At 44.2% G+C, this 70419-nt stretch overlaps 3 protein-coding genes and 1 pseudogene across 9 annotated transcripts in view; 2 read left to right on the top strand and 2 right to left on the bottom strand.

Annotated features, from left to right (window-relative positions):
• Positions 1-25340, top strand: part of Colq (collagen like tail subunit of asymmetric acetylcholinesterase) — a 67319-nt gene extending 41979 nt beyond the window's left edge. Inside the window, exons 11-17 of the mRNA XM_090321846.1 lie at positions 3351-3431; positions 10678-10783; positions 18481-18620; positions 19479-19598; positions 20080-20200; positions 22177-22279; positions 23848-25340. Of these exons, the coding sequence (XP_090177972.1) occupies positions 3351-3431; positions 10678-10783; positions 18481-18620; positions 19479-19598; positions 20080-20200; positions 22177-22279; positions 23848-23917 (741 nt within the window). The 3' untranslated portion in view covers positions 23918-25340. The remainder of the gene's footprint in view (positions 1-3350; positions 3432-10677; positions 10784-18480; positions 18621-19478; positions 19599-20079; positions 20201-22176; positions 22280-23847) is intronic.
• A 10541-nt stretch (positions 25341-35881) lies between these two features.
• Eaf1 (ELL associated factor 1) lies at positions 35882-46833 on the bottom strand. The gene is made up of 6 exons (XM_090321672.1): positions 46461-46833; positions 44502-44596; positions 42148-42284; positions 39636-39847; positions 37421-37648; positions 35882-37023 (listed from the first exon to the last, which is right to left on the bottom strand). Exons 1-6 carry the CDS (start codon positions 46831-46833, stop codon positions 36977-36979), a joined length of 1092 nt encoding a protein of 363 aa, XP_090177798.1. The 3' UTR covers positions 35882-36976.
• Positions 40094-62670, top strand: Mettl6 (methyltransferase 6, tRNA N3-cytidine). 7 transcript variants are annotated; one of them, XM_090321702.1, is made up of 6 exons: positions 40094-40149; positions 47631-48245; positions 49519-49653; positions 53646-53816; positions 57948-58089; positions 62397-62670. In XM_090321702.1, exons 2-6 carry the CDS (start codon positions 48000-48002, stop codon positions 62540-62542), a joined length of 840 nt encoding a protein of 279 aa, XP_090177828.1. In that variant the 5' UTR covers positions 40094-40149; positions 47631-47999; the 3' UTR covers positions 62543-62670. The 7 variants fall into 7 exon arrangements, with proteins under 7 accessions (XP_090177828.1, XP_090177820.1, XP_090177809.1 ...); XM_090321694.1 differs by lacking the exon at positions 40094-40149 and adding an exon at positions 47380-47443; XM_090321683.1 differs by lacking the exon at positions 40094-40149 and having other exon boundaries at positions 47553-48245.
• LOC150066542 (acidic leucine-rich nuclear phosphoprotein 32 family member E pseudogene) lies at positions 40586-42137 on the bottom strand (annotated as a pseudogene).
• Positions 62671-70419: the final 7749 nt, after the last annotated feature.

Raw genomic sequence — 70419 nt, 5'->3', positions numbered from 1 at the left:
GGGGGAGGGAAATGGGTACCAAGACATGTGAAAGGGTATCAATGTATGTGAATTAATGCACCTTCTATCTGGCAAATATCATGTAACCCTTTTACTAATTACAATAAAAAAAATAAATTAAAAAAAAAAGAATCCATCCATAAAAAAATAAATAAATAAAAATAGATTAATGTATAAACAAGTTAAAGGAAACATTAGATGAGGAAAATAATTTTACTTAAAAATATTTAGACTAGGGGCCAGGAGTTTGGCTTAGTGGTAGAATGCTTGCCTAGCATGCATAAAGACTCAGGTCCGATTTCTCAGTACCACATGCATAGAAAAGGCCAGAGGTGTCGCTATGGCTCAAGTTGGCAGAGCCAACTTGAGGAGAAAGCCCATGGACACTGCTCAAGCCCTGGGGGGGGGGGGGGGGGAATTAGGCTGGGCTTTCATTGAACACCACAGAGAACATCAAAGAATCATAAATTACTATAAAATTAAACATGACAGTGTCTCTGGCCTCTGCACCATTTACTAGACTTGGCATTGAAAGAGTTGTCTTCCCCCTTTATGAAAGGCTGTTTTAAGACAGAGCTGATATGATAACCATAATTAGGTCTTAGGAGAGAAATTAGATCAAGAAATTACTGGCTGCTTGTAGCTGATAGAGAAGGACCACACTTCCTTCTCACAATCTCTTAACATTTTTATATTGTTTATGCTGCTGTTTTCTCCTAGCCAAACAAGATGTTCTGTGGTCCTTTCTAAAACTGTGCAAAGCTCTTCACTACCAGAATCCATCTTCTCAGCCTTTAGAGCTGAGAATGTTGAAGGACATTACTTGTTAAAAAAAAAAAAATATGAACTTGGGCCAGGAGTTTGGTTAAAGTGCTTGCCTTGCATGCACGAAGACCCGGGGTTCAATTCCTCGGTACCACATACATAGAAAAAAGCCGGAAGTGGTGCTGAGGCTCAAGTGGTAGAACTCTAGCCTTGAGAAAGTCCAAGGACAGTGCTCAGGCCCTGAGCTCAAGCCCAGGACTGGCAAAAAAAAAAAAAAAAAGACTGAAAAAAAATAAAGAACTTCAGGACAATTCATGATGCTACGTTAATGACTTGGGCAGGGACAAATTCATTATGTTGGCTGAGATGGCAGGCCATTCAGAGCTTTGTACTTGATTATTAAAATTAGTATCCATTAGTTATATGGGGAGGGACTTCATTGAGGCATCTCTATGCACGTTTACACAGTATTCCAATCAATCACCCTTCCCATTCCTACCTCAAGTTCCCCAAAGCAATTTCAACAGTCTTCATTGTTGTATTTTCATAGTTGGAAGTAATTCATTTCAATAACATTCAACCTTCTTCATCTTCCTTATTTTATTCTTGACTTTTATTATATGTTGGCACTCTCTGGAATGTTCTGGTGCGTTAAATTTCTGACTGCCACATGAAAAAGAGCTTGGATGTATGTTCTTCATGATGGTTGATGACTGTTCATGGGTGCTGCCAGCTGTGATTAAGAGCATTCTCATGGCAGTTATCAGTATGCTTACCTTGGTGGCATAGTTAGGGCTGCATGAGAATTATTGGAGGTAGTAATAATGCATCCTTTATGTTCATGATCCCCAAAACAGTTAAGTGGGGGCTGAAATTCCAGAAGAATGTGGGGAAGGAGAGAAACTGGTGTGATAGTTTTGGATTGTCAACTTGGTTAGAGAAGCACTTAGGGGATTAATGAAACATACTTCTAGGAGTGTCTCCATAGACGGCTAGATCATGAGCAGTTTGACCTAATGAATGAATGAATTCCTTGATGGATTTGTAATATGATAGAACTATTGGGCGGTGATGAAAGTAGGAAGTGAATCTGATTGGAGGAAGTAGGTCAGTGAGAGTACGTCCTTGAAGGATGTGTCTTGCACTGACTCCTTCCTCTATTGCCTCTGTTTGTTTCCTGTCTGGTATGAGATGAGCAGTCTCTACCACATGTTCCTGCCACTATAATGCTCTACCCTACCATGGGTGCAGAAACAATGGAGCTGGCCATGATAACTGAACCATAAGCCAAAATAAATGTTTCCACTCCTATTTGGTTAAAATGAGACAAAAAACTAATACAGGTGGAAAAATGATTTAGGGAAAGGTTGGCCTTTAGCTATGAAATTCTTGCAGTGGTATAACTGTTCTCATTGTCCAACACAGAGTTATATTTAATGGAGAACATTATTTACATTGTTTTCCAGGAGCATTTTCAGTAATCACATACACACACACAGACACACACACACACACACACACACACACACACACACGAAATGTTCTGTGAAACTTGAACATATATTTGAGATACTTTTCTACAAAATTTGTTTTCTTCTAAATCAAATGAAAGAGAGCTGGAACTCAAAGAAATGTTTTCAGCATATATAATCCTAAGCAAAAGTCGTGAAATAACCAGAAACTTCTAGTATGACAGTGGTAAAAACTGTGTCCTATCTATTATGACAACAATCCCACCAGTTGGGCCAGGAGTTTGACCTAGTGGTAGAGTACTTGCCTAGCATACACGAAGACCTGGGTTTGATTCCTTAGTACTACATACATAGAAAGCCAGAAGTGCTGCTCTGTTGCTCAAGTGGTAGAGCTCTAGCCTTGAAAAAGCCCAAGGACGTTGCTCTGGCTCTGAGCTCAAACCCCAGGACTGGGGGGGGGTGGGGAAACCACCAATTGGATGTGATACTAAAAAACAAAACAAAACACTGTGTAATGTTTAAAATAAAATAAAATTGCCCTTTAAAACAAATATAATAGGGGCCTGGAGTTTGGCCTAGTGGTAGAGTGCTTGCCTAGCATGCACGAAGACCCAGGTTCGATTCCTTGGTACCACATACATAGCAAAAAGCTGGAAGTGGTGCTGAGGCTCAAGTGGTAGAGTGCTAGCCTTGAGAAAGTCCAAGTACAGTGCTCAAGCCCTGAGCCCAAGCCCAGGACTGGCAAAATATATATATATATATATAATAAAGTAACCCTTTTCCCAGTCTGTAGTATCACAGATGCACATGTGGCCATAAGTCAGAAGCTTCCCACTTTTTCCAGATAGTGATTTGTCTCTCTTTTGGTCACAAGAATGTCTGCTACCCACAGCACTAAGTATCTACTCCAGGTTACCATCTTTCATTTCTTTCCCTTGAAAGATGAGCCTGCCTTTCACGTGATCATGTTCTGCAAGCTCCCAGGGTGGCTAGACAAGACTCCCACCTAGACAAGACTTGGAATGATCAAAAGGATAGTCCTAATGCTAAAGATTGGATAGGCCTATGTAAATATGTACCTTCACATACTCCAATTTTTCTTTCTCTTTCCAGGGTGAAATGGGCCCAAAGGGTGAACCTGGTATAGCAGGACACCGAGGACCCACAGGAAGACCAGGAAAACGAGGCAAGCAGGTAGGGATCCCAGGGTTTACCACACCCTCAGATGGAACTTTCTGACTTGGTGGATGTGGAGAGATAGCAGAATGAGTTAGTCAGAAGTGTACCACAGCCCCAAATTCCAGCATCCGAAGACTACCATTTCCAGTAGCCCAGGCTTCCCAGGCTTAGATAGAGTTGAGGATGGAAGGGATAGGATGCTCCTCAAGCCAGAAACAAGAGTGAGTCTTCAGTTAATAGGAGCAAGTCCATCTTAACCAAGCAATAAGGACTGGGAGGAGGAAGTTGGGGCCATTTACTCAACTTTTCTCGCCAGTGTTCCAAACACAAAAGTGCTCTTAGAGGACAGTCCAGGCATTTCCCAGCCATTGAAACATCTTCTGGGTCTTATGGCAGGATGGAATTTCCCCACACAGGTTCCCAGTTTGTAAGCCATCTTTTTTAAAAAATTAGGTTTGTTAAGTTTTCAGGAAAATTGTTTTGTCAGCAGGTTCCTATATTAAGCTAGGCAATAAGTTAGGGAAAGGAAAGAAGACTATTTTCCAGTGCGTATGTAAAGAACTACCTTGAATACCTCAGAAAAACTTCTGGAATTTTCTCTAGTGAGCAAGCACTCCTGAAAGATGTTGGTTTTTGTTTGCTTGCCTTTTTTCCTTTTCCCTCCCTCCCTCCCTTCCCTCCTCATTCCCTCCTGGTCGCCTTCCTTCCTTTTTTTTTCTTTGTGTAGATAGGATGTTACTATGTAGATCAGGATGGTCTGGAACTCACTATGTACCCTAGACTGGACTCAAACTCACAATCCTCCTGCCTCAGGCTCCTGAGTGCTGAAATTACAAGCATATTATCACTACACCTGACCAAATTACTTTATTACTTTGTGTGTGAGTGTGTGTGTGTGTGTGTGTGTGTGTGTGTGTGTGTGTGTGTGTGTGTGTGTGTTCCAGTCCTGGGGCTTGAACTCAGGACCTGGAGGCTATTTCTGAGGTTTTTTTACTCAAGGCTAGTCCTCTATCATTGAGCCACAGCTCTACTCCTGGCTTTTTTTGGTAGTTAACTGGAGATAGGAGTTTTACTGACTTTCCTGTTCAGGCTGGCCTTGAACTGAGATCCTCACATCTCAGCTTTCTGAGTAGCCAGGATTATTGTTATGAGCCACTGGCGCCTGGCTCATATTACTTTTTTGGTTATCAGTTTGTTCGCTTTTTATTTCAAATAGACATCTAAATTCAGCTTTATTTAAGAAATTTTAATTTAAAATGTATGAATGTATACTTGTGCCATTTACTTTTTTATTAAAAGTTTTTATTAACACTGTGCTTTTACATCATATTTCAAATGTCATTTCTACATTGTATCATTTACTTTTTAAGTAAGTAAACAGATTTAAAATCTGTTGAACCTAGAAGTGGCTAAGGCTCAAGTGCTAGAGTGCTAGTCTTGAGTTGAAGAGCTCAGGGACAGCACCCAGGTCCAGAGTTCTAGATCCACGACCAACAAGAAAAAAAATGAATAAAAAAATCTATAAATCTGTTACAATAAAAATGTTATTTTGAATATACATTAAATAGTTTTAGTAAGCCAGGGTAGTGCATGCCTATAATCCCAGCACTTAGGAGGCTGGGGCAAAAGGATCTAAAGTTCAAGGATAACATTGCTAAAATTTTATTATATTTTGAATTGCTATGTCATTGCATATATTTACAAGGTACATAGTGATGTTTCATTGCAAATATGCATTAAAGAATGACCAGATTCGGCTAATTAATGTATCCATTACCTCAAGCATTTATTGTTTATTTGTATTGAGGACATTAAACATTGAATTTTTGTCTCCCTTCCCTTTATGCAATCAATCATCACAGAAAATTTAGGAAATTCATGAAAATGAGTAGAGCTGGGGGAGGTGGCTCACTTCCTGTAATCATAGCTAGCCACTCAGGAGGCTGAGATCTGAGGATCATGGTTTAAAGCCAGCCTGAGCACTAAAGACCATGTGACTCTTATTTCTAACTAGTCACTACAAAAGGGGAAGTGGGGGGTGTGGCTCCAGGGGTAGGGTAGTAGCCTTGATCTGAAGACTCAGGGATAATACCCAGGCCCAGAGTTCAAGCCCTATGACCCACAAAAAAAAAAAAAAAAAAAAAAAAAACGAGAGAGAGAGAGAGAGAAAGGAAGAAAATAGGTAGAAAAATCATCTAAAGACCCAATACGGAAGAACATATATGTACTATTGGTGATTATAGGGTGACATATGTCCTTCCAGATTTATTCTTTTATACTTTCAAATTGTTTCTTTTACATTCAATATGTAGTTATTTTTAACTTAAAAATCACAATGTGTGCAGTTTTTCTTTTACTTTTGTGTGTGTGTGTGTGAGGGGAGGGTATAACAGTAGATGTTTGAACTCAGGGCTGGGTACTGCTCCTTAATTCTTTTGCTCAAAACTGGTGCTTTATTCTTTTTTTTTTCCTGTCCTGGGCTTGAGCTCAGGGCCTGAGCACTGTCCTTGGACTTTCTCAAGGCTAGAGCTCTACCATTTGAGCCACTGCACCACTTCTGGCTTTTTTCTAGGTATGTGGTGCCAAGGAATTGAACCCAGGTCTTTGTGCATGCTAGGCAAGCACTCTACCACTAGGCCAAACTCCCAGCCCCCTGGTGCTTTATTCTTGAACCATAACTTCACGTCTGACTTTTTGGTAGTTAATGGAGATAAGAGTCACATGAACTTTCTTGCCCAGTTTGGCTTGAACTATGATCCTCAGATCTTAGTCTCTCGAATCGCTGGGGTTATAGGTAAGAGTCACCAATGCTACTGTGCAGTTTTTCCTATTAACATATATATATTTTTTTTAAATTTTTTTATTGTAATTAGTAAAAGGGTTACATGATATTTGCCAGATAGAAGGTGCATTAATTCACATACATTGATACCCTTTCACATGTCTTGGTACCCATTTCCCTCCCCCCCCATATATTTTTTTTTGCCACTCTCAGGGCTTGAACTCAGGGCCTGAGCACTGTCCTTGGGCTTTCTCAAGGCTAGTACTCTACCACTTGAACCACAATGCCACTTCCAGCTTTTTCTGTGTATGCGGAACTGAGGAATCAAACCCGGGTCTTCATGCAAGCTAGGAAAGCACTCTACCAGTAGGACAAACTCCTGGCCCTCCTGATAATATTTTTAAACATCTTTTCTTTGGCATAACTGCATCATACGCTGGTAAACGAGTAAGCAGTAGATTGCTTGAACAAGTGAGGACTACCTAGATTATAGAATGCTGTAAAGGGAGCATCTTTGGGTGTATGGCTTTTTCCATTCTTCTCATCCTTTCCTTAGGCTATCCATGGTTCCAGATATTAGCCTACATCAGAACTGCTTGGAATTATCTGATTTCAAATTCCTCACACCAGCTACAATAGTTACAGTTTAAAGTTTGCTTCTTGGCTTCTCAGAGCCTATGTCTCATTTCTAAGACTGAAACAATTAACCTGGAATGAGCTACAGCATGGATTTTATTTTGTGTCTCTTTTTGTGGTTCCAGTGGGGAGTCAGGGTTCAAAACCATGGTAACACTATGAAGCTAATTATGGCCACTTCCTAATCATTGTAGAAGTAGTTCCCATCTTGATAATTCAAATTTCACAATAACTTTTGAAGCCACAACATTCTAGTTTAATTTTCAGTTTAGCAACTGGTAGCATGGTCAGGGCTTTTCCATGATGCCACAGATACTATTCCCTTAAAGCATGGTCCAGAGGAAAAAATAGGGGAGGAGGAATTATCACTCCCAGTCGTTTCTATCCAGAATGTTCTATGCGTAGACTTTGAGAAGCCTGTTGCTTCTATACTGTAAGTCCTTTCTAGGGGAGTGTTTGTCTTTTCAGAGTCAGGAAGATTTTTTTTTTTACTTTGATGTTGGTTCCATTGGAAAAATGGTAAAAAGCCCTACTAAAATCACATTCAGGAATCCATAGGAGTGATGGAATGAGCTCAACCTTTCTATGAGATGAAGAGAACTTACGTATCTACTTAATGGGCCTTGTGTCCTTGAACTTGGAAGCCTACCCTAGTCATTGTCATCGTCATCATCCTCCTCTTCCTCCTCCTCCTCCTCTTCCATCTTCTTGCCAGTCCTGGGGCTTGAACTAAGGGCCTGGGCTCTGTCCTGAGCCTCTCTGTGCTCAAGGCTAGCAGTCTACCATTTGAGCCACAGTAATACTTCCAGTTTTTTCTGAGTCATTTCTTGGAGATAAGCATCTCACGGACTTTTCTGTCGAGGCTGGCTCTGAACCAAGATCCTCGCATCTCAGCATTCTGAGTAGCTAGGATTACAGGTGTAAACAACTGGTGCCCAGCTTTTTTTTTTTTTTTTAAATCTTGAATCCTACTGTAGAATCTGTATCCAGTAGTTACTAGACCAGTGACATGAAGACTTTCTAAAGGTTATTATAAGTCTATTCAAAACCAAGAAAAGCCAGGAACTACTAGGGATTTGTGCTTATAATTTGAGCTATTTAGGAGGCTGAGATCCAAGGATCATGGCTCAATGCCAGCCCAGGCAGAAAAGCTTGTGAGATGCGTATCTCCAGTTAACCACCAAAAAGCCTGAAGTGGATCACCAACCCTGAGCAGAAGCCAAGTGAGAGCATAGGGCCTTGATTTCAAACCCCAGTACTGGTGTGCATGCATGCGTGTGCGCGCACGCACACACACACACACACACACACACACACACCACCACCAAGATACTTCAGTCTAAAACTTTAGAAGGATTTTAGAGATCACTCATCCTGTCTCTCCAGTTTATTTTCAAGGAAGCTGAGGGAGATTGCATTGCTTGTCCAAAGCCCTTCTGCTGAGGCAGGTTCAAGCCCAGGGTCAGAGTGTGGGGACCAGCTCTTCCTCACAGAAACTCTCCCATCACCCTCCTACTCAGGTCTTGCCTCTGGGCAGGCTCAGGAAATCATCTGTTGTCTTTATATCTTAAAATCCTCCAGTTAAGGAGCCAGAACAGCTTCTTCCAGAAATATCCTCCCAACTTTGTGGCATATAAGGAATAAGATGGCTTTTCCTGGAAAGTTCTGTTTAATGAATTCTGCCAAAAGCCTCTTTTGAGCAGGTAACAGATAGGCAGAAGCCTGCTGTATTGCTGGTGTCAGAATCAAGGAGCATTTCTAGCACCTTTAAGCTGTGTACTTCCTGTGCTCAGAGCCAGCTGACCTGGCTGTTAGAAAAACAAGCCCTTCCCATAGCTATATTAAGCAGGTGTGACTTCCTTTGCTGTTCAAGGACCCATCTTGGTTACTAGGTGGAATGCTTCCGCTTGGGCAGAGGCTTAAGTCCTCCATGAGGGAGGAACTGGAAATAAACTGACCTCACTGGCCCCCTGGTGAGTGTTTAAGAACTCCCCAGGCATTTTTACCAAGAGGGCCCCTAGGGCCATGTTGGCAGGAGAGCATGTGTTACCATTTTGATTGGAAATGAGTCCCTGATATGCAGCATTTCAGTCTTGAGGACATTCTATCAGGTGGGTAGGCTTGAAAAGGCACAAGTGGTATGAGGAAAGCAGGCTGATGATATTAGGGATTAATCACTTTCCTGATTGGCCCAGACTGCCGTGGGAAAAACAGCATACGGCAGCCTTGTTTTCTGGGGTTATTTCTAAGCAATCCCTAAAGGGAGCCAAGAATTCCATCTTCATTCTTAAAGCTCCCGGAACATGCAGCAGAGTATACTCCTATGCACTTTTGTGCCTGGGCTGGCTTTGAACCTCGATCCTCAGATCTCAGCCTCTTAAGTAGCTAGGATTACAGACGTGAGTCACCATACCTGGCTTACTTTGAGCACTTTTACCTCTGAACTATTTGGTAGCCTCAAAACAAACCTATGAATGTGTTTGTTGCCCCCATTTTACAGGTGAGGCACAAAGCTGGGCATAGTGTTACACAACTGTAGTCTCAGAACCAGGAGTCTGAGGCAGGCAGGAAGAATGTGAAGGAATGTGTGGGCTACATGACAAAATCCTGTCTTGAAAACCAGCAGTCAGTTCATGTCTCACACCTGTAATCCTAGCTACTCAGGAGATTGAGATCTGAGTGGCAAGGTTCAAAGCCATCCTGGGCAGGAAAGTCACTGACACTGTTATTTTTAATTAACCATCCCCAAAAAGCCCTCCAGAAGTGGAATTATGCCTCCAGTGATAGAGTGCTAGTCTTGAACACAAAAGTTCAGGGATAGTGAGTGCCCAAGCTATGAGTGCAAGCCCCAGGGACCACCGCCAAAAAGAAAAACCAAACGAACAAAAACTCATATAAGCACGAAGCAATGGTGCTTGGAAACCCCAGGGTTTTCCAGTTGGATGAAATCTGTGAATTTACAGATCAGCAAATCTCCCCTCCCTTTGTGTTGTCAGCATATTCTCTTCCAATTTGTCTGGGAAGGGGGAGGCAAGCATGGCTGATCCAGCTCAGTGGAGCTATGTCTCCTGGGGAGACACTGATGAAATGACTATGCTGATAATCCAGGCTCTGCCTGTGACCTAGATTCAGTGCCTTTTTTTCCCCCAGTCCTGGGGCCTAAGAACTGTCCTTGGATTTTCTCAAGGCTATGGAGCTCTACCATTTGAGCCACAGCACCACGTCCAGCTTTTTCTATGTGCGTGATACAAAGGAATCAAACTTGGGTCTTCGTGCATGCTAGGCAAACACTCTACCACTAGGCCAAACTCCCAGCCTCTCAATCTTTTTCTTTTATTTATTTATCATAAGGATCAAAAAAGAAAAAAAAATCTGGATCTAGCCTGCAGTTTCTGTCTATGCCCCACTTCCTAGGCTGAGGAAGAAGCTGGGTCTCTCCAGAGAGAAATGGGAAGCCAGTGCGAGGGAACAACCCTATGGGGAAATGAAAGCAAGCTGACTAGCAGACCGAAAGCCTGACTTGCAGGCCCAGTTCTGCTGTCCTTTTAGGCTAAAAATTTGCATAAATCCTTTCACTCTTCTGAGCCTCTGTTTCCTGATCCATGCTAGGCCATGACTAGGTTCTGTTCAACTGAGCTACACCTAGGGTTAGATCTACAAACTTGCATTCATTACTACCTCTAGAGTCACTTGTCCTAAGCCTTTTAGGAGCTTTTTGATTGAGTTTGCAGCTTGCTCTGAGCTCTTGCTCCTAAGTGCTAAATGGTCCCTGAATTAGACATGTAGGGGAGGAGACTTGCCGTGCTATAGTATCATTAAAGGCTCTGTCTTTCTCTCTGTCAGGGACAGAAGGGGGATAGTGGAGTCATGGGCCCACCTGGCAAGCCTGGACCTTCTGGCCATCCTGGCCGTCCAGGCCCTCCAGGACTCCCCGGCCCCGTGTCTGCAGGTAAGAAGTGTATTGTTTCACTTGACCTACAGGGTTGCACTCCCAGCTAGCTTCCCCAGAAGGAGCACAAGGATATGCTGGCAAAGCTCTGACTTGGATTCCAGCTAGACTGCCAGAGGCACTATAATAAGTCATAATTTCTCCATGATTTGACTCATTCAACTTTTACACAACAGACATAAATGCTATTCTGGCTTTGTTTTTTTGTTTTTAGCATTTTAGAGAACAGGTAGAGAAATGACTCAGGGTGGGGTAAATTGTATTTTTAGTATCATTTCATCATATGTCATTACATTGGTGGTATCATTTCACTTTCAATGAAAAAGGCACATATTTTATCAACTATCATCTTATCTTAGATAGCATGTTTTATGGCTCCAAAGGATCCTCTTAAACACAGGAGTAAAGATGATTTTGTAGGGTTTTCTATCTGATACAGTGTGACCAAAGAATCCTTATTTGCATTGATAGAGGAGAGAGTTACTAAAGAGAAATCAAAAGTCTATCGTTGGAAAAAATATAGGGGTATGTTGTTACCTTGTTTATGCCATTTAAAATATGCTTAGCTAAGCCATTTATCTTGCCCCCTTATCAGCTCAGAGTATGAATAAATCATCTGTATAAAAATATTTCCCACTTTGTCTTTGGTTTTACAATAGAGATCAAGAGAATTTTTTTTTTTTTTTGCCAGTCCTGGGCTTGAGCTCAGGGCCTGAGCACCGCCCTTGGACTTTCTCAAGGCTAGAGCTCTACCACTTGAGCCTCAGCACTACTTCCGGCTTTTTTCTATATGTGGTACCGAGGAATTGAACCCGGGTCTTCATGCATGCTAGGCAAGTACTTTAACCACTAGGCCAAACTTCCGGCCCATCAAGAGAATTTTTATTACACATTTTTTTCTTAAGAAACTGAAGATATAAAATTCCAAGTAAGTTATCCATCCTTGTTTATGGGCTGCGTATTTGCAGCCCCATCATGGGATGGACGTGATATTCCCTCTATATCTAGTCCCTTCAAAGCTTTAAACTGAATTAAAGTTGACTTTGAGATTCCAGTCTACCAAGATGCCAGGAAAATTCAAATTTCAAGCATTATTGGAGTTCTTTCCACTTTTCCAATTGCCACAAAAGAACTGGACAAAAATCCTATTGAATTATAGCCAAAAATATTAGGGAGAGTCTTTCTCACTTTTGGTCTGCCCTTTCTTTGTTCATCTGTTGTCAAAGACGCACAAGATTGCTGTCCTTTTGCCTCTTGAGTAGCGCAGCATTTTCAAAACCAGGAATTTTGGTCTCTTTAGCCATCTATCCAAGGAACACCACAACCATTCTTTTGGTGCTTTTGTTTTGAGACATTGTTGTACTGTACAGCCCAGCCTGGCCTTGGACTCACGATCCTCTTGCCTCAACCTCCTGAGGACTTGAATTACAGGTGTGTAACACCACATCTACTCACAACCCATTCTTTCTAAGGCTGTGTCTCTTCCTAGCACTTCAGAAGGCTAAAGCGGGAAAATGGAGAGTTAGAGGCTGATCTGGGTTACATATCAAGACCTTGTCTAAAAAGAAGAGCAACTGAGACTTAAAGACAGAAAAGAAGGAAGGAAGAAAAGAAAAAGAGAGAGGAAGGGAGGGCGGGCAGAAGGGAGGAAAGGAGAGAAGGATAGAGAAAATGGTAAAAAGAGAGAGAGAGAGATTTAAAAAAGCACTATATAGCTAAGGAATTCTCACAAGGAAAGTCCCATGTACTATTAATGTATGCTAATAAAGTAGTTTATTTCTAAGCACAAACAACTGCTAGGCTCTAGTGGTAGTGCCTGTAGTCCTAGCAACTCAAGGAGGCTGAGATCTGAGGATCTTGCCTGGCTAGGAAAGTCCATGAGACTCATTTCTCCAATTGACCACCAGAATGCAGAGAGTGGGGCTGTGGCTCAAGTGGTGCTAGCAAAAACACTCAGGGACAGTGCTCAGGCCATGAGTTCCAGCCCAGGACCAGCACACACAAGAAGCCCACAACCCACTCCCAGAAAGAACATATTTAATAGGAACCTCTGCCCCATATCCATCCATGTGCCTTTGGGTTCCATTGACCACATGTAAAAGCCTGAGAAGGAGAGGACTCCGACAAGGTCACCAGGCTGGCTGGGGCTACAATGGTCCAGAGTCAGCTGGTGGCTCCCTGGACAAAGATGGAGAACAGGTTCCTCTGGCTTCAGGAAATAGTTTTGCACTGAGATGAGGACACTCCACTCAGGTTGCCACGCCACAGGTCAGCCTGGCAGGAGCAGCAGGGTACCCAATGCCTTTAACAGCTGGGAGGAAGCATCAGAGAAACTGCAGAGGTGGCAGTGGGCACCTCGCCACATCCTGTCAGATGGCTTCCTCGGGTTCTGGTGTCCAGTGCTGTGGAGCTGGCTGGTGCTGGGGAAGTGAGCAGGAAAGGGACATTTTTAATTGCCCAAGTTACAGGGAAAGAGAGGCAGGGGAACTTGGGTGTGGTGAGAATAAAGCCTTTTGGGTATAATGTGTAATAATCAAGTTACTAAGTCTTTCCTGCACCCAAACCCGCAGTCAGCTGAGAATTGCCAGCTTCTTCGAGTATCTCTGTTCTTGGAGTTTGTCTTTTGAATGGAACACGCTAGAACCAACACGAGTTCATATCTTAACCTCACCACTTATTAGCCAGAAAATGAGTCAGATTCTAGACTGTCTCTAAGGCCATGGTTGTGGGAGCATCCTGGCGTCACAAAACCTTCCAGAAGGCTGATCCAGTGCCTCACTCACTCTCCTAGTCACAGTGCATTGCACTTCATTCCCCACAGATGCCTAACTACCCCGAACCCTCTGGGGCTAGTGGGGGTCTCATGTTGCTCTGATCTTTTGATCAAAGTGGGGGTGGAGCTCTTCCCACAGAATTCTACTCACATGTCCTGTTGGAACCAACAGCTATAATTTGGCATACGATGTTGGCTCACTTCCTTCCCCTCCTGCTGTGCACATTCTCATTTTTGAATAGGTCTCAGGAAGACTCCCATGAGTTGAGGGTCTTTCCACTGGCATCTTTTTCTCCAGCTGCAGCTGATTCCATATGGTCCTGATCAGATCTCACAGGGCATTCTGCCCTTCTGTGATATACCAACTGGGTTCCAGTTCCTGGCTGCCCGAGACCTTCTCTGAGACTCCTAGCCACAATCTCTTAACCCACTCTTGTTTTTCTAGGAAACAGGGCACATATTTCTTTCTGTTTCCACTCCCTTCTCTTTTCTTTCCTCATTGAATTATTGCATGGCTCCTGCTCCAGCATTTTTCTACGAGCCAGAGTATGAATTATAATCTTTTCCAAGGACATTTATTCTCCAATTCGTTTGAATTCATTTATTCATTCAATTATCAAACACATAACCATGTGTATCAAGGCCAGGGGGTGAAACCAGTCCCAGCCCTGCCATGTGGAAGCTTACTTCTACAGGAGAGAGAATCACAGAGAAGTGCTGTGAAGAACAGACATAAAGAATTAAGAAACTGTATCTGAGGTGAACAGGACACAGGGGAAAATTTCAAAAAGACTTTCCTGGGAGCTGATGTTTGATCATCATAAGGGACTTAGGGGGCTTGTGAGGACGGGAAGATGGAGCTGAAGGGAGATGGTGTGGTCGAGGAAGAATCCCGTACAAATTCCATTTCCCTATAGTGCACATTAGAAACAGCGACAGAGAGAGAGAGAGAGAGAGAGAGAGAGAGAGAGAGAGAGAGAGAGAGAGAGAGAGAGAGAGAGAGAGAGAGAGAGTGTGTGTGTGTGTGCTGGTCTTTGGACTTGAACTCAGGGCCTGGATGGTGTCCCTGAGCTTTTGTGCTCAGGGCTGGTGTTTTACCACTTGAGCCAAAGCTATTTCTGGGGTTTGGGGTGGTTAATTGGAGCTAGGAGCCTCACAAACTTTCTTGCCTGGGCTGATTTCAAACTATGACCCTCATATCTCAGCCATGGAGAAGCTAGGATTGTAGGCAGGAACTACTGGTGCATAGCCAAGACATCTTTTGAATGTGTAGGTGCCTGTGGCTGAAAGTGTACACACTGGAAAAGTTCCTATCTAGCATGTGCAATGTCTTGGTCTAATCTCAAGCACAGAAAAACAAAACCAGAAATAAGGGTGTAGTTCAAGGGTAGAACACTGGTCTAGTACACACAAGACATTATTATATCCCAAATCAATAAATAAATGTGTGTATTCCTAGATTCTGTTCTTAGAAGGGTGTTGGGGAGAGGGGGTAGTATAAGCTAGGCCATATTCTTAGTAGTCTTGACAACTAGTGTAGGGTGTGTCTGGCCATCACGGCCTTGGAAAGTTGCGCATGGTGCTGTCTTTGCTACTCAAAAGGCTGCAGCAGGAGGATCGCTTGACCTGAGAAGTTTGAGACCAGACTTGGCCACATAGTGAGACCTGATATTTTTACTTAAAACCTAAAATAAATCAAAGTATACATGATTTTGTACATTTAATTTGTGCTAGTAAAATATTTTAAATTAAAAATTAAACGTAAATTGGGGCCGGAGTGTGGTCTAGTGGTAGAGTGCTTGCCTAGCATGCACAAAGACCCGGGTTCAATTCCTCGGTACCACATACATAGAAAAAAAAAAGGCCAGAAGTGGTGTTGAGCTCAAGTGGTAGAACTCTAGCCTAGAGAAAGCCCAAGGACAGTGCTCAGGCTCTGAGCTCAAGCCCAGGACTGGAAAAAAAAAAGATACAAATAAATAAAAATAAAAGTAAATGTAAGGACTGCTACCCTACCAGTTCTAGGGAGTGAATTTCCCAATCATACATTTTCAGGATACATCCTGACTTTTATCAGAGGAATCTGAGTACGCTGTGGGCTGATCATTTACAAATGTTCTATAGTCTTTTTTTTTTTTTTTTTTTTTTTGGCCCCCTTCTCTCTCTCTTTCTGGCCCCGCTCGCTCCGGCCCCGCTCGCTCCGACCCCGCTCGCTCCGGCCCCGCTCGCTCCGGCCCCGCTCGCTCCGGCCCCGCTCGCTCCGGCCCCGCTCGCTCCGACCCCGCTCGCTCCGGCCCCGCTCGCTCCGGCCCCGCTCGCTCCGGCCCCGCTCGCTCCGGTCAGGCTCGGTCCCTCACGCTCCTGGCCCCGCTCGCTCCGGCCCCGCTCGCTCCGGCCCCGCTCGCTCCGGCCCCGCTCGCTCCGGCCCCGCTCGCTCCGGCCCCGCTCGCTCCGGCCCCCTCTCTCGCTCTGGCCCCGCTCGCTCCGGCCTCGCTGGCTCTGGCTCGGCTCGCTCCCGCACGCTCTCGCTCCATGCCCCGCTCGCTCCGACCCCGCTCGCTCCGGCCCCGCTCGCTCCGGCCCCGCTCGCTCCGGCCCCGCTCGCTCCGGCCCCGCTCGCTCCGGCCCCGCTCGCTCCGGTCAGGCTCGGTCCCTCACGCTCCTGGCCCCGCTCGCTCCGGCCCCGCTCGCTCCGGCCCCGCTCGCTCCGGCCCCGCTCGCTCCGGCCCCGCTCGCTCCGGCCCCGCTCGCTCCGGCCCCGCTCGCTCCGGCCCCCTCTCTCGCTCTGGCCCCGCTCGCTCCGGCCTCGCTGGCTCTGGCTCGGCTCGCTCCCGCACGCTCCGGCCCTGCTCGCTTGGCCCCGCTCGCTCCGGCCTCCACTCGGTTGGGCTCCGCTTGCTCGCCTTCCACTCTCTGTCGCTTGTTGCAGTCTCCTCTCTGTCACTTCCGGCTTGGTTGTGTCTCGTCTCTGCCGTTTCCGGCTTGGTTGTGTATGTGGGTTACCGAGGAATCGAACCCGGGTCCTTGTGCATGCTAGGCAAGCACTTTAACCGCTAGGCCAAACTCCCGGGCCCTGTTCTATAGTCTTCTAGGAGAAATAAATCCAGAAATACCTTTATAATAATTATATTATTAATAGTTATTATTACTAATAATAACTATTATTATTATTATTTTGCTAGTCCTAGGGATTGAACTTTGGGCTTGGGCTCTTCCCTGAGCTTCTTTTTCCTCAAGCTATCACTCTACCACTTGAGCCAGAGCTCTACTTCCGTTTTTTCTGAGTAGTTTATTGGACATAAGAGTCTCATAGACTTTCCTGCCTGGGATGACTTCAAATTTCAATCCTCAGATTTCAGCCTCCTGCATAGTTTAGGATTGTAGGCATGAGCCACCAGCACCTGGCTTCCGATTGGCCAGGAGCATGGACTATTGACAGAATGCTTGCCTACCATGCATTTCATTCCTTGGTACTACATACACAGAGAAAGCCAGAAGTGGCTCTGTAGCTCAAGTGACAGAGTGCTAGCCTTGAATAAAAAGTGTCCAAGGACAGTGCCCAGGCCCTGAGTTCAAGCCCCAGGATTGGGGCGGGGGGGAGAAAGAAAGAAAGGAAAGAAAGAAGGAAGGGAGAGGGAGGGGGGAAGAAAAAGAAAGAAAGAAACAAAGAAAGAAAAGAAAAAGAGAGAAAAAAGAAAATGACTGCTGGATGCTGGCGATTCACACCTGTAATCCTAGTTACTGAGGAGTCTGACATCTGAGGATCTCAGTTGGAAGGTAGCTCGGGGAGAAAAGTCCATGAGACTTATTAATCTCCAATTAACTAGCAAAATTCAGGAAGTGGAGATGTAGCTCAAGTGGCTGAGCACTGGCCTTGAAAAAAAAAAAAGCCAAGTAATGGGCCAGGAGTTTCGTCTAGTGTTAGAGTGCTTGCCTAGCATGCATAAAGACCGGGGTTCGATTCCTTAGTACCACATAAATAGAAAAAACAAACAAACAAGAGTGGTGCTGTGGTTCAAGTGATAGAGCCTTGAAAAAGCCCAAAGACACTGCTCAGGCCCTGAACTCAAGCCCAGAACTGTCACCAAAAAGAAAAGAAAAGAAAAAAAAAATGAAAAGAAAAGGCCAAGCAAAATCACAAGATCTGGGTACAAACTCCAGTATTGATACAAAAAAATACATATTTAAAACCATAAAATTTTAGCTGGGAATGTGACTTAGTGGCAAATGGCTTGCCTCACATGCATAAAGCCCTAGGTTCAATTCCTCAGTACACATAAACAGAAAATCTGGACGTGGCACTGTGGGTCAAGTTGTAGAGTGCTAGCCTTGAATAAAAGAAGCTTAGGGACAGTGCCGAGGCCCTAAGTTCAAGCCCCAGGACTGGCAAAGAAAGAAAGGAAAGAAGGAAAAGGAAGCAGAAATATGGTTAGAGTATTCTAACACCTATCTACCCATGTCAGCATAGGCCTAAGGGAGAAGCTCATTTTGAGCCAAGGTATAGAAACGATAAGGAGAGAAAGAGCTGGTAAGACATGGGGTTGCCCTTCATTCCTGCCTTACAGACAGACAAGATATCTAGTGCTGCAGCAGCTGTATTGCAACCATAAGAACAGAAGCCAATGTGCAGGAAAGATAAGGGACAGTAGGCCTGAGGCCCTGACAGTGTCAGAGGTGCAGCCAAAGCCAGCTATTATCTATCTATAGATTTCCTTGCTGGAGAAAAACAATGTCCTCTTGGCTTAGACTAATTAATTTTTCTGTTTGTGTGGTATTAAGGAATCCAAATCAGGTCTTCATGCGTGCTAGGCAAGCACTCTACCACTAAGCCATATTCCCAGCCACTGCACAGGTTTCTTGTGTCTCCCTGGGCTATCTGGTTTTCTCTTTCTCGGCTCTGGTAACACAGAAGTCTGTTGCTTCATAGGACAACTTGTAATGGGACCCAAAGGAGAAAGAGGATTTCCAGGACCTCCAGGAAGATGTCTTTGTGGACCTCATGTGAATGTGAATAACCCTTCCTATGGGGAATCCCTGTATGGGCCCAGTTCCCCACGAGTTCCTGCGGTAAGGCTTTTGGGGGGCACAGTTTGAGGTGGTTGCCCATGGACACCTCTTATCTAATCCTCACAGCTTTGTGGAGTTATTTCACTGTAGCCACATTATAGGAATTTATAAGATAAGGGAAAATTAAAAGAAGAAAACCAAACTGTTCATTTGGCTATGGGTCATTAGAGACCATTTCTTTGTGTTGTTTTTTGAAGTATCTTTATATGGTTCAAGTTATATTGTATAAAAATGTTATGCTCTAATTTCTTAGTTGAAATCCCACCATGCTTTCACATGCCATAAATTAAACTTTTTATTAGGGAAAATTTTCAAGTAAATGTGAGAGCAGAACAAACAATGGGATGAATCTCAACTTTAGCAGCAATAATCTGTGGTTAGCTATCAGTCCTCTTGCCTTGGTACCCAGTCTTTTCTTGAACACCTCCTTTGCACCATTGTGCCATAAACCCATGCACATGGATTCATCATAAACATCACATGGATGAATGCACGTGACTCCACTCATTGGGATGTTTCTATCTAGCCAGTGCCCGGACTTCTCACTGACATAAATAATAGAAGAATGAACACATTCAAATACATTTCCTTTTCTCAAATTTCTCAATTTAAACGACATCACCTTTTAAGTCTTGGGACTACCTGAAATGTTTGAACACATTAAATCATGGTGGATATTGAGTTTCAAACTCAGATACCAGGGTTTGGTCAGAGAAGGTATGGCAATCTCTATCCTATTGTCCCGTGCACTCCTTTCCCACTGCCCCCAGCCCTAGCCTAGGAACTTTTCCTTCCTCCAGCTCTCCCTGCCCCTGGAGAATTGTTTTCTGGGATCCTCACCAATGTTTCCTCTGGCAGATTTTTGTGGTCAACAACCAGGAGGAGCTTGAGCGGCTGACCACCCAAAATGCCATTGCCTTCCGCAGAGACCAGAGAGCTCTATACTTCAAGGACAGCCTTGGCTGGCTTCCCATCCAGGTATCCTGATGCAGACCCTTAGGATATCTGTCTCACAGGCCCTCACCCAACAGAGAGGCACACCCATTAAAGGAAAGGAAGAAGGCTGGGCACAATGAAGCACATATAGAATCCCAGCTATTTGGGAGGCAGACATCGGAGAACCAAAGTTGGAGGCTGACCCAGGCAAAATGTATGAAATCCTATCTGAAAAACAAAGTAGAAAGGACTAACAATTTGCTTCAAGAATTAGAATACCTCCTAATCACATGCTCCTCTCAAACCAAGGTCCCAGACCAAGCCCTGTGATCCGGAATGTTGACTTACCTGGATGCAGCAGTCTGCTGACTGCAGAGCTCTGGGTGTGGATTACAGACAAAGCATACCCTTCCCAGGAATGCCTGGGTCCAGAGCCTCTGTCCTCAGAGACAATGGCCTCCTTGTTCTTCAGCTGCCTGGATATTGCCACCACCCGGTTAATGGCGTGTGTTTCTTTGGCCAGTTGACTCCTTTCTACCCTGTGGATTACACCGTAGACCAGCACGGTACCTGTGGGGACGGGCTTCTGCAGCCTGGGGAGGAGTGTGACGACGGAAACCACTATACGGGTGATGACTGCATCAGTGAGTAGGGCCCTGTCTGGGAGGACCCCACGGGGTAGGCTGGCACAAGCCCAGGACACCAGCTATGGGGACTGGGACCGGTCTAAGGCCAGAGAGATTGTCCTGGCTGTATGGGAACCTTCCTCCAAATTGCAAGCCACATGTGGATGATTCTGCCACCCAAGCACATCAGGGAGGTGGGGGACAAGGTCTGACCCCCCGACAGGCCCTTGTCTTCCTTGCCCCAGGCTGTCTCTTGTCTCCCATTCCACTCCTTAGCACAACCCAGATTCCAGACTCAAAAGGTGAAGGCGTGGTCAGCCTCCACTTGGAATGCAAGAGTGAAAGGCAAAAGGAAGAGGCCACCGCCCCTTCCCGGGCAGGCTCTCCTCCCGCAGGCACCACTGTGCTTGAGGAGACTGCCACGGCTGCCTCTAGGCTGGTGGGAGCGCGCCGTGGCAGTATTAATTTTTTTAATCAAATGACCAAAGCAAGGATGAGATAGAAAACAGTTTTCAGTGGAAACAGTTTGGATGCAGACTCTGATGGCCTCCATGCTACTTAGTGAACCAAGGTGAGCCATATTGAGCCATATGGTGCTCTCAGCGAGCCTTACTTTCCTAGACTGTGAAATGGGTACCACAGGGCGGTTGCTCAAGTATTTAGAGATGTTTTAAGCTGCCTTGTATGCTGGTATCTGGATGCAGTAAAGGTTTAGCATGCAGTCAGTGAATCCATCCATCACTTGGTTTTCTCAGGGGTCAAGACTGAGTGTGTGTAGCTGCAGAGACTGAAGTGGCACCCAGAGGTGGCCACAGGAGAGATGATACTCGTCTCTCAGTATGGCTACACTGACCTTTGACAACTCCCAAAGTGCAGCCCCTAATGTGCTGGCTTTGCCTGGAGTCCATTCTGCTCTGAGCTCTCAAAGGCCCTGTAAAAGTGAGGGCCAGGCCCAACCCTGGTAGCTCATGATTATAATCTTAGTTACTCAGGAGGCTGAGATCTGAGGGTCATGGTTCAAAGCCAACCCAGGCAAGAAAGTCCCTAAATCTCTTATCTCCAATTAACCACAAATTAAAAAAAAAAAAAAAAAGGCTGGAAGTAGAGCTGTGGCTCAAGTGATGAAGTGGTGCTAGACTTGAACATAAAAGCTTAAGGCTGGGGCTGGGAGTTTGGCCTAGTGTAGAGTGCTTGTCTAGCATGCACGAAGACCTGGGTTCAATTCCTCAGTACTGTATACATAGAAAAAAAAAGCCAGAAGTGGTGCTGAGGCTCAAGTAGTAGAGCTCTAGCCTTGAGAAAGTCTAAGGACAGTGCTCAGGCCCTGAGCTCAAGTCCAGGACTGGCAAAAAAAAAAAAAAGCTTAAGGCTAGCCCTCAGGCCTTCAGTTCAAGCCCCAGCACTGGCACAAAAAAAAAAGTGAGGTGTCATCCCAGCATTCAGAGGGCAGAGTTCAAGGCTAGTCTTAGTTACATAGGGAGCCAATGTCTTAAAAAAAAAAAAAAGAATTTAAATGAAAGCATAGATGAAAATGTAGGTGGGTGCCCTACTCCTGTGTGAGAATACAGGCTTTGCGAAGGCTCCTGTGGCTCCCCTGAGAAACAAACTGGGCTTGGTAATGTCTCTCTGCTGGCAGGTGAGGATCGACGTGTACCCTTACTGGGTCCTGACACCCCAATTTCCCACCCTTACTTCATGGGAAACCCACAGCAGGCCTTGAGCAGGAGGCAGTTTTGCAGATGACTTAAAGACTGATCGTCTCCAGCCAGCAGATGGCAAGGATGGCTGGAGCCTTGGGCTCCTTTATCCTGGTCCATGAGCTGTTGGCTGTGGATGTGGGGTCTTCAGGACCTGGCCCTGTGAATCTGAGCCAGTGGAGGTCGGGTCTAGGTGGGTGCAGTGCTCTGGCTCACACTCTCCTAACAGGCTGAGGCATGTTATGCCTAGTCTTGCCTTGCCCCTCCTCAGGGCTATGCTTCCTTATGTCCCCTCAGACTGCCACCGGGCCTACTGTGGAGATGGTTTCCGGCACCAGGGCGTGGAGGACTGTGACAGCTCTGACTTTGGCTATCTGACGTGCGAGACGTATCTCCCTGGGTAGGGAAGGCATCTCCCCCCTCCCCCTTTCCACCCTTTGCTCCTCCCCCTCCCCTTCACAAGTATTCCCAGGTGCCTCTCATGATCCTGGTATGACTAGACCATGAGCTACAGCACATGGGCCCTGCTCCCTAGCATTCTCTGTCCAGTGGGAAGCCAGGTAGTAACCACGTAATCCCTGTGTGGCTTCAGTCAGAGTGGCCTTCACACCCTTGAGGTTGTCCTGGGACAGACACTGCCACCAGCTCTGTCCTGAGCCCAGAGGGGAGTGGCAGTGTGTGAGTCAGTTGGTCATCCCTTGTGATTACCATGGCCACATCAGTGTCCTGGGCTGCAGCCTGGAAAGACCAGGGGAAAGTGATGGTGTCAGGGTATGTCAAGACTCCATGTGTCTATGCAACCTAGGTCCCAGGATCCCCTGCCCACCTGGGGCAGGCCTGGGGCCCAAGTGAGATCCAACCAGCATTCACTTCTAATCTTGCTGGCTCTCCAAGAAGATATGCCCTTCAAGGACTCCTCTCATGGATGTTCTCTAGCTCGGGACAAGTGTGCTCATGTCCTCTCCTCCATGTTGACCTCTTTCAGGCTACCTGAGAGCCACTGGCCCCAAGAGGTATGGATTCCATATCCAGCACATGGCCTGGACATGGCTACATTGGCACCTGGTTTCCACTCATTATTGTTAGGAAAATGAAAGAGAAAGGAAATCCTCATACAGCCCGTGTCGTAGAATGTTCTGGGGAAGACATGAGGCCGCTTGCTCCCACCAATCCATGCCCAACCTCATCAGCAGATTCCTTAGACCCCTCGATCCCTCTTGAGCCTAACCTCCAGTGCTTCTGCTTCCAGGCCTTTAAGCAGCACCAGGGAGCAGCCTCTATGCCGGTCCCTTTCTTGAGCCCATTCTGCTCTCTCACAGTCAGCATGCTCATTCAGGCTGGAGGATTACATGTCATGCAAACCCCCAGCCTGGTTCGGATCATTCAGGACCCGAAATAACATTCCTCCCAGCAGAACCTGCCAGACAGCTGGGGTTCCTGGCTGGGCTACTCAATGGCTCCATGGAAACAACTGAGCATAAATCATCTGATATGGGGCGGAGGCTCTGTAGCAGCAACCTGTAGTCACTCCCTAGACCCTGTGTAAACACTGTCTCAGTATTATCATCTGGGTTTGCAGAGAGAACTATACTCCATTAGACATGGCTATACACATTTAAATCATTAGAATTTTAAATGACCATCTTTCTAGAACTCAATAGCCATACCTGGCCAGGGCATCTTTTTTGGCTTGCACTGATACAGAACACCAGCATCAGGACCAAAGGTTCCCACAGCACTGGAGTCTTCAGACCTTGAGAAGGGGGTTGATTATTATTAGAGGCGTGTTCCCAGCAGGGCTAGCAATTCCTTCCACCCAAATCCCGCCACTAGGGCCCGCTGGAGGAAAGCCCCAGACCTGCCTCAACTCTCCCAATCCCTGTGCTGCAAATGAAAACCCTCAGCCTTGATAAGGTGGCGGCAGCACCCGCCCTGTGTCTCCCTGACCTCTGCCTCTGCCTCTCTCAGGTCATATGGAGACCTGCAGTGCACTCAGTACTGCTCCATCGACTCCACACCCTGCCGCTACTTCACCTGAGGGCGCGACCAGCAGACGGGCTGCAGCCCTCCTAACTGGCAGCAGCTCCTCCACCCCTCATCAAGCCAGCCTGGTGCTCTCCCGGCCCCATGGTCACCCACCGCCAAGTGACACAAAACAAGGATGAGTTCCTGCTGCTAAGATACACTTGGGACGACTCAGTCCACCTGGAAGAATTTAGGACCACTGCATCCTGTCTTAATCCAAAGTACTAGAAACCTGCCACATGCCCACCCTGAAACCTGCTCCCCATCTCTACCATCCAGCCAAACTGCTGGCTACAATGCCCCCTCTCCCATTTGGAATATTCCCAGCCCCAGGCTGTGGACTTGGCTTAGCACTGTTAGACCAACGGAAAACAAGTGAGCCGTTGTAGTTTGTTCTCATCTCGTTTGGGGAGTCTGGGTTCCAGGCTTCCCTGCTCCTGGGACCTCCGTGCCTGCAGGCATTCTCACCTAGGGCAGCCAGTGATCACATCTGCCGAGGCCTGTCCACCACAAAGCAGGGAGGCCTGCACATGGTCCGCAGCTTGGAACCAGCTGAGGACGCTTTCTCTGGCCAGAGCCAGGCCCAGCTTCAAGTGACTGTGGCTCATCTAGGAAGAGACCCAACTGTGAAAAAAGTACTGAGGAAGCTACAAGACCCTGCTCATGCCTGAACAGAGGGCTGAGGCATAGCTGGGTTGCTTGGCACGTGAAGAGTAGAGCAGCAGCTCTCCTCTTCCTGATGGTTCTTGTATTCAAATCCCTGGTGCCATCATGACCTCATGGCTCTCTTTGCACTTCGACCTCTGTCTCACACATACCCTGCAATGTCCATTTCTTGCTCAGGAGACTTACAAGCCCACACCTGAGCCAGCGTTGCTGTTTCCTTGTCTTTAGAAATTAGAATCCTGGCTTTTCCATCTAGGACTCCATTGCTGAGGTTAGCCTTGGCAGAGACTGTCTCCTGGGCTTCATCTCCTTGCCCCCTGCTGACTCCCAGGAGTGCCCTGGACCCCCTTTCCTGTCTGTGGTCATGTCTGTGTGCCTGAGCCCTTCCTCTCCTACAGGCTCCTTGGCCCTGAACAGTGAGGTACTGCCTTTTATCACCATCTTTCTTGAGTGAAACATGGCTTTGCTTTGGAAAGACATCTCCAGGGGCTTCTCCTTGTTACCAGATGGCTACAGTGCAAAGATGTTCAATGAGCCGGAGTCATGGAATCCAGGAGGCAGATGCTTCCGGCCTGGCAGATCACCTGGCATGGTCTGCAGGCGAACATTCTCTGCCAAGGTGACATGAGCCCCCAGGGTTGTGTCTCTGGAGGCTGTCACTTTGGTCAGTTGGTTCTTGTCCTGGGAAGATGTCCCCTTCACGCTGCTTCCATGACCATAGCAGGGCTTCTGGATGGGGAATTAAGAAATAAAGGCAGTTCCTTGCTGTGACTCACCTTCCTTGAGAAGGCGAGGCTGGTGTCTTGTCTTTGCTAGATGAAGTGAGGAGACTGTGTTAGTCTGCTCCGTGGTCTCTGGGGAGGGGGCAGAAGGTAGACACATTTTGTCTGCATCAGGGTTCAAGGCAGGTAACTGAGACTGAGAGTGGCAATGGGACTTGCCCAGGGTCACAACTAGGATAAGAATGTATTACTGCCCAGAGACCTGCATGAGAAGGCTGCTGTCCTGAGTCCCCTACCTTGGGCCTCCTGTGGCCCTCCCCACATGGCTGCGAGTCTGTGGACTGAGATGAAACGTCCATGGACACTCACACACCTCCTCTTCCTATAGCATGTCCTCCTGGTCCCCAGAGACCACAGTTCTAGACCTGCTCCAAGGGCCTGGGCAGGCCTCTCCCCACCTCCATCCTCCTGAGTGTGACCTGCACATTCCATGACACAGAAGGGATTACAGATGGCACTGGGACATGCAGGCTGGAGGCACCAAGGATGCACACGGGACCCCCCTCTGTGTGGGATGGAGCAGGGTATGAAGGCGAGCGAGAAACTGGGCCTGGCCTCTTGGGCTTCCATATGCAACTGTAGTATGCGAATGCTCATAGATACACCTGTTCTTCTGGTCTTCGTGGAATAGCTGTGGAGGTAACATGATGGAACATCCGTGGAACTAATAGTTTCTTAGTTTGATGATGATGTGAATGTGTGTCGTGTAGCATTTGAGTGTCTGCTCATCTGTAGACTCAGAGAATTAAGAGTGTGTCTGGCTCCTGCTATGCCAAGGGAGGGTCCCAAAAGGCTAAAGACATGAAGGGATTCTAAGCTATAAGCTTAATGAATACACAATAATTATTGTATAATAGATAATATTACCAATGATAACAGTAACCCTGCCCCTCTGGTACTGTGAAATGGAAAACAGAGAGCAGGGAAGATGGGGTCCCGCCCACCACTTCAGCCCTGTCTTGGAACTCCATGATGCACAGATGGAAAAACCCTACCTGTAAGTAGTCCAGACTTCCACAGGATAAAATCAGGAGCTCAGCTGTGCTGCTCGAGTGCTCTGCAGAATGATCTCTGGCCAGCAGGAAAACTCATGGCCTCAGTGCAGAGAGAGGAATAGTTAATGGAAAGGGCAAGTACCTGAGTTCAAACTCAGCACATCGTTTTTCATAATCTAAATTTCCTCTTAAAGAGACTTTAGACAGGAGCTGATGTATAACATGCCTTCCAAGTCTGACGGCTTGTGAGTGTGGCCTCTGTCCTCTAGGTCTGACGGGGCTCTCTTAAGGAATGCTGAGAGCTTTCCTCAGCTGCTCCTGATCAGGGCTGTTACATGGGTTGGCCATGTAAAAATCTGAGACTTTTCCAGTCCAGTTAATAAGGATATGAGGCTTTGCCTCACAGTGGTATTTATCAGCTCTCAAAAGTCCAGTGGTAAGCTGAGCACCGATGGCTTATGCCTATAATCCTAGCTACTCAGGAGGCTAAGATCTGAGGATAATGGTTCAAATCCAGCCTAAGCAGGGAATTGTGCTTCAGGTAAGAGGACAAGAGAAGCAAACTCCATACTACATAGAGGGAAGCCCCAAGCAAGGAGCTATTGGCTTGCATTTGGCGCCCTCTGCAGGAACTACCAATAGAAACACTTCACCTCTGCGAATGCTATTCATCTGGACAGGAAAATACCAGAGTGGGGAGGAGCCTGGGAAATGATTACCCAGTGTTCTCAGCCCTAGAGGAGAAATGGGGTGTGTGGATAAAGTAGATTGATTGTGTTAATAACCCAGCTCATCTCCCAGTGTCCATTACCTTCTTAGTGGACATAATCAAGTCTCCCAGTGGAGGCTGAGCTGAACTTTCCTTGGCCAAGGACCCCTCCTTAGCAATTATAGTCAGAGCATTTGCTGTTTCCTTTCTCACCCTTGGAGTTCAACCTTGCAGTAGGGTGAGACATGGAGCAAGTGTTGAGCTGGTTGATGTGAGTTGCAAAGCCACAACCAGTTCTTCTACACCTAAGTGCCAGGCATGTAAGTCCTAGTCCTAATCACAGACTTGGGAGCAAAATAACTGCTTATTAAGCCACTGAGAGGGGGGCTGATTGGTTACATAAACCGTTATAATGGCTGGAAACAGTTGACTGAAGACTCCCTTAGATGATGGATACACATGTCACAACTTTCTCACTGAGGTGGTTAGAAGACTCCTCTACACATAGTCTACTCAGCCATGAAAATCACACAGTACAGGTGTTCAGTACATGGTGCCCCATCGATACGCACAAAGCAGTTTGTGTTATCAATTAAAAAGTAGAAATTAAAGAGTCATGAAGTTCATAACAAAAGGAATACTAGGGAGAATTAAAAAGAACATAATCAGGGCTGGGAGTTTGGCCTAGTGCTAGAGTGCTTGCCTAGCATGCACAAAGACCCGGGTTCCATTCCTCAGTACCACATACATAGAAAAAAAGCCAGAAGTGGTGCTGAGGCTCAAGTAGTAGAGCTCCAGCCTTGAGAAAGTCCAAGGACAGTGCTCAGGCCCTGAGCTAATCGCTTGCCAAGACCACAAAAAAATCCTTGCTCAACATCCTGAAGTACTTCCTGTAGGTTTTTCTTCTATTCGTTTCATTAGCTTTAGGTCTTTTAAGTATTTGGTCCATTTTGAGTTGGTATTTGCAATTAGTGATACATAACAGGGATCTAGCTTCATTTTTCTGAAGGTGAATATATAATTTTTAATGCCATCATTTATTGAAAACTGTCCTTTTTCAATGCATGAGCACTTATGTCAAAAATTGGCTGCCCACTGATATGTTGGTTTACTTCTATGTACATTGGTCAGTGTTTATTTTTTTAATGCCAGTACCATGCTGTTTTGATTACTGTAGCTTTGAAATAGATTTTGAAGTCAAGTAGCACAATGCATCCTGCTCTATTATTTTTGCTCAAAATGGTTTTAGCAATTGTGTTGTGTGTATGTGTGTGTTTCTATATGAATTTCAGAATTTTTTCTAGCTCTGTGAAGAATGCTGTTGATACTTTTTCTTGCATTGAATCTAAAAATTGCTTTGGATGGTATGGACATTTTAGTGTTCATGTTCCCAATCCATGTAAGTAAAAGGTGCCCAGGAGCTAGAGATCACACCTGTAGTCCTAACTACTCAGGAGACGGAGATCTGAGGATACCGGTTCCAAGCCAGGCCGTGCAGGCAAATCCATGAGACTCTTATCCTCAAATCAGCAGAAAAGCCAGAAGCAAAGATATGGCTCTTGTGGTAGAGCACTATCCATGTGGGAAAAGCCTAGAGAAAGGGCAAGGCCCTGAGTTCAAACCCCTGGTATTGGCGAGGGTGGGGGCATGGGTGGGGGAAAGACAGTGTGAGTGAATTTTTTTGGGGGGGGGGATCATGGGGTTTGAATTCTGAGCCTGGGCACCACCTCTGAGCTGTTCAGCTCAAGGCCACCCCCTATTCCTTGAGCCACAGCGCCACTTCCTGTTTTCTAGTGGTTAATTGGAGCTGAGTCTCATGGTCTTTAGTGCCCGCGCAATCCCTTTTGGCTTTTGGTGGTAATTGGAGATAAGACTTGTTTCAGACTGGAAAGTGAGTCCAGGCAGGAAGCCTGGGCTGGCTGAGATCTTTGATCCTTAGATCTCAGCCTCCTGAGCAGCTAGGAGGACAGATATGAGCCATGAGAGCCTGGCAATTGCTAGAAATTTTACTATTACAAAAGCTTTTTAGGCAGCAGTAGCTCACACCTGCAATCCTAGCTCCTCAGGAGGCTGAGATCTGAGGATTGGGGTTCAAAGCCAGCCTGGGCACAAAAGTCTATCATGAGACTCCTATCTCCAATTAACCATCAGAAAACCAGAAGTGGTGCTGTGGTTCAACATGGTAGAGCACTAGCCTTGAACTGAAGGGCTTAGTGATAGCACCTAAACCCAGAATTGAAGCCCCACAATCGGGGGGAAAAAATGTTTTTTGTTTTGATTTGGTTTTCTAGTCCTGGGGCCTTGTGTCCTTAAGAGATCAGGCTAGTTTTTTTTATTTTGTTTTTATTTTTATTTTTGTGGGTCATGGGGCTTGAACTCAGCCTGGGCGCTGTCCCTGAGCTCTTCAGCTCAAGGCTAATGCCCTACCCTCGAGCCAAGCCCCACTTCCTGTTTTCTAGAGGTTAATTGGAGATAAGAGGCTCCTTTTGTGCCCAGGCTGGCTTTGAGATCCTCAGATCTCAGCCTCCTGAGTAGCTAGGATTACAGGTGTGAGCCACCTCACCCCGCCAAGTTTTCTAGTTTTGTAGTAGTTTCTTATCTTTCTTTTAGTCTTCCTTGGTGGGTACGTGCTTTACTCTAGTAGTATGTTTTGATTCTTTTAGTATTTTTAGTTTCTTACAAACTTTTATTCTGTGTTTACCACAAAGCCTAAAACAGATCTTTTTCTTATAACAAACTATTTGACATGATAGGCACTAATATAAGGATAAATAAAAAAATAAATGAACAAAACAAATATGAAAAATATTTCTAGTTGCATTTCATTTTCCCTACAATTTGATTTTTATAGCCCATTTTTATATCTGTTTTTTTTTTTTTTTGCCAGTCCTGGGCCTAGAACTCAGGGCCTAAGTATTGTCGTTGGGCTTTCTCAAGGCTACATGTAGCTCTACTACTTGAGTACCACTTCTGATTTTTTCTATGTATGTGGTACCGAAGAATCGAACGTGGTCTTTGTACAAGCTAGGCAAGCACTCTCTTTATTATGTATTGCTTAACATATTCATGTCGTTGTTCTAGCTTTTTTAAGTTACATAAGATAAATCATCTATGTAGCAGGTTTACAATAGTAAAGCATTCTATGTTTGTAAAATTATTGTTACCAGTAAGAAATGCTTTCTTTAGCATTTTTAAAAATAGAACATGTCTAGTGGAGTGATATTCTCCTAGCTTTATGTTTGGGAAAGTGTTTGATTATATACAGGAACACACACATACACACAAATGTCTGTATATATGTGTATATATAATATATATTATACAGATACACATATATAGGAATTACTAGGATTTAAACTAAGGGCTTTATACAGATTAGACAGCCATACCTCCATTTCTAAAGGAAAGCTTTGCTGGTACTATATTCTTGGTTGATAATTCTATTTCAAGGGTGTGCAAATCTCATGTTGCTGTTTCATCTTCTGTTGACCTGTAAGATATGCTTTGAGCCAATGGAAGAAAGCTTACTTTGAGAAACTTTTATCTTCCACCTGTGAGAGCTGGATTATAAGATTTCTTAAGACCTGGTTGATGTCTTAGTACTTGGTTGAGTTACATTTCATTGGTGACCTTTGACATACCAGTCCCTGGATATTTGTATCCTTCTCTAGGTTTGGAAAGTTTTCTATTATTCTGTTTTTGTTTTTGCTGTTGATGGGGCTTGAACTCTGGGCCTGGGCATTGTCCCTTAGCTCTTCGGTTCAAGACTAGCACTGTACCACTTGAGCCACAGCATCACTTCTGGTTTTCTGGACATAAGAGTTTCAAAGACTTTTTGTTCCCCGGCTGGCTTTGAACCATGGTCCTCAGATCTCAATCTCCTGAGTACCTAGGATTACAGGCATGAGCCACCAGTGCCTGACTATGCTTGCTTGCTTGCTTGCTTGCTTGCTTCTTTTTCTTTCTCTTTCTTTGTCAGTTGTGGGGCTTGAACTCTGGGCCTGGTGTTGTCCCTGAGCTCTTCAGCTCAAGGCTACCACCCTACCCCTTGAACCACAGTGCCACTTCTGGTTTTCTAGTGGTTAATTGAAGATAAGAGTTTCAGGGACTTTTTGTGCCCTGGATAGCTTTCAAGTCTTAGGAAGACTTAAATAATAGACTTGTATGTCTTTCCAGAGATACCATGTGAGCTGCTTATTTTCCATTAGTCATACTCACTGCACTCTTTTTCCTGGTACTGATCCTAGGGTTTGAAGTCAGGACCTTGGCTTGAGTTCAAGAGGTAGAGCTCTTGAGCCCCACAATTCCACTTTGGGTTTCTTGGTGGTTAACTGGACATCAGAGTCTGATGAACTTTCCTGCCTGGACTGGCTTTGACACAAACCACCAGAGCCTGGCACTTCCACTATTCTTGCACTCAATGGTGTCCACATCCATATTGGTGTATTATCACTGAGGGGGCGCTCCAAACTGACTTGTCCTAAATCGTCTACCAGTGTATCGTTCAGGGCTAGGGTAGACCCTGTTGCTTTGTGTGGTTATTGGCCTGTAGATTCTGCCTGGCTTTGGGCAGGGTCATGATTGTTGGGCAAGCCCAAGTCTTCTGTGTCACCCATATGTCCCCCAAAGCTACCCAATGTGTGATAACCTGAACTCAGTCCACTGTATTAGGACTGAGGCTGTTCTCTGGGCTACCTATAGCTGAGGTAGACTCATGATCCAAGAACACTTCCGATTAGATATAGGTGTTAGTAGCTAGAGTAGAGGGATGACAGACGAGGGCCACTATCATGGGAGCTGCTCTATCCCTGCCTTACCCCTAGCAAATGTGTTCTTGTACCACGCTGTGCTGCCCAAAGTGTGGTGGTGTTGGTGAAGGCAGACCCCTGGCCACTCAGGCTTGATGCTAAATTGGATTGTGCTTTAGTCTCACATTATCAGGTACACTGAGGCCATACTCAGGGCAGAAGTGATACATGCCAAAAGAGCTGTGTGCTTCATGGAGGTGCAGGCCTCTGTTTGGTGCCAGGGCAGTGCTGAGGCCCCATCTATGAGACTGGCCTGGTGGCAGCTCTGCTGACCAAGCTTAAGATGGGTGGCGAGTCTCACAGCCATTGGGAGCCCTGCCCGTTCTTAGGAAGTGAGAAGTGCTCCACAGACCTATTCCTAAGGCTAGGAGTGATGAAGTCCATCTGTCAGTCTAACCCACAGGCACACAGGTCTCCTCCAGCTGATGCCATAACTGGTCTAGGTCTGTGAACCTTGGAGTCTTCAGTTTCTACAGGTGCTGTCTGGCTATGGGGGACCTGGGACTGGGCTCTGAGATAAAAGTCCTCTGCTACCTTTCATTCTACTCCCCATTCTGCCACCTAAGATTGAGGGTGTAACACAAGGTCTAGCTCTCAATCAGCTGATGAATTGGTCTCACTGTAGGGGTTGTGGGGCTTTGCCTAGCAGTGGGTTTCACTGCAGTGGCCTAACTGGGTTTCAAAGCTGTCTTAATTCTCTTTATCTTCCTTTAGCCAAGAAAGAGCCCCTCTCTCCCCTGGGTTGCTTGGAATTCAGTTACTCAGCAGGCAATTCTTTCCTTCCTGCCTTCTCCACTGTTTTTTGTTTTTACCAGTCCTGGGGCTTGAACTCAGGGCCTGAGCACTGTTCTTGGCTTTCTCTAGGCTAGTGCTCTACCACGTGAGCAACAGCACCACTTCCAACTTTTCTATGTATGTGGTACCAAGGAATTGAATGGAGGTCTTTGTGCATGCCAGGCAGCACTCGATCTACCACTAGGCCAAACTCCCAGCCTTTTTGCTTTGTCATACAAAAGCAGGTGGCATTTCACTAGGATACGTAGCTCTTGGGAAGGTGCTCTGGTGGACTAATTCACCTGGGTGTCTGTGAGGGGAGACTGCCAAAGGATCTTAGCTGCCACTTTGCTCCACTCCCTTAAACTTCATACCTTTTAAAACTGAAATTCATCCTATAGTTTTTGTTTTCCGGGAATTAACTCAGGGCCTTTGGCCCCTTATGCAAGCACTCTAGCTCTTGAGCTATTCCTGCCCACCTTCAGTTTGAAAGGCCATGCTTTAAAACGCTAGGAGGAAGGTTGAGTTTGTCCTAGTGGTAGAATGCTTACCCAGCATGCACGAAGACCTGGCTTTGATTCTATAGAAAAGAGCCAGAATGGTGCTGTGGCCACTTATCCCTGAGATTTTTGTTGTTTCTCTGGGTGCTTTAATTGCTTCTTTAGGTTATTTACATGAGTTTCTTCTTTTTAAAATGGGTTCTTAGGGAGATAAACTTATCCCTTAGGACTGCTTTTGCTGTGTCCCAGAGGCTCCTTTGTGATGTATTTTTATTTTCATTGCATTGTAGGAATGTTGCAATTTCTTTAATTTGTTCTGTACTATTCAGTAGTGTGCTATTCAGCTTCATGTGTTTGAGTGGTTTCTACATTGTACTACATTTACATTGTACTATATTATTCAAAACTAGGCTGATTTCACTATGGTCAGAATGCAAAGGATTATGTAAGTCTTGTATCTGTTTAGGTTCTTTGTGTGGACTACTACATGATCTATTTGGGGGGAATATTCTGTGGGCTGCAGAGAAAAATGTATAGTGTTTTACTGTTGGGTGGATATCTGCTAAGCCCAGTTGGGCTGTGGTGTCATTTCACTCAGCAGTGTCCTTGCTTGCTTGATCTGTCCTTTGGTGAACGTGGTGTATTAAAGTCTCCCACTAGGATTGCATTTCAGTCTATCTTGTCCTGTAGCTCTAAGTATTTGCTTGACATAATTAGGAAGAGCAAAGAATTCTTGAGAGAATCCTCTATTGCTTAGATTTCAAGTAAGGAAAATGACATTAAGTATATTGAAAAAATGACATTAAGCATATTGCTGATCTTCATTTTTACTTAAATATATATATATAGTGATCTTTTAAGAGAAACAATTTCAAAAACTATACAGAGCAAACATTTTACATCAATGTAAACATGCATATCTACTTCATAATCAGGAAAAACGAACTTTTAGGCACAAGATTTCTTAAAAAATCATTAAAGAATGAGACAATAACCTAAGACACACATGAGGAACAAAAACACATCAGAGTTGGAGGTGTGGCTCAGATGGTAGAGCCAGCCAATGAATAAAAGCATCAGATACCAACTTTGAGTCCCAGTCATAGACAAAAAACAAAAAACACAACCAAACACAAAAACACATTTCATAGACTTCAATTGGCCTTGTCATTCAACCTACTGTTTCAGAAAACCATCCCTTGCCAAATGAAAATATCCAGCTGGCTGTACCTAATATATATCCATAAGACAGATAAATATTTCTTTCAACAAAGTGTAATAAATACATCATTCTCTCACACACAGTACTGAATCAGCCTCTAAAATAGGGACTTAGAATTTTCAAGTTTTCCTACTGCCAAAGTGCGTGCACACACGCGTACGCACACACACACACACATACACACACAACACACACACACAATTCTGCTACAGAAATGAGTGGCATTATTACAAATGGCTAGTTTGTGATAGGTATCCCCAAATGATGCAGGTTTGAAATAAGGCTCACTAAGGCTTCTCTGACAAATCAGCTCGATCTTCCCTTCTTGCCTAATGGCCCATGGCACAGCAGAACTCTTCAAACAAAGGAAAAGCAATGGATGATTGTTAGGGACTTCAGCATGGGTATTGTTAGTTCTGGACACCTGGAATATTCTATGTCTATCCTCTACACTTTACTGCCTCCCCCCCAACAGGCTACAATGGATGTCTAGTTCTGTGCTGACAGTGCTTTCTTTTAAGGGGCCCATTCCAACAGAGCTGAGCAAGAGGAAGGTCATTTTGGACACACAGGGCCCTGGTTATGGGGTAAAACCAACGGGAGAGTTCATGAAGCCTTTAGAACCTCAGAAATGAGATTGGAAGTGCAGGAAGCAGCGCAGGAGAAGTCTGTGAGGCCACATTCGGAGTTTTCAAGTCAAAGAGGAATGGGGGTAGAACCACCAAAACCTTTGGGGAGAGAACAAAATTTTACCAGAGCCATGGTAGACAATAACACCATGCATGTGGGGTAGGACAGATGATGAGAAAGTGGGCAGATGTTCAGAGAGCTTGCTTAGTGCAAGGATTTCCTACAGAAACAAACATCTGACTCAACATGCCAAAATCCATAGTTCTGTCTACATAATTAAAGGCTTTAGAGAAAAAAAAAAAAAGGTAAAAGAAGGGGCTGGGGCTTAAAGACATTTTTAGTTCAAGTTCCTGGACCCTGCCCCAGTGAGCAAGTTAAAATCAATAAAATAATTTTCACATTTAGTAACAATTCAAATCTCCTATCCTGACTTTCACCTCCCTGAGCTGTCCCTAGAAGAATTCTACAGCAATTATCAGTTCACTATAAATAAGTTCCTACTTGTCCGCTCATAGAGCCCACCCAGTGGGCTGGGACCCCAATCACAAGGTATTGGCACATATTGATCACCTGCACTGGGGCAGAATAACTAAAGCATGCTGCTGGCAAATGGTTCTTTGCCAGACCTCCAGCTCACTGCAGTTACAATGCGGACAGAGTATGGACCAATTGGACAGCTCTATGGAAATCCCCCATCATGGACCATCTGCTTCCTTCCTAGGTCCAGACCACTTCCATTAGCTCAGGAGGGAGCAGCCACATAAATGGAGGAAGAAAATTCACTGTCTTGATGCCCACTAACTAAAGCCGACAGAGGTTTCCTTGGACATGTTCATTCACATAGAGAGATGGGCTGCTGCATACAGATCACAGGACGATGTGACACACTGACGCGGTAACAGAACATTTACTAGTGACAGGTTTCCAGCAATGACACATTCAGTTAGAAACTGTACTGTAGAAGGCAATCTTGTGATGTTCTAGTTTTACATAAAAATACAGACCAGTCTTGAGAGTCAGGCACAGACAGTGGTACAAGAGCATAAACATAAAGACCTTATCAAAGAATGTGCTCAATTCATATTGCAGAGCTCCTATCTAGATTCTCATTTTGGAAAGCTCGCTGCCAGTTCCATCTGTTCAGAAAAATTTCTCTACCTCCTTGCTTCCATTCCTGCTCCTCACCGCCACCAAAATGCAGCAAAGAACACTAGGGCAGATCCGCGTGGAGCTACAGGCCTCCACTGCATCCGGAACCAGCAGAGGTTGCTGCGATAATCTGTTCACCAGCCTCATGTGCTGAGGGCTAGTCTGACTGAACCTAAGTGCCAATGTGAAGTGAAATTCAAAGGAGGAAGCAGTGGAAAATCCTGCACTGGGGGCAGGAGGGGGGCATGAACCAGCTGCGGGCCTCCCTTTCCTAGTTTTTCAATGAGGGCTGGAGTAGGCACACAGCCAGAGTCCTACCCCGTTGACCAAGGACTGCCATGAAGTCCATGGCGACAGGGGCTTGTTGTTCTCGCTCAGACACAACTTCCTTATCACTGTGCCACCAATTTCAAGTGGCTTAGCAACTCTCCTGTGCCTGAAATTCCTTTACCAAAGACTTCCATTTCATTGCTGCAGATCACTTGGCACACTGATGGCTGCTGAGGCTTATGAACAAAGCACTGGCCTGGTGACCCAGACCAGAGTACAATTGTCTTTTTCTTTTTTCCCACTAGCAATGTTAACCCAATAGAAATAGAATTCTGTTAGTTCTATAGATCTACTTAAACTTTGAAAGGAGATTGTTCAAAAATTACATGAGAAAATCACCCATCACCAGCAAGTTAAAACTTGAATATCTGAGAAGCCCAGGGCCTCAAACTCCTCCTATAGGCACTGATCCACACGATTCTTCTTGTGGTAATGAACTCCATGCGAACGTAGCCCGGTCTTGCAACACGTGTAGGCACCAGAGAGAAGATTTCGAAAGATCCAGCGCTAGTCATCACTGTCACTGCCAGACTCACTTAACTGCAAGTCATTTCCTACAAACAGAAAACAGAGTGAGGCCAAAAGCAGAGGCACTGAAGACAAATCTATGAATGCTTATCACCAAGTAAGTAACCAGCAATTAGCCACCACTAGAAGTATAGTTCAATTGGTAGAGCACAAACCATGAATATTAAAAGTGGGAAAAAGGGGTGGGAAGAGGGAAATGGAGACAAAAACAAAAGAAGGGTTATCAATGTGCAAGAAGTAGTGCACCTACTACCTGATGAATACAACTATAACCCTCTATACATCATCCTGACAATAAAAACCTTCCTTTCTCCAAACTCGCTTTGCTAAGATCCTCTCTTATGGCTTTAATGCCTTTCTTCGGGTTTACAGTTCTGGCAGGACATAAAGGAAGCTGCCTCACAGCCTGCACCGGCTACTTACTGAGCGTGTTCATGAGCTGCGTGCTTCCCTGGGGCCGGCTGGTGCCGTTGGCCATGGCTGGCCTACTGTTGTAGGGTGGCTGGTGTGAAGGCTGAGGAGAGGGTAGGCCGTTGTCCTCGCCGCCGCTGCTGGAGCTGTCATCGTCACTTCCCGAGGAGCTCTCGGAGTCCGATGAGCTGCTTCCGCTGCTGCTCATCTGCTCAATGATGTCCACTTCAGCCCTCAGCTCTGAGAACACAAAACAGGACGTGGTTAGCAGTCTTTCAAGGCAGAGCACCGAGTGGCTGTTCAGCAGTAAACTGGCAAAACCAAGAGCAATAAGGAATGATAGAATGATTTACAAGACCACTACTCCTGGGCTGGAAATGTGGCCTACTGGTAGAGTGCTTGCCTAGTATGCATGAAGCTCTGAGCTCGATTCCTTAGTACCACATACACAGAAAAAGCCTGAAGTGGTACTGTGGCTCAAGTTGTAAAATGCAGCCTCAGGCAAAAGAAGCACAGTGCTGAGGCCTTGAGTTCAAGCCTCAGGACTGCCAGGGAGGAAACAAAAAACAAAACACACCATTCCTCTTTTTGACCTTTTTTTTTTTTTTTTGCTGGTCCTGAGGCTTGAACTCTGGGCCTGGGTGCTGTCCCTGAGCTTCTTTTGTTTAAGGTAAGTGCTCTACTATTTGAGCCATGGCACCACACGTGGGGCTTGAACTCAGGGCCAAAGCACTACCCTTAGGCTTTCTCAAGGCTAGAGCTCTACCAATTGAGCCACAGCAACCACTCCAGCTTTTTCTATGTATGTGGTACCAAGGGATGGGACCCAGGTCTTCATGCATGCTAGGCAAGCACCCTACTACTAGGCCAAACTCCCAGCCCCTGCTTCCAGCTTTTTGAGTAGTTTATTGGAGATAAGAGTCTCATAGATTTTCCTGCCCATGATTCAAACGATGATTCTTGATCTCAGCTTCCTGAGCAGCTAGGATTAACAGGCTTGAGCCACCAGCACCCAGCTTCCTGACTCATATACTGACCAATGGCCACGTCTGCCAGCATCTCCACTTTCCACTGATGAAAAGCAGGGAAGAAAATTAACAAAGAATGACCTCACACTCCTGGTCTAACTCCTATTCAGCTCCAGTGGGGACTTCTACAAGAACATTCTAGAACTCCCGGGGGGGGGGGGGGGGGGGGGTAATTAAGCAGTGCAGTAACAATGCATGGAGCACAGCGACCTTATTTGTCAGAAGCAGCATCTATAGGATAGAAAAGCAAACATCCCAAGAATAATTTTCTTTCCTTGTTTTCTTCCTATTATAAACTTCATAAAATTTATAAATATGGACAAAGCACTTAACCTCATAACTTCTAAGAATCTCAAAGGCCAAAATCATCCATAATGTAAGGAGAAAGACAAGGTAAATACGTCTTGGGTTTGCAGTGAAGAGAAGCAAGTCAGACTAAGTCTTCTAGGCCTGAATCCATAGCCATACTTCTTTCATATTTATACACTTTGTATCAAAACATTCTGAAAATGTATTCAATTGAAAATCTGTTTTTCAAAGGGTCTTATGTTTTCACCTGAGCCCGTCTGAGTCACAGTCCTCTTATTTATGCTTTCTGTATAGCTGGGATGACAAGCAGGTACTCCTGCGCCAATAGTTTCATGAGCTTTTTTCCCAGGCTGGCCTCAAACCATGATCCTGCTACTCTCAACCTCCCAAGTAGGTGAGATATCAGAAGTGGACCACCATTTCCCGCTAGTTTTTTTTTTTTTTTTTGGTGGGGGGTGGACAGGGTCTCATAATAGTCCAAGCTGAGCTTAAACTCATTACCTCGTGGCTCTGCCTGCCAGGTGCTGGGATGACAGGCATGGCAGATGCACTATACCTGGCTTGGTTATGGTATTTTTAGTGTCACTTTAACTGTATTAGCAGAGACCTCAGAAACACCACAATATGTGGCTTGCACCCCCAAATCCCTAGATCTTTCTTTGGTAGTCAGCCTTACAAGCATATCCTATGGAGCAGTCCTGCTTATTCAACCCCAAGCCTCTTCAGAATGTTGCCAAGACAGTAACAAGCAAGTCATAATTCCTGAACCTACTCTTGTCATGAGACAGGTGGGGGAGGCCTCTGCCCTCACCAGCTCTGAAACAGTGCAAGTCAGTGCAACCATATCTATACAATACCCTACTAACTGCCTACTAATAATATGGCTCTACCTCTTTTGATGTCATCCAGCTGAGGTTCAGGAGAAGGGTTATCCTTTATAGGAGAAGTTTTGGGTCCCACTGGGGGCTTTGTTGGAGCTCTAAATGGCATGGGTGGCGGAGGTGGTGGTGGTGGTGGTGGTGGTGGTGGGGGTGGTGGTGGCTGAGGGGGACGAGCGGGCTGCTGTTCCATTCGGGCCTGAATTTTACTGCTGCCCTCAGCTCTGAAATGAGATAAGGCATTAAGTCAGACAGGCTAAAACAGTGGTTTTTGTCAGGCTCTTTCTAGAAACTGCAAAATACTGACACTTGTAATTTTAATATGAGAATCAACTAAATAACTGCATGTCTACGACATTCCAGTACTGTACAGTGCATCCTGGATATAGAGATGGAAGTACTCATAGACTCACTGCCCCTCGAGGAGCTCATACTTTCTGCTCCTGACAACTCTTATCTATGTATTCCAGATAGTCTGTGAACTGAAGATCTTCCTTCCTCAGCCTCTGGACCACTGCGATTACAGGTACACTACCATATCTAGCAGTAATTCACATTTTACAGCAAAGAGATAAAATAGATATGTGATTCTAAGAGTCCATTTTATTAGAAAATATTATTTGATTTATATGCAATAGTTACAATAATGAATGCATGAGTTCTAGAACAAATTATCTCTTGTAAATTACTGTTTAGTTTTATATTGTCTATTTACTGCCTGTAAATAAGAGTTTTATTCCAAACTGAGAAAACTATCCATTAATGATTTTTACAAATGGACTAGTCCAGTGATTCCTAACTTTAGCATACGAACAAGCACCTGGAGCAATCTTGCAGCTTGTGATCTGATAGGCCCGAGATCCTGCATTCTACTGCAATGGGATGTGCTGCCAGTCCCCAGACCTCACTCAATAGACCGGAAACAGGTCGCTACATCCGTCACTGGGGCTTTAACTCAGGGCCTTGCACTTACTCAGCTTACTTATTCAACTGGCATTCTACTTGAGCCATGCCTCCATACCTACTTTTATTGGTTATTTTGAAGATGAATTTCTTCCTGGGCTGGCCTTGAAATGCAATCCTCCAAATCTCAATCTCCTTCAACAGCACAAATTACAGGTGTGAGCCAGTAAAAGCCCAACTTCACATGGTACTACAGCAACAGTCATGGGGTTAATAAAAAATGGCTTAATTATAAAGGACCTGCTTTCCCCCAATGACTTCCATGTTTTACAAGGGAAAGATATTACTTCTTTGCTTGAATTTGAAGGAAAGGTATATTTTACTGATTTGTCCAGAAGACATAGAAGTGAGACATGGTAATCAAAACCCAGAAACAAAGGAAACACTATATTAATGAATTTCTTCATCTTCATTTTCTTTCTCTTCCTCTTCTTCTTCCTCTTCTTCAACACAGTCATCATCATCTTCTTCATCCTGAATTTCTTCACCTTCATCTTCTTCTTCCTCCTCCTCATAACCTTTGTCTTTATCATCTTCCTCTTCTGAAGAAGTCTGGTGCTCTGTTATCCTCCTGATCAAATCCACCTAAGTATGGAATTTGCTGAAGCAGCTCAAAAACACATTCTCTATAATCTTCCAGGTTTGTGATCTCACAGTCAAACAAATTTTTAAGATTTTGCAGAGCTTCCACTGAGATCTCTGATTTTGTTTCCACTTGGAATGAGGTAGATAAGATTTAGACATTTCTCTGCCAGGACTGCCAAATCTCCAGAAATTATATTGTCACCAAGTTCCAACTTCTGAAGTTTCTTCAGGCTGGAGAGCCAGGCCAGTGAACTTAATCAAGTTATCCATACTCAGAAACCTCTTGTCCTTTACAAGTACCATTCAGGACTTTAGTTTCCCCTCTGGCACACAGGCAATTATCAAGGACTAACTGTGTTACCTCCGCTGAAGCTCTGTTCCATAACCCCAGCTAATCTTCCTTTTCATCTCCATGTCTTCTTGCTCTTCTGCTACTACTCTTCTTTACCTCTTTCCTACTACCCCCAACCCTAAAAATTCTGCAAATATAAACACTCACAACCATCAAATAGGTGCAAAGGAGAAAGGATAGCAAATGGAGTCCAAGGAGTTAGGACTCTTAACTTGGCTACCCCCACCTCCTTGTCCACACATGCAGACATGCAGGCATGTACACACATGCGCTTGTGTTCTCCCTCAGAGACTGAGCCTCTATGACCAAAATGAGGTTTAGAAATAACATAAGAACTGAGATGGTGGCTCACATCTGTAATCCTAACTACTCAGGAGGCTGAGATCTGAGGATCAAGGTTCAAAGCCAGCCTGGACACAAAAGGATCTGAGACTCTTATCTCCAGTTAACCCCTAGAAAATGGGAAGTGGGGCTTGACTCCAAGGTAGGGCGGTAGCCTTGAGCTGAAGAGCTCAGGAATAGCGCCCAGGCTAAGTTCACGCTTAGCACACACAAGGCTCTCAGAGTTCGATTCTCACCACAAATGAAAGGAAAGAAAGGTCATATGAATCTAAAAAATCATACCTTGTTTTCTTGACCTGAATGCTGCTACTGAGTTTTTCCAGCACATATTCACCAGTGTCATGATTAATAATAAGCACACAGTCTTTCTGGTATGGCCGTTTGTTCCCCTTGAACACAGTCATTGGTGGTGTAGATCCCTATTTGCCACAAAAATACATAACTAAACCAGTTATGAACATCAAAACTTTATACTTGACCCTACTTTATCAAATCTTTCATCAGAGTTACTCAACAATAGAAGAACTGATTTCTATTTTAATTCCTGCTGGTTACCCAGACAAAAATAAAGAAAAAGCACAGCAAGAATCTCTGTAAATACACAACTGGTTCTAGGTAATCAAGAAATGTACAATGAAGGATCAGACACAATGGTTCACAACTATAGTCCCAGCAACTGGGAAGTGGAAATCAGAAGAACTGATGAACTACATTAGGCAGACAGAAGAACTACATTAGGCAAAAAAATTAGTGAGATCTTTATCCCAACAATTACACCAGGTCTGATGGTGCACCTATAAGCATAGGTAGAAGAATCAGTCTAAGTCCAGCAAAGGAAAAAAGGGATGGGGATATGGCTCAAGTGGTAGAGTATCTAGCAAAGCCAAGTTCAAACTCTCCTATTTCAAAAAAAAAAAAAAGTGGGAGGAAAGGAAAGAAAACAAAGACAAAGAAAAGCAATATAAAACATTTTAAAATTATACTCGTTTCTAAGGGATTGGGGAAATATTAGAGAAAACATCCAAACATCCAACAGAGCATTCTCCAAGGGCATGTCACTAACCTGATTTGCTCAGAGCAAGTATAGCCTACTACTCATTTATTCCCACTGTCCTCAGGCTATAGAATAATAACTTTCAGCCAGCCATGTGGGCTCTGTGGGCTTCTCAGAACCTCAAGTTCTGTACTGCCTTAGGGTTTTAACAAGGCTCCAGTCACTACATCTTTACCCTAGTTCTAAATCCATCAACCTTCAGGTAAGCTCAAAGGTCACAGAAGGAAGCCTTCCCTGACCTTCTAGAATAACTGACATATTTTCTTATGTTTACTTAAACTTGTTATTTACGTAATATGTACATTAAAGGCAAGATATGACCATGTGTCAGTTTTATTCGGGGTTGTATTAGCACTTACTAAACAAACCAATACACAGGAATCATTCATTTTGTATTTATCAAATACAGGATTTTTTTTTTTTGGGGGGGGGGGGGTCATGAGCTACCACCCTACCCCAGGGCCTGGGCGTGTCCCTGAGCTCTTCAGCTCAAGGCTACTGCCCTACCCTTGAGCCACAGCCTCACTTCCCTGTTTTCTAGTGATTAATTGGAGATAAGAGTCTCACACCTTTGTAGTGCTTGGGCAGGCTTTGAACTGAGATTCTCAAATCTTAGCCTCCCTAGGATTACAGGTGTGAACCACCTGTCCAGCTCAAATACACAATTTAATGTCTTGCTTACAATCAAAATTAGCTTAGCTCTTTGACTCTATTTTTCTAGAGTAGAAATTTAGAGTGGGAAGAGTCTTTAGGGACCATTTATCTAACACTTTCATTTCTACACTTGGGAAACACAAGTCCAAAGGGAGATGATGTAACCTGCCACAGACAACTAGTAATGAAATAGTTTGAATGGACAAATAAATCATCTTTCCTCAGCCTGAAAGTTTCTAGGTCTCTCCAGAGACTTTTTGTTGTAGCACCAGCTACCAAGAACTTACTATGTTCCAGGACAGAGCTGAGAGATGCACTGATTCTGTTCACTAGGGACATTTTGTGAATTCCTTTGAGCTTTGTGATCAGAATGCTATTCCAGACAGAATTTTATAGAAGTCCTTCCTGCAAAGAGCTCAACAAAGCTTGTAACTGAATTTTTTATCCCTAAATTACCTGAATGCTCCAAACCTCTGTTCCTACCTGGGTCTGGTCATTCACACTTGACCCTTCACCGATATAAAGATGTTAGTGCTGCTACTGACTGCCTTTAGGACACCTCTTGCTCAGAAGCTGTATGGCTTCTGTATACCTCAGCAGGGAAGCTGGGGCCTTTCCTTTTGGACTTGCCTGAGAAAAGAGTTATACATGTCTAAAAGAGGACCTGGATGTCCAGACCGAACCCTGCTGACTTTACAGCAAATAGTAGGAAAAGGGAGTTTGGGGAAAATGACAATCACTTCAAATCAAGTGCTGGTGTAACAAAAATTCCACACCACCCCATCCCTCAAAGGTCCTTTTCTACTTATGTTAGCACTTTAGAAACCTATGAACATCTAAAGCATAGGAAATACAAACTGTAATAACAAATAATATAAGGATTCATTGTGATCTGACATTAAAAACAGTAGCAATGAAATAAACTTACAGGAATATGTGGCAGGGTGATTGTGACTTCATCTCCTTTGCCAACTTGAAGTTCTCCTTCACAAGAAGTATCTATAGAGGCTGGCTTAAAATCATCTAAAGGAAAAGAAAGTGCATTTCTCACCATGTGACTTAGAATAAGGACTTTCTGGGCATTTTCTCATGGGGGTTAAAATTCTATCATTCAATAAATGATTTAGTAGTCTTAAAATGGTTCATCATGGCACAAGAGAGAAAACAAGTGCCAAGTACCTTCATCCAAATTCATGACTACCAACTAGGGAACATTTCCATATACGTTTCCTTCAACTTTCCTGGACTATATTGACAGAGATTCTCCTTTCTCTCAATGAATAGTTGGAAACTAATGCCTCATCATCCATAGTAAAGTGGATGATGTAATGATCAGAGTTGTAAGGATAAGAGGAACAAAGCCAAGTGAAGCAGAATCCAACTGTAAAAGCCTGCACGAAATATGACCATAGCATCCTAGATGTTTTTATCTTGTACATATGAGAGACTTGCCACACTCAAGGTCTGTAGCTTTGAAAAAAGATATTTCTGCAGACAGTTCTATTTCTTGTTTTTATGAACTGGACACATAGAACAAATACTCACTTTACATTAAGACACATTTGCCTCAAACTGAGCCACCTGCACAAGTGAACTGAACTCTCAAATTCTCCACTGCCAAGCTGGGTGCTGTGGCTCACACCTATAACCAGCTACTCAGGAGGCTGAGATTTGAGGACTGTGGTTCAAAGCTAGCAAAGTCCTTGTCAGACTCTTCTCTCCAATTAACCACTCAAAAACCAGAAGTGGAGCTTTGGCTCAAAGAGGTAGAGTGCTAGCCTTGAGCAAAAGAGTTAAGGGACATGGCTCAGGCTTTGAATTCAAGCCCCATGACTGACAAAACAAAACTTCTCACTGCCCTTCAGTGAAGGAAAACTTCATAAACTCAGGAAATGACTGGCTAATCATCTCTCATATTCCCAATGTGTTCTTTTTGAAAAAGTTGGATCTTCTTTCAGCAAGAAGCACAGTTATCGCCTGGCAAGTGACCACACAAAGATGAAACTTCATTATCTAACACACCCTCTTCCTAAGTGTTGAGTCACATCTCTTTGCCTCTCTTACAAAAACAAATATTAACACCACAGGAAACCAGAAGCTTGTGAATCACAGAGGGATGCTCAGTCAGTCAAATCTACCCAGGACAAAGTGGCAGTGCTTCTCTCCAGGGAGTCTATAATCATGTAGGAAAAGGCCCAGCATAATGACCACTTCCAGATTCCTTATGTCTGTTCTCTCCTGTTTCCAAACATAGATGAAGCTTTAACCCACGCCAGGCTCACAAACTCTAATTTTATTCTTCACTCACAAGGGAGTTGGCTCAGAATCAGGGTGCTATAGGTGACCTAAAAAACAAAAAACAAAAAAAAAAGAAACCACAAACCATCGGTGTCAAAAGAGGCAAGAGAGGGGAGGTATGAGGGATCGCAGAAAAGATGTGGAGTCCTTGACTGTATTCGAGAGGCAAAGCAGTGTCAGGATGGATAGAACCAAGACCGCAGGGGTCAGAAAACTGAGGGAAGAACGGAATGTAATAGGAGTATATAAGGCTCAGATCAAATGGGGAGAGTCTTTTAGGAATGGAGAACTCTAATGGGATGGTTAGAAAGCGGGGAGTTGAGTGGGAATGAGGCAGAGAAGACAGATTTGGAACCCCAAAGGAAGTATGTCTCTTTAAGGACTGGGAGAAGGGCAGGAAAAAAAGGAAAGAAGTCGTGTTGAGAGCGTAGGGTAAAAGGAATAGTGAACGGGAGTGAACTATGTTTGCTGTGGTGTGACCCGAGTCTCCAGGAACCCCGGTGACAGGAGGGAGCTGACGTCGGCGGGGGGCTCCGGGCCCCGGGAGGAAGGAGGGAGGAAGGGGAGTGCGGAGAGGGGCCCGACTCACAGCGGATGGTGTGGAAGGAGGCCCGCGGCCGCTTCTCGAAGCTCTCCCCGAGCCGCAGGCAGTGCTCCTCGCGGTCCAGCAGCGGGTTCGCCGTCCCGTTCATGGCCCCGCACGGGCCTCGCGCCCGCACCGGCGCTCTCCTGGCGCCGCCGCCGCCGCCGCCCGAACTCCCGGCGCCCGCTGCCGGAAGGACGGAGCTCCCGGGACCCCGTTCCGGAGCACGCGGACAACTCAGCCCGCGCCCACCCGGGGCTGAACACCAGTCTACTCCGCGTCGGGGCGGGGTAATACTTCGAGGAAGCGAGGCCACCGGACTTCCGGTGCCGGGGCGGGACTTCCGGCCTCTCAGCGGAAGCGGCGGGGGCGGTGCCATTGTAAGGGAAGTCCGCCCGGAGAGTTCACGAGGTTGGAGGGCTTAGTCTCGGGTGGTCTCCACCCACCTCGGAGACCCGAGCTAAGCTGAGGGGTAAGTGCGCCCTCCCCACCGCTCAGGCTCACCTGGGAGCCGATGTTGACGGGACCCTGGCGTGCTGGCGGACTGAGTGGACGCGTTCTGCTGGCCACTACCGGCGTCCGGCCTGAGGAGGTCGCCAGGCCACGTCCCCTTCGAGTCGCGGTGATGGCGCTGCGAGAGCCTCAGTCCTTGGATGACGACGCCTCCCTCGGGTCCGAGCGACACAGCCTTTGAGTGCGATTAGAATCTCGGGCCGCTCGACCGAGCTCCCTCCCCGACGGGAGGCGGTTGCAGGACTCCGGCCCCCAAGTGCTGGCTGCTACTTCCCTCAGGCAGTTGACCGCCCGCATTCAGTTCCCGCTGCTGTCGTGGTTGTTACCCTGTTCACGGATACCGACACCTGAAGTGTTTCTTCCCAAGGTTTTTCAGTAACGTCATGAGAGTATTCTGTGTTTGTAAACCTAACCGATTTCTTGCAATAGTTGACTCCTGGCTCTGTACCTGAGACGTTTGTGGCCACTGAAGTAATGTAAGCTCTCTCCAGGTTAGGGGCATCTTGGTCTTTGTGACCTCTCCCTCCTAGAGAGCCGGGGTTTTCTGTAAAGTCATCTCCTAAATGTTGAGTGACTTGAATCTAGCCTGTCCAAGAAACCTCTAATCCAGTGTTCTAAAAACTTCTGAAACCACTAACCAGAAGTTTCCTGTTTTCTGTGAAGGACCCCGTGCTGCTGCTGCTGAGATCTGAAAATCACTAGGTGGGGGAATCAGAGCGCCATGCTTCTGGCTCACGCCTGTAATCACAGTTTACTCCGGAGCCAGAGATCTGAGGATCACAGTTTGAAGCCAGCCACGGCAGGAAAATCCATGACACTCATCTCCAGTTAACAGCATAAAGCCAAAAGTGGAGGTGTGACTCAACAAGTAAAGCACCAGCCTTGAGCCAAAACGCCAAGAGAGCACACTAGGCCTGGAGTCCAAGCAAGAGAAAAGAAAAAAGGCCCATGAGAGAAAAGCCCTTGTCTGCAGCATCAGCATGGATTCCCCAAATTATTCTCGGCTGAAGGATTTTTAGCAGTGCTAAGTGTATGTTACCTTCAGCTAGTGAGATGGCTTCTGTGCAAAAGAAAAAACTGCAGGCAAGGATCCTCAGCTTTGAAGAAGAGGAGAAACTGAAAAGAGATCAAGTCCTAGTGTCTGATTTTAAACAGGAAAAACTGGAAAAAGACGCTCAGAAGAACTGGGACCTTTTTTACAAAAGAAATAGTACCAATTTTTTCAAAGATAGACACTGGACCACCAGAGAGTTTGAGGAGCTAAGATCATGTAGGGAGGTAAGTTAGTATTTCTCCTTATTCAGAACTGTTTAGAAAGGTGATGAGGGCTATTTTATTGCTTTCCTAAAAGAGGTGTGAAGTAGAACTTACAAACTATATAGGCAAGAGAACTTTAGTGGTTTTCTAGTTAAAGCTAATTTGAAAGTTGTAAACATGAAATACTGAGTTAACTTTAGTGACAAACTGTTACGTTAGTTATATTTAAAAGTACTTTTTGTGTTTTTGCCCAGGGTAACCTCTGACTTTAGTCCTCCTGCCTATGTATATCAGGCACCTGCTGATATGCCCCCCCCCCTTTTTTTTTTTTGCCAGTCCTGGGCTTGAGCTCAGGTCTTGAGCACTGTCCTTTCAGGACTTTCTCAAGGCTGGAGCTCTACCACTTGAGCCTCAGCACCATTTCTGGCTTTTTTCTATGTATGTGGTACTGAGGAATCGAACCCAGGTCTTCGTGCATGCTAGGCAAGCACTCTACCACTAGGCCAAACTCCTAGCCCCGGTATGCCCCCCCTTTTTAATTAGGCTTGTGCCTCATTAGCTTTTGCTCCAACCGCCCTCAAATTACCTTTTTTTTTGGGGGGGGGGTCATGGGGCTTGAACTCAGCCTGTGCCTGGGCACCTGTCCCTGACCTCTTCAGCTCAAGGTGACCACCCTACCTGTAGGCCTGGGTGTTGTCCCTGAGCTCTTCAGTTCTAGGCTACTGCCCTACTCTTGAGCCACGCCCCACTTCCAGTTTTCTAAAGGTTAATGGGAGATAAGAGTCTTGGGTCCTTTTGTGTCCAGGCTGGCTTTGAACCTTGATCCTCAGATCTCAGCCTCTTGAGTAGCTATCCCCTGACAGTCTGCCTCCAGAGAAGCTTGTGTTACAAGCAAGGGGGCCATGTTCTCTCAAACTATGAAATGTGTCCACATTTTTCCTGTTTGCAGGTAAAACTGAGACACAGGGCTGTTTAAGGGATTTGCCCAAGGATGGAATACAGGGATAGAGAGAAGAGATTTGAGTACAGGAAATTATTCTCCAGTCTGTTCCATTAGTTCAGGCTAGTATATTTTAGGGGGGTTTGTTTGTTTGTTTGTTTTAATGTTTTGGGTTTTTTTCCTCCCCACATCAAACTGTCTTAAGGTTGGATGACAATGAGGTACCAGTGTTAGCTTTTGATGAATTTATTGTCTGCTCCACAAATGTCACACTCTCCTACATTCTGGACCTTGTAGTTTGTTTCTTCATTATGCAATTGAATATACTATGACTTAAAACTTTTCTTTCCCCAGTATGAAGGTCAAAAATTGACGATGCTTGAAGCTGGTTGTGGTGTTGGAAACTGTTTGTTCCCACTTTTAGCAGAGGACTTGAATATCTTTGCCTATGCTTGTGATTTCTCTCCAAGAGCAGTTGAATATGTTAAGGTTGGTGTACCATGCATTTCTGCTGTGTTTCTATTTTCTTAGATTTGACCTGCCATCTGCCAGTTTGCCTAATTGCAGTCCTGTCCTTGCAGCTATGACCACTGAGCATGTGATATTCCTTTTATAGGCATATTCAGTGTGTATAGAAACAGCTTGATCAGAACACTTATATGCTTCACACCTGCTTTATAGTCTTTAAACTCTTTTTTTTTCTTTTTCCATATATTTTTTTATTGTAATTAATACAAGGGTTACATTACATTCGCCAATCTTTAAACTCCTTTAAAGTAAATTACAAACATCAAGACTCCTAAGTATGTATTTTTTTACAACCGTTAGAGCAATAAATGTAATCCTATAATATTCCAGATTTACATTTCCCCAGATATTTCCCATATAATTTTGTAGCTACTTTTAATCCAAACAAGGATTACCTCTTAACACTCTATTAGGTTATTTAAATCTCGTTATCTTAAAATACTCTTGCCCAACCCCTTACCTTTTTCCCATTGATGTTGATGTTTTGTAGAAATCAAGTCAATATTCTGTTATAAGGTCCTACATTCCAGATTGCCTAATGGGTCTTTCTAGTTCCCTGTACCTCCTATAAATTAAAAATTAGATTTAATTAGGTAAAAATTAGATGTAGTAGGTGATATTGTGTCTTGCATATTACATCCTGTCAGAAGGAATTGTCTAGGAATCCTATTATAAGTGTTACTAGTTTTTTTGTGTTTTGTTTTGTTTTTGCCAGTCCTGGGCCTTGAACTCAGATCCTGAGCACTAACCTTGGGCTTTCTCAAGGCTAGAGCTCTACCACTTAAGCCACAACACCACTTCTGGCTTTTTTCTGTGAATGTGGTACCGAGGAATTGAACCCAGGTCTTTGTGCATGTTAGGCAAGCACTCTACCACTAGGCCACACTCCCAGCCCCAGTGTTACTAAAAGAAACTGTGTGTGTGTACACACATATATAATTATGTAATTTCATATGTAATATAGCTCAGTTTCTTACTCTATATTTACGGAGTTCTTCTTGTTAGTACAAGTAGATTAGCATTCACATGTAAATTTCAGTAGATAATGCCAAATTTCCTTCCAAAAAGGCCATGCTTATTTATAATTTCATCAATAATATAAAGACATCTTTTTTCTATTTCCCCTTACATTTCATTGTTTTTTTTTTCATTTTTCCCAATTTTAGGGCACAGAATAATGTCTTCATATTTACTGTTTTTTTTTCCTGTTGTTTATATAAACATTACTCTTTCCTCTGCCATAAGTTGTTATAGTCTACGTGTATTTATTGAGATGTTGTTATTTGCCAGTTATTCTAAGCAGTAGGGGTAAGAAGTGAAAAAGAAAAATACCATCTGTGTGCGGCTTATATTATAGTGAGATGAAATTGTTCATAACCTTTGCCCATTTTTCTATTCATTTGTCTCTTATTTTTACAGTAAGATTGTGTGTGTGTGTGTGTGTGTGTGTGTGTGTGTGTGTGTGTGTGTGTGTGTGTTTTAAACATTTCTTCTCCCAGTTTATCAGCATTGTTTAATGGTGGCACTTTTTCTACAGAATTTAAATTAGGTCAAAAAAATGTTTCTGTGTTATAGAATGAAACCCATCTTCCACCTGCCTCAATCTCCTGAGTACTAGATTAGTCAGAGCAAATTGGTCATTATTTCTTCAGGTAATTTCTTTAGCCTTGGTTCTGACTTTTCCTTCTGGATTCCAATGACATGTGTCTTCTGTCATTTATTATTGCCCCACAGTCTTGTTTAAGTGGGTTCCCCTTTTTTCTCTGTACATAGTTCAGTATGTAATTTCTGTTGCCCTGTCAACAAGTTCACATATTCTTTCCTAGGCCATGGCATTCCTACTAACTTCCTTAGCAGAAGCATTGTTTCCATTGCCATATTTTGGGGGTTTTGCATTTGAATTTGAGTTATTTTATGATTTCTATCCCTAAAGTTACCTACCTGATCTTATATGTTGTCTGTCTGTTCCACTAGAGCCTTTACCATTTTAATCATAGTTACTTTAAATGTCCCAACTTTGAATTCCATCATCCACACCATATTATTGTCTGGCTCTGATGATTGCTTTCTTTCTTCAGACTTTTTTTTTCTTGCCTTTTGGTGTGCCTTGTACTTTCTTGTTGAAGTTGGACATATTATTAGGTCAGCATGTACTGAGGTAATAGGGAGTTGTAATAATCTAGGCAGGAGTTGGCTTGTATTTGCAGTTGTTGATGTAGTTACTTGTCAAGTTTGTTACTATGGGCATCAGAGACTTAAAACTCCCTGGTAACTATTTTCGTCTGTTTTTGGCTTTGGGTCTTCCCTTTGTGCTCTTCCCGAGATAGAATGTGTTGCTGTTTTCCTGATTGTTTTTCTGTTATTACTGTAGCCTTTATGGGATGTGGGAAACAGTGTTGAGTCCTTTGTTCCTCTCTAGTTTTGAACTGTGTAGTGGGCCTGTGTCTCAAGTGGCCTTCACAGATGTGTTCTTTCTCTGAGAATAGAGCTCTGCTTGCCCATTCCTCTCCCAGCTACAGATATGCTATTAGTGTCCCCCTCAATGACCCTGAAATCATTCTCCCACTAGATTACCTGTCTTTGAATAGAGTATGTCTCTACTACCTTAGTTTTCTAGTGCCCTGAGGCTTCAGCCAGATGACCTTTCCCCTGCAGCTTCAACCTTTTCTTTTTGAAGGATAGGAGAAAAGCCAGCATCAGAAAGAACACCATCCTCTCTGTGATGGCCTGCTCTTAACAGCACCCTTGAGCAGCAGCGATTTGCCAGACTTCTAGTTTATCTTTCAGTCTGCCTGGGGTAAGCAAGAATATGGATCTTGGGTGCTCCTAAAGGTATTTCTCTTTCCACAAACTTGAGGTGTTAGATTATCTCTATCTTCGATAAGTCTGCACACACACACACACACGGACACGGACACACACGGACACGGACACAGACACAGGGTCATCCTTTGCTGTCTTTCCATGAACTTCCTTGCTGTAGGATGGGAATTATGTTTTTTCATTATTGTTTATCTCTGAGCTGAAATTGGCAGTTCTTTAATGTACATGGTAGTCAGTTGCCAGAACACAATACTTTATTATTAACTTTTTACCTGATTGTCACCTTGTCCTACCTTTTATCATTTAAAGCACTAAATTCTCACATACAAGTTTGAATGAGTAGTTTTGTGTTCTGTTTCATCTCAAACCACATTATTTTATTACTACCTTTTGTAGTATGCTTTGATGTCTGGTAGTTGTATCTCTATCCCTGTTCTTCATTTCTATTTTCTTTTAATGTGTAGCTTTTGCTTTCAGATAAGTTAGATTTTACCTTATCAGTTTCTGTACTATAAATTTATTAGGGCTTAGATTGCTTTGAATTATAGGTGTGGTTATCAATTGACATCTTTTAAATATAGAATTTTCCCATTTGATCATTTTGTATATCTATTCATAACACTTATTAGCATGTATTGAAGCCCACGAAAATGTATCAGGAATACATCTTCTAAAGAAAAACCAAAAAACAATTAGTCTTATTTCATTCTCTCCATTACTGGAAAATATATCCCAGAACAATAGGAGCATCCCAGTAGAGGGATTAGGATTTTTCCTGAGTTTAGGCTTGTTGGGATTGAGTCAAAGGAGGATTAAGGAAACAGTGGCCAGGTTTATATTATTTCCCTGGAAAAACATGCTTCAAATATGCTGACTCTGGGATCGGTGATTGACTATATTCTATCTTCAGTTAAAAATGATTTGCTAAAATCTCATATTCCTTGTGCTAGAATTAACTGTTGCATACTTTGGATATAAATGATTCATTTCTCATTTTTTTCCCCAGTAACAAGTGACTATCCATTTCTGTAAGTAAGACACAGTAGAAATAGGACCATCTTTTGATGCTGTGTGTTTCTGGATGCATCAGCATAATGGTTGTAGTAAAATCCCTTCTTTTCTCTTTGTAGCAAAATCCTTTGTATAACTCAGAGAGATGCAAGGCTTTCCAGTGTGATCTCACTAAAGATGATCTTCTGGACCATTTGCCACCTGGATCTGTAGATGTTGTCATGTTGATATTTGTGCTTTCAGCCATTCACCCCGAAAAGATGCACCTTGTTTTAGAAAACATTTATAAGGTTAGTGATTGGTCCCCAAGCTCACCTTCCCTCTAAGGCTCAGACACAAAAAGAGCCACAAAGTCTTCCCGTTTGTCCTGCTGTGGCACAAAAACATCACTATAACTTTGCATTTGTGCAGTGCTATGACTGCCCTTCAGAGCTAGGCCAGCCCTGGCTGGGACAAGGATAACTGGGCAGTTGCCTGGAGTCACAGTGTCCAGGCTGTAAAGTGGCAGGAACTGGTTCAGAGAGCAATGTGGATTCTGTGTAGATTCAAGATCTGGTCACACCACTTAGGGAAGTTGCTTCTTCTCCCTGAACCTCAGGTAATTTACCTATAAAATGTTGGAAAGATATTGGGCGCCATGGCTCTCGCCTGTAATCCTACCTACTCAAGAGGCTGAGATCAAGGTTTGAAGCATGCCAGGCACAAAAGATCTTGACACTTATCTCCAATTAATCACTAGAAAAGGGGAAGTGAGGCTGTGGCTCCAGGGGTAGGGTAGTAGCCTTGAGCAGAAAAGCTCAGGGATAGTGCCGAGGCGCATTAGTATAATGCCTGCACTGTGGCAAATGCTCTTTAAAAGTTAGCTGTTAGCCACATGTTAGTGGCTCATACCTGTAATCCTTGCTACTCAGGAGGCTTGGGTCTGAAGATTAAGGTTGAAGCCAGCTCTGGCAGACAAATTCTCAAGACTCTTAACCAACTGAAAGCTGGAAGTGGAGATGAAGCTCAAGTGGTAGAGCACTAGCCTTGAACAGAAAAAGTCACAGAGCATGAGAACTTGAGTTCAAGCCTCAGTACTAGCACATGTGCAACCACACATACACACTTACTTTTTTAAAAGCCATTACTTTGTTACTACCACCATTATTATTGTTATTTGATTGGGAAAGCTTGAACTGTTGTAACCACCGGAAAGTGGCTATAGCACTCAGGAAGTTAAGCATCCATCACTGGTTGTTAAGCCATGTGGCTCAAACAAATTACCTCACCTTTTGTCTCTGGGCCCAACTTTTCCAGACCCCTCTGTTGTGGGGCTTGAACTCTGGGCCTGTGTGCTATCTTTGAGCTCTTCAGCTCAAGGCTACTGCCTTACCCCTGAGCCATAATGCCACTTTCTATTTTCAAGTGGTTTTATTGGAAATAAGAGTCTCTCAAGATCTTTACTGCTTGGGCCGGGCTGGCTTTGAACAGCTATCCTCAGATGTCAGCCTCCTGAGTAGCAAGGATTATAAGTGTGAACCACCACACCCAGCTTTGAGCCTAGTTTTCTTATGTGTAGTTAGGAGCACCCCTCCCAAGGTTCAGGTTGAAGTAACCAGAAATTACTTTAAAAAGGTACATTCTTTTAAACATTATAACTTAAGATGTATTTGTGTTTATTTAGTCATTCTTGATGCAGGTCCACATTCAGGATAGCTTTAGTTTCTATAAAAGTGGAGCAAGGTTGGGGGCCGGGAGTTTGGCCTAGTGGTAGAGTGCTTGCCTAGCATGCATGAAGACCCGGGTTCAATTCCTTGGTATCCCACATACATAGCAAAAAGCTGGAAGTGGTGCTGAGGCTCAAGTGGTAGAGCTCTAGCCTTGAGAAAGTCCAAGGATAGTGCTCAAGCCCTGAGCCCAAGCCCAGGACTGGCAAAAAAAAAAAAAAAAGTGGAGCAAGGCCGGGAGTTTGGCCTAGTGGTAGAGTGTTTGCCTAGCATGCCCGAAGACCCAGGTTCAATTCCTTGGTACCACATACATAGCAAAAAGCTGGAAGTGGTGCTGAGGCTCAAGTGGTAGAGTGCTAGCCTTGAGAAAGTCCAAGGACAGTGCTCAGGCCCTGAGCTCAAGCCCAGGACTGGCAAAAAAAATAAGTAAAGTAGAAATTTCAAGACACTAGAAACCTGTTGGAAATTATTCTCCCTTAAAACAGTATTTTTGTTAAGACTTTAGGTCCTGTCACACTGGGTTTGGCTCTCTGTAAATTTTGTAAGAATTTTTTTTCCCCTTTCACTCTATCTGCCTTTAGAAGCCAAGCAGGCTCTTACACATCATACAGCCACAAATGGTCATTGAACTTAAGCCAGGGAAGAAGGCAGAAAAGGAATCAGGGAAGAGATAGTGGGAGAGCCTGATTTGAAGTCCAGGTAAGGGTCAAAGATTATTGCAGATGGAGAACTATGTAGAGTTGACAAGATGTTGGAGGTAGACAGGGTGACTTGTCTGACATCTAGAGTGTGAAGTGGCTATACCCCTTTTTGTTGACAGAACATTCAGGCATTACCATAGGAGTATGTGGTTTCCATGGAGTGGAAGGCAAGATCTTTAGATCATTAAGACACCAGCTACCTGGATGGACAGTCTACTTGCATGTTAAATTCTAATAGAATTAAAAATGAGGTAACATTCAAGATAAGATAGTAAATGATAATGGGGGTGGGGAAGTGCACACGTGTAATCCCAGAATTTAGGGGACTAAGACAGGAGAATTGAGAACATGGGGCCAGCTGGAGCTATATAGTAAGACCCTGTCAAAAAAAAAAAAAAAAAGGAGGGAGGAGAAGCCACTAAGCATAGTGTCTTGTACCTATAATCCTGACTCAGTGGAGGTTGAGATCAGGAGAATCACAGTTCAAGGTCAGGCCAGGAGAAAAGTTCATTAGACCCCATCTTAGCCAATAAAAAGCTAGGCATAATAGTACATGCCTGTCATCCCAGCTATTTGAGGAAGTATACAGAATACATAGGGTAATGGTCTAGACTACTCAGGCCAAAAGCAAGACTATATTTGAAAATAAAGAAAAGAGCTGGTGTATGGATCATGTGAGAGAAAAGTTGCCAGGTACAGTGATTTAAACTTGTAATTCCAGTTACTCAGAAAGTGGAGAATTGTAGTTTCAAATCTAGACCAGGCAAAGTGAAAGATACCCCCCTCCCCCCATTTCAGCCAAGCCGTTAATCATGGTGGTATATTTACATGATTCTAGCTATAGGGAAATAAAGGCAGGAGGATCATAGTGTAAAGCTAGCCATAGGTAAAAACATGGGACTGTACCTAAAGTGGGGGCGAGGGGAAATGACTCAAGTGGTAGAATACATGCTAAGAAAATGTGAGATCCTGAGTTCAAAACCCTAACACTCCCCACACAGTAGATAGTACTTCACCCATTTTTAACAGCGGAGACAAAAATCTGTTACAATAGGTGGCTTGTGTCCATTTTTAATAAATGTCTTAGCCAAGCATGGTAGTACACACCTATAAATCCTAACACTTCAGGGATTAAGGCAAAAAAATTAGTTGGAAGCCAGACTGGGCTACATATAGTAGCATCTTGTCTGAAACAATCCAATGTTAAAAATACCTAGAACTCACATTGTTGATATAGTTGGGTAAGAATAAGGTTTAGTAAACTTTGTCTCCTTTAAAGTTCCCTTATTTACTAGCATTTTCATGTACAAAGCATGTAAGGTGGGTGACCCCTGCCCCCTACTGCTCCTGCTTTCTGAATTCTGAGACATCTGGTTTCATAGCTTATCTTTATCCTAACGCTTGATTGCTCTGGCAAGTGAGGGCAGGCAGATCACTCACATTTTTCAGGTGTCTTCCTTAACCTAGGTGAGGGTAATAACTACACACTTCCAGAACTGGAAGAGGTTAGTGATTGGTCCCCAAGCTTACCTTCCCTCTGAGGCTCATGCACAAAGTCTCCCCATTTTCCCTGCAATAGTATAAAACATCACCATAACTTTGTATTTGTCCAGTGTTACGACTACCCTTCAGAGCTAGGCCAGCCCTGGCTGGGACAAGGATGATTGGGCAGTTGCCTGGAGTCACAGTGTTCAAGCTGTGAAGTGGCAGGAATGAAATGTCTGGCAGGCTGCCATGCTAAGCTGTACCAGATCCTTGCATGGTGGGCTAGCTATACATGATTTCAGTATACAGTGAGAGGAAAGTGAGACCCAGAATAAGGAAGAACAGATCAAGGGAGTAGAACACCAACATGACATTTTCTTAGGGAGAGCTTTCATATCTTGGGTATCCCATTATATCCCCTTTCATAGTTCCTACTCAGCTGAGTGATTTTAATTCCTAACCTAATCAAGTTGTCTATGGTTTGACTTGAGTTCCATAGAGTCCCATGCAGCTTGCTTTTGTTTCACAGGTACTGAAACCAGGCAAAACTGTCTTGTTCCGAGATTACGGACTATACGATCATGCCATGCTTAGGTTTAAAGCTGGCAGCAAACTGGGAGAAAACTTTTATGTTCGACAAGATGGAACCAGATCCTATTTTTTTACTGATGGTAAGATGAATGAAATCTCTCCTTGAAATGCTTTGTTCTTTGGTTCTGTTTATTCGGTTTACTTGATGGAGTTAGCAGTGCAGGGCTGGGGACACTCATAGAGGCTGATGGTGTCAGTGCTGAGAGTGAGCCCTGGGGATAACAGGTGGCTCAGATGCTAGAGGGCTGGGAAAGTGCTTAGTGGCAGAGTGCTTGCCTAGTATGCATGAACCCCTGGGCTTGATTCCTTAGTACCACATAAAGTGAAAAAGCTGGAAATGGTGCTGTAGTTCAAGTGGTAGAGCCAAAAGCTGAGGACAGTGCACAGGCCCTGAGTTCAAGCCCCACAATCAGCACAAAAAAAAAAGAAAAGAAAAATTGTGCTGTAAAAGGAAGAAAAACTGTCAGAAATTCTCTCTGTTCAGTCAGAAGTAAATCAGAAAAGATGAACAGTGCCTAGCATTACTTCCCCACGTCCCAAAGATATGAGACAGCCTCAGTAAAAGAGATCACATCCATTTTCAAATATACATATCTGCTATAATAGCACACTTAAAAGTCATTTCAATCAGGTGTTTTGAACATTAGGTATTTTTAAAAATTACAGTAATTTCTATACGTCAGGTAATAAGTACATTTCTTTTGAGTAGTATGATCTGTTCCCTCATTCTTTCCCATTCCCTCCCTTCTCTGTTCATGAATTTTGTTCATTTTCACCAATGTCCACTGCAGCCAGTAAGCTCCGCTGCTGCACTTTTTCACCCATTTTTCCACTGATTCTGTGCCCTCACCCCTCCTTCCCTTAGATGTGCCTGTGAGTACACCGTACATAAGGCAAAGAATACAGAGTCATCAGAAGAAAAAAAAAATTAAGAAGGTCCTTTATTTCCATATCTTTGGAGGCCATCTCACTATATATATTATTTTATATACATATGAACAGGAGCTTGGATATTAAAAATGATTTTCTCCTAAGCTATCTTCTTTTGGTCTCACTGTATGTGAGTGTCTAGAATCTTGTGTAATTTGTCATGTCCCATTGCATTTTAAATCTAACTTCTGCATATCAGGGAGAACATACACTGTTTGTCTCTCTGGTCTTAGAATACCTCACTTAGCAGGATTTGTTCTAATTCTATCCATTTCCCCGTGAATGATAATTCTTTTTTGATCGATTCATCTATTGTGGGGTATTTGGGTGTTCCATATCGTGGCTATTGTGAATAGTGCAGCAAAGATCTTGTTGGTAAAGATCTTTTCCCAATTGGTTGGCTGTCTTTCTGGTTTAGTAGGTAGGTCCTTACCTGTGCAGAAACTTTTTTTTTTTTTTTTGCTATTCCCAGGGCTTGCACTCAGGGCCTGAACATTGTCTTTGGGCTTTCTCAAGGCTAGTGCTCTACCACTTGAGCCACAGTCCCACTTCCAGCTTTTTCTATGTAAGTGGTACCAAGGAATCAAACCTGGGTCTTCGTGCATACTAGGCAAGCACTCTACCACTAGGCCAAACTCCCAGTCCCAGACACTTTTTATTTTAACGTAATCACACTTGTCTAGTCTGTTTCCGATCTGTTGTGATCCTGGGACTCTATTCAGGAAGTTCCTACTGGTACCTATAAGTTCTAATGTCCTTCATACTCTCTTGTAGTAGTTTCAGAGTTTGGGATCTGATGTTGAAGTCTTTAATTCATTTTGAGTTGATGTTAGTGTATGGTGAGTCTACTTTTCGTTTTCTGCATATGGCTGCCCAGTTTACCTAGGACCAGTAGTTGAAGAGGCTATATTTTTCCCACTCATTTGTGTAATAAGGATGACTGTAAGTATGTGGTTTTATTTCTGGTTCTTTTAATCTGTTCCATTGATCTTTGGGTCTTATTTTTGTGCCAGTACTAAGCATTAAGCTTTTTTTGTTGTTGTTATTATGGCTCTGTAGAGTTTGAAATCTGGTATTGTGATAACCACCCGCATTGCTTCTTTTGCCTCAAATTGCTTTGGCTATAGGTCTTTTGTTGTTCCATGTATCATTTTTGGCAGTGTGGCCATTTTCACCTATCTAAACATGGAATGCTTTTCCATTTCTTGGTGTCCTCTTTGATTTCTTTCTTTAGAGTTTTATAGTTTTCACTATATAGATCTTTGGTTCACTATATACATCTTTGGTTAGGTTAATTTCTAGTTGGTTTTTTTTTTTTGGGGGGGGGGGGTCATGGGGCTTAATCTCAGCCTGGGAACTGTCCCTGAGCTCTTCAGCTCAAGGCTACCACTCCACCTTAGATTCAAGCTCCACTTCACATTTTCTAGAGGTTAATTGAAGATAAGAGTCTCTTTGTGCCCAGGCTGGCCTTGAACCTTGATCCTCAGATCTCAGAGGCATGAACCACCATGCCCGGCACTAGAATTTTTTTTTTTTCTTGAGGCTATTACAAATGGGGTTGTTTTCACAATTTTCCTTTCTGCTTGTACATTGTTGGCATACAGAAAGGATACTGATTTTTGTGGGTTAATTTTGTGTCCTATTTTGCTGAAGTGGTGGAATAGCTCTAGGAGTTTGAGAGTGAAGTTTTTTTGGGTCCTTCGGGTATAAGTTCATGTCATCTGCAAATAGGGATAGTTAGTTTCTTCTTTCCCTGTGTGGATCCCTCTAACATCCTTTTCTTACCTTATTGCTCTGGCTAAGAATTCCAAAACAATATTGAATATTGAATAGATGAATGGAGAGAGTAAGAGAGTGGCATCTTTGCCTTGTTCCTGATTTTAGGGAAAATGGTTTTAGTTTTTCTGCTTTTAGTATGATGTTTGCTATTGGCCAAGATGTAGGTTTAAAAAAAATGTTCCTTCTAATCCTAGTTTCTCCAGAGCTTTTTTTTTTTGGGGGGGGGGGGGGACAGTCCTGGGCTTGAGCTCAAGGCCTGAGCACTGTCCTTGGGTTTTCTCAAGGCTAGAGCTCTACCACTTGAGCCACAGGACCACTTCCAGCTTTTTTTTTTTTTTTTGCCAGTCCTGGGCTTGGGCTCAGGGCCTGAGCACTATCCTTGGACTTCTCAAGGTTCTCAAGGCTAGCACTCTACCACTTGAGCCTCAGAACCACTTCTGGCTTTTTTCTATGTATGTGGTACCGAGGAATCGAACCTGGGTCTTCGTGCATGCTAGGCAAGCACTCTACCACTAGGCCAAACTCCCAGCCTCTTCCAGCTTTTTCTATATATGTGGTACTGAGGAATCTAACCTAGGTCTTCGTGCATGCTAGGTAAGTACTCTACCTCTGGACCAAACTCAAATTATCTTTCTTATAAGGTGATTACTGTCTTAATTTCTGTTCTACAAACATTTTCTAATTGCTTGAAATACTAAATGAAAGTAAAAGCAAGTGATTCCATTAAATCTACAACACCATGAATGTCAGGTGAAAATTTAAATTTTCATGTTTCTCATTGATGAAATCTACTTAAGTCAGTTGTAAAAATGAGAAGATACAGTGATATTAACAGTGTATTTGAAGTGGAGCTTTTAGTAAGATCCTGTCTTTCTGACAGTGCCATCCTCTCTGATTCATTGAACATATGGTGATACAGTTGGGAGTTCATGACAGCACCATTAGGTGCTTTTTTCCCCACTGGCCACAGATTCTCCTCCTTCCTGTTACGATTTAAAAAAAAAAAGAAGTGTTCCATGTAAACAACTGAGCACATCAGGCCTTGTTTGTTGGTAGGCAGTTCGGTGTTTTGTTGCTTTTTACTTAGACTTCCGTTTGGCAACCCCATTAATAGGGCATAGTGGGAATACTACAGGTTATCCTCCAACTGTTACTAATTAAGATGTTTAATTAGAGGTTCTATTTGGTAGGGAGAACCTGAGAAGTAAGAGTATATTAGTTAGAGGTAGGAAACTTTCCCCCTCTTCCCTCAGGACCATTTGGATGATATAACATCATTGTGGGCCATACAAAATTATCAATACAGGTAGCTGATCAAAAGCATGTAACAATGATTTCATGGGCTTATAGGACCTACAGGCTGGAGGTTCTTTACCCCTTCTGTTAGAAGCCAAGCTATAATCCCCAGCACATGGGAGGCTGAAATAGGATGATTTCAAGTTTGAGGCCAGCCTGGGCTACATCACAAAAATCCTATAGAAAGAAAGCAAGGAGGAGGTAAGAGACAAAGGCTAAAACATTTTTTTCTTCAAAAACCTTACGAAGTTTTTATTTCTAAAGAAGAGGTAAAATAATGTGAAGTGAAAACAGCAGCTATTCTGAGGGTTTTCCCTCCCTACATTGCAAAGCAGATGTGACACTAATCAAGACTGAGTGCTGTGGACCTGTTGCTTTGTAGAGTTCCTGGCTCAGCTGTTTGTGGACGCGGGCTATGAGGAAGTGGTGAACGAGTACGTGTTTCGGGAGACGGTGAATAAGAAGGAAGGCCTGTGTGTGCCAAGGGTTTTCCTTCAGAGCAAATTCCAGAAGCCTCCAAAAGAATGAACCTGTGACCTAGGCCTGGAACAGCAGCTGGCAGCTGGGCTTCCCCTTGAAGACTCAAATCACTTTGTAGTTTGTATATTTGTATATTTTGATTTTTCAAAAATAAACATGGTAAATTTTGTATGACACAGGAACAAGTGTGTGCCCTGTAGAAAGGAAAGTAAACTGCAAGGCATAACAGTGAGCCCATGGCACATGGCACAGCTATGTTGACCAACTGCAAAAGGCCACTGAGGAAGCAGCAGAGCTCCAGAACACTACAGATCCTTGTCATCACTGAATTGCCCGATGTGGCTGCAGAGACACAAGGCCACCACACTAGACTAACAGTCACGTGTCTTTTTAACCTGAAGTCTTGCATTTTCCCATCTTTCTCCTTTTACTTCATGTAATTGCCTCTTCAAAACCACTGCCCCATAAATACTGTTTCTTCCTTGCCCCAGAAGCTACCAGGGTTCTGTCTGATTCCTGGCCAGTCACTCTGGAGAGAGAGCAAGGCCATCTCTGTCCTCACTCCCTTGTTTATCCTGTCCAGTGCAGCTGTGAAGAATGGACTAACCCAGTTCCTTGCTGGAGAATGGGGAAGCGGTAGCTAAGGGGATGGTAAGGCCCACAAAGAATATTGGGGACACACCTGGACAGATCTACTGACCTAACCCCCAAGCACTGCACTGATGTAGGATGGCTTCTAGATGAGAACCAAAACCAGCAATTTTTCGGGTCTGCATACAAAAACTGACTTTGTGTTTACCTTGCTGCAGAACCCTGTTAGGACAACATTTGAGCAAAATAGGGCCTTCCAACTAGCCATGTCTAGAAAGGAGAGGGCCAGTAATGATCACTGTGGTTCCATACAATCGGACCAAGTCTGCTGGTGTGGATGGAAGATGCTTATTGGGTGACCTCACTGCCATCTATCCACCACTTCTTGGGAGGTTGAGGGGAGGAGCAAGAGTAGCGCCTACCCATGCTGTCTGTTTCATGGAATTTTATCCCTTCCTTCAAGACCAGATAACAACTGTTGAGGTAAGCAAAACTGATAAGAAACAAAAGTTTACCTTCTACACTGGTTTGTAAAAAGACTGGGTCTCAAAAGTCTCACAGGTCTTATCAGGGATAGCTAAGCCCTGACTTGTAGCTGTTTCTTTACGTGTGAGCTAGCAAGGCCCTAGCTCCTTACTTCTAGCTCAGGAGTCCTTCCTTTAGGTTCTACCCCAGGATGCAGCCCAGCACCTTGTCCACAAAGCACTTTCACTTTCTCCTCTAGGTCTAACAGTGTCTGAGATTTAGGGGCTGAGTGGTGAAGATAAAATGAAAGTAGGAAATGGGGAAACAGTAGTGAGTTGTAACAAGTAGAGTAGCCTTGAAGAGTTCAGGGACCACACCCTGGCGGAGTTCAAGCCCCACGACCCTCCCTCCCCAAATTACAAATCTGACTCCCTGCGTTCTGCATTCAAAATCAAGCAGAAACCGGCTGCTCTGAGGAATCTCCCACTGTTCACATAGAGCAGTGCTAACAACTTCACCAATAATGAGTGCAAGTTTCTGCTCATTTCACTTGAAGATAAAACCCTAGGGGACTAGGCAGGTACTTGGTGCACTGGAGAGGAATGACAGGAGATGGGACTCTCCAAGACAAACTAGTGACCCTCCTGGACACCTGAAGTTTTCTCTGGTAAGGTTTGGTGTGGAAAAGCCCAGGGAAGTAGAGGTTTTGAATTGTGCAGCGGTTAGAGGTTAGAAGTTGCTAGAGTAGGGCTCACTCAGGATACAGGCAGGAGGGACTGACTTTAGGAGGCTAAGCGGCCTGATGACCCCATGGCTCTGCAGAATTCCAGCAATTTCTTACTTGGTAGATAAGAACTTTGCTAGGATTTAGCTGAGGGGACACCTGTGAACTGGGCCAGCTGTTCGTCTAAACATAACTTGGGATGTCTCCACTTAGAAGAGCAATGATGGATTCAAATTCTTACTCATTAGAGCCAAGCTACTAAAGTCATTTTGGGCATTATTTGAAGCTTGTTTAATGCATGCCCATCCCTTGCACAGCAGAACAATCTCTCAGTGACACCCCCCCTCCACCTGCTGGATTGGCTATAAAATATACTCGTTAAAAGAAAGGTGGCCTAGCCAAGCACAGTGATTCACGCCTGTAGTCCTAGCTACTCAGGAGGCTGAGATCTGAGGATCAAGGTTCAAAGCCAGCCACAGCACAAAAGGACCTGAGACTCTTATCTCCAATTAACCTCTAGAAAATGGGAAGTGGGGCTTGGCTCAAGGGTAGGGTGGTAGCCTTGAGCTGAAGAGCTTAGGGACAGGGTCCAGGCCCAGTTCAAGCACCATGACCCACAACAAAATAAAATAACAGTTTCACATACTCTGTTGCCTAGGCTGTTTTTTAACCTCTGTCCTCAGATCTCGGCCTCCTGAATAGGATTACAGGCATGAGCCACCAGCCAGCACCTTCCAAAGGGCTGGGATATGGACATGCCACCACGAGGGGGTGCTATAACCTAAATGTTCCTGCTGCTTTTCCAGTGCCATCTTACAGTTCTAGGATCTGTTTTTTATTATATGACAGGAAGAAAAAGTGTGTTTCCTGGATCAACTTTAGCACATCATGTCAAGTTTTTTTTTTGTTTTTGTTTTTTTTGCCAGTCCTGGGCTTGAGCTCAGGGCCTGAGCCCTGTCCTTGGACTTTCTCAAGGCTAGAGCTCTACCACTTGAGCCTCAGCACCACTTCTGGCTTTTTTCTATGTATGTGGTACCGAGGAATCGAACCCTGGTCTTCATGCATGCTAGGCAAGCACTTTAACCACTAGGCCAAACTCCCGGCCCTCATGTCAAGTTTAAAAAAAAAAAAAAACTTCACTCTGGGCATAGGAAAATGAGGATACTTCTACCCAATGTTAAGTCTGCTTTGTGTCCTAAATGCAGTTTTTCTTTCAACTGAACTTGAGCAATATTTTTAGGTAGTCTTTATGAAGATGCCTACAGGAATTTAGAGGACTGTTGGGAAAGAGAATCAAATATGGCACAGAGCAGCAGATCTGGGCACGGTGGTGCAGGCCTGCATTCAGTTCCAACATTTGGGAAGCTGAGTTAAGAGGAACATGATTTCCAAGCCAGCATGTGCTGCATAATGACACCCTGACAGCCCTCTCCCCCTGTCCCCCAAAGCAGCCATTCAAATCAGCCAAGATATCTTAGGAGTTGACACTGGGTGACCCCTTACATGCTGTCTCCGTATATGAGGAATTCTCCAACATGGTATGTGCTCTTCTTTCTGTGTGAGGACTGCACAAAATGGGACAAAGCAACACCAGTAATTTCCATGTTTCATGGAATGCCAAAGGTTGCCCATATTGAGGGATCTCCAACCATACAGGTTTTCCAAGCATATTTGGTTTCTTTCATGGCAGAAACACCTCAGTGCAGGGTAGGCTGAACCTGGTAGTTGCCCTCTTCCCTCCTCCCGCCCCGCCCATCCTCAGTGTTCTTCCTTGGGTGGCCATTGTGATACCTGAGAATGAATTCATCTCCTGGTAGATTCTTCTCCAATACATAGTCTAGTGGTATTCCATTAGCTGATGAAATCTTTCTTGCAAAAGTAGTAGAGTCTGCCCTGGGTAAATGCACCCCTTTGTGCTTGTTGTGGCACCTTTGGTAGAAGACACTTTTCTGTTAGCTGGGCCTTAGCTGGCTGTATACAGCTCAGCAAACAGCCATAGTTAAACTTTAGTCCTTGGTCTAACACACCTTGTGCAGTGCACAGCACACAACTCTAGATAGTAAGCCTGTGCTTAGCTACCACAGGGACTTATTCTCTGTCCCAGATGCCTCTAGATTAGTAGTGCCAAAATACACAGCTTTCTTCATCACTGAACTACATGCAATTGTTTTTAGCATCAATTTGTTGTAAAAGCTGGTTTCATTTTGACATGTTCATATATGCATACAGTGTATCCTGACTTCTCTCTGGTCACTTTCCCTTACCTCCTCACTCTTCCCTTGAACTTGCTTTTGTTTAGAAAATGGGAAATCCACAATAAACATTAGATTTTTAATTTCTAAATAAGGTTCTACTGGAACTAGTTGAGACGAATCAGCACAACATCTGGAAGGGAAATGCCGTAGCCAAGGAGGAGCATGGAAAGGGGGCTGGGCCCTTTGATGTTGATTCTGTAACTGCAAGGAGACAGCTCTTACCAAGGGCCCAAACACAAGACCACCTGTTTCTCCCAGCAGCTCTGAAGGCAGTGTTTTCACCCAGGACCTTGTGCTTGCTAGGCAGGCACTCTACCACTCTGAGCTACACCACCAGCCCTTTTGTGTTCTAGATTTGTTTTTTGGATAGTGTCTTGCATTTATGCTTAAGCTGGCCTGAATGGTGATTTTTGCTTCCCATATAGCTTGAATGACTGGTGTGTGAGGTAGAAATCTTTTGAACATTTTATAGGCTGACCTCACACTGGTCCTTGCCATGCACTGGAGGCTCGTGCCTGTACTCATAGCTACTCAAGAGGCTGTGATCTCAGGATCATGTTTCCAAGTGAGCCTGGGTAGGAAAGTCTGTGAGACTTTTATCTCCAGTTAACTATCAAAAAGCCAGAAGTGGACTCTTGGCTTAAATGGTAGTTTGCCAGCCTTGAGTGGTAAAAGCTAAGGAACAGTGCCCAATCCCTCAGTTCAAGCCTCATATATATGTGCACATGCACTTATATATGCAAACAACTCTATTATCTCCCAGGCAGCTATAATTACAGATATGAGCCAGCACACCCAACCCAAGGTCAAGTTTAACTAAAGGTAAGGGGCTAGTGATGACAGAATATTCTTGACCAGGCTTCTGTTTACTCTCAGAACTGCAAATTCATTGAACTATTATAGACTGAATATTATCTTTCCTAGACTTATGAGGGGATCCGTTACCCTGGGTATGTTTGGAGATAGATTGCCTTTAAAGCAGTAATTAAAGCTAGATGAGGTGAGAAAGTTGTAGGCCTGACATAGTAGGACTGGTGTCCTTAGAACTGGCACTGCACTCAGTGAAACCTTTCAGTGCCTGGAGCTCTCCAAGGGTAGCCCACTTGTTCTCAGCCACTAAGCAAGTCCAGGGAAGAGACTCTTGGAAAAAGGCTGTTTCAGGTAGAATGACTGAGGCTACTGTTTTGTTGATTGTTCTCGGTGACATCTTTGTGAGTTCCAAATGTCATCTGACTTTCAGATGATATTTCTTCACCCCACCATGTTTACCAACTAACTAGATCCAGTTCTTGTCTATAGCTGCTCAGCTCCTTTCTTGCCTTTCCACATTCTTTGTAGCTCAGGCACTAGAAGCCAGGAAACTACATTTCCCAGCCTGCTGACTTCCTTGTAAATTAGGGTCTCCTAATGGAAGGCCCTTATGTGACAGGAAGGCAGAAGGAAGGATACACTTTTTTTTTTTCCTGTTTGGGATATTAGAAACAGTTATGGTGGGCAATTGTGGGCTCCCAATGGTGGGGTTCTGGGGTAGAGACAGTGGGTAATTAGGGCCTCCAGCAACCCTGGTGGCAGGCAGTTCAATAGCATGAGCAGGTGGGCTCTGGCTTCCTGCTCAGTGGAAAGGTGAAAGCAACTCCCAATGAATTCTGGTTAGAAACCATGGTTTCTTTTGTCTCTCCCACCAAATGTAGCTCTAGTTGCTTTAAAGTCAGTAGATTCCTGATGTGTCATTTTTCCCCTCAGGGCCATGGAGAAATCCTGTGAACATCACAGAAGTGCTCTGAAAAGAGAAAGCCTGCCAGGTAAACACTATGTCCTGGGCATCGCTCACATCCAGTGACTCTACTTGAATTGTAGAACACAGGGTAAGTCACAAGCCTCAATTTCTCCCCACATAAAATAGTATGATTGAATCACATAGTTGTTATGTGTAGTCCATCTCAGTATCTTTCTGGAATTGCTTCATCAAGAATATCCTTTTTTGTTTTGTTTTGGTGCCAGTCCTGGGCTTCAGCTCAGGGCCTGAGCACTGTCCTTGGACTTTTTCAAGGCTAGAGCTCTACCACTTGAGCCTCAGCAACACTTCCGGCTTTTTTCTATTTATGTGGTACCGAGGAATCGAACCTGGGCCTTTGTGCATGCTAGGTAAGCACTCTACCACTAGGCCAAACTCCCGGCCCGTCAAGAACATCTTAACACAGTCTTCTGGAGTCAGCAGCAATTTAAAACTAAGAGAAATAATTGGAGTAATTGGGGGTTATGAACTAAATGTGATATTTGTGTCTCCACCCCAAATTCATTTGAAGCTCTCACCCCCGATATATTTGGAGATAAGGCTTTTAAAGAGATAATTAGGGTTAAATGAGCCACAAGGGTGGGTACTTGATCTGCTAGAATTCGTATCCTTATAAGAGGAAGAGACTAGAACTCTCCTCCATCTCCCCTCCTCACACTCCAGGAAACTGTGACAGGGGTTCATTTGAAATTCCCCTGCTGTTCCTTCTTTTTGCCTCATGTCCCTCCCCCTCAAATCTTTATTGCTGAAGAGAATCCCTTTCTAAGGTTTCAGTGTTTTTATGTCTTCATTGTCCAAGCCAGAGGAAGACACTCTGGCCTTCTCTTCAGGTCCTGTCTAGGCTTGGCTTATCCTATCAGGTCGAGACTTTCCATTCTAGTAGCCCCAGCTTTTCCCCACACAGCAAGAAGCATCCAGAGCGGACATTACAGGAATAAGGAATGACGGATTGATCGTGGAAAAACATCGTTGTAGGCAGAACCATGTTCACACTGTAAATGTGAAAGTATAGAATAATATTCAGTACAAAAAACTTGCTCAGCTGGTTATTTTATAGGGGAAGTATTGCAATATGAGGTCAATTAGGGCCTTCAGTTTTTGCTTTCCTTTCCAGTCTTCCCTATCTTTTAATAATCCAACCTTTCCACATGTTATCCTCTGTTATACCCGTCCTCTTCTCATGGCCATATGAATTGATTTCACTAAAGTGAAAATGCAGAGACTGGGCTGAGAGCTGTGATCCAGATGGGTTCCAGAGGGAACCAGCCTGAGATCTCTGCCTATTATTCCACTGTAACCCCTGTATCCTACTATAACCCTTTCCAGACCCTGAGTCCTGAAGATGAAACTTGACCTCATCATCTTTCTTGTGGCCAGCGTGAAATAAATAAACCTATTTCTTTCTACCAACTTCTGTCTTTTGGCTTTTTGGTAGCATGGTGAGCTGTGGCACTCAGTGTCACATAACTAAAGGATCCTGGGAGGACACAGGAGGTGGTAGCCATCACAAACCAGGAAGGAAGCTCTCATCTGAAACTCAGACCTTCTAGACCTGGATCCTGGACTTCCAGCTTCCATTCTGTGAGAAAGTAAATTTATCGTTTAAGACCTCATCACACCCCAGACCTTGGTATTCTGTTCTGCCAGCCCACACAGACTAATATTTGGGGCTTTGGCAGTGTCTCAGACTAGACACCCAATCCTTAGTCAGCTTCCTTGGCCTAATATTTTTCGAACTTTGAACTTGAATTCTTAATAAGTGTAGATACAAAACATTTAAAAAGAATATCAAGAGACTGATATGTCACTGAACGGCAGCATATTTGAAAACCTAGAAGAAAATGTTCTTACAAAATATAAAATATCAAAATTGATTCAAGAAAAAAATAGAGATTTAAATAGAATACAATTTCCTTTTGTTTTGCTTTGTTTTGTTGGGATAGGGATTTACTATGTAGGCCAGACTTGCCTTAAATGTATAATCCTCCGGCTTAAGTGTCTTGAGTGCTAGGTATGCACTACCACATGGAGTAGAAACTGTGGCTCAAATCCACAGGTTCTATAGAACAAATTGAGAGGTAATGTGATTTGACGT

The sequence above is a fragment of the Megascapheus bottae genome, chromosome 2, assembly GCF_031878675.1.
Source record: "Megascapheus bottae isolate mThoBot1 chromosome 2, mThoBot2.hap1, whole genome shotgun sequence".
In the NCBI taxonomy this organism is placed as follows: Eukaryota; Metazoa; Chordata; class Mammalia; order Rodentia; family Geomyidae; genus Megascapheus; species Megascapheus bottae.
The sequence above is the reverse complement of the archived record's forward strand: the minus strand, read 5'-3'. Positions and strand labels throughout refer to the sequence as shown.

Bases quoted from the DNA above. Each gene is read 5' to 3' on its own strand.
- Eaf1 (XM_090321672.1), bottom strand. From the start codon at position 46,833: ATGGCACCGCCCCCGCCGCTTCCGCTGAGAGGCCGGAAGTCCCGCCCC. The intron at 37,649-39,635 runs GTAGAGCCATAT...TTGTGTTCTCAG, and splicing joins GCTGGATGACATCAAAAGAG to AGCTGAGGGCTGAAGTGGAC. The intron at 37,024-37,420 runs GTAAGTAGCCGG...TTCTGTTTGTAG, and splicing joins GCAGCTCATGAACACGCTCA to GAAATGACTTGCAGTTAAGT.
- Mettl6 (XM_090321702.1), top strand. From the start codon at position 48,000: ATGTTACCTTCAGCTAGTGAGATGGCTTCTGTGCAAAAGAAAAAACTG. The intron at 49,654-53,645 runs GTTGGTGTACCA...TTCTCTTTGTAG, and splicing joins GAGCAGTTGAATATGTTAAG to CAAAATCCTTTGTATAACTC. The intron at 58,090-62,396 runs GTAAGATGAATG...GTTGCTTTGTAG, and splicing joins ATCCTATTTTTTTACTGATG to AGTTCCTGGCTCAGCTGTTT.